General features: G+C 37.8%; 1 protein-coding gene across 1 annotated transcript; it reads right to left on the reverse strand.

Moving 5' to 3' along the window:
• Nucleotides 1–8952: 8952 nt before the first annotated feature.
• LOC307146658 (heparan sulfate glucosamine 3-O-sulfotransferase 3A1) lies at nt 8953–45141 on the reverse strand. Its single transcript, XM_079850866.1, has 2 exons — nt 44167–45141; nt 8953–11178 (listed from the first exon to the last, which is right to left on the reverse strand). The coding sequence occupies exons 1-2, from the start codon at nt 44751–44753 to the stop codon at nt 10557–10559; spliced, it is 1209 nt and encodes a 402-aa protein (XP_079706992.1). The 5' UTR covers nt 44754–45141; the 3' UTR covers nt 8953–10556.
• Between the last annotated feature and the right edge of the window lie 26948 nt (nt 45142–72089).

Here is a 72089-nt window from a genome sequence, read left to right on the forward strand (position 1 = left end):
GTTTCACAACCTGTGCTATCAGTTATCCTGTTGAAAAGACCATGTTGTTGTTTTTGTGCTGTAGATCCTGTTTCTATCAGACTTCTTAACTAGCACTAACCAGCATAAACCAGCCTGGGAGTGTCCACTTTCCATTCTTCCTCACCTTGTTCATTTTGCATACAAGCCCATTTGCAAGTAAAACATTCTTTGTACACCGAAACCAAATGCAACCTTTTATGTAACTCAAGACTATTTCAGCTCATCTTTTCCCACAAGCCAGTCTTCTTGTCTAAGAAGACAGCTGTCAATGACTGATTAACCCTGCGTCTTTTCCTCTGCTCTTACTTTAACTTCCCTCCCACATCTGATGATTTCTGACATCTTTGCATTACTTAAACTGACAGCACTTATACCATTTCCAGTGCTCTTCTGCTTGAAGATTGCTCCATGTGTCCAGAGGCAAGTGCTCTTGAAATGAGGATATACTACTTCCCAATTGAAGCCCCTTGAATCACAGATGCTCTTTAGGAGCAAGGCCCATCAGGTTGACAAAAAGCAACTCTTTAAAAAGCGTCTGGACTGCCCTGGTGATCCAGAGCCAGGAGCAGCAAAAGGTTAAAAGCGCCCGAGCCACACAGATGCATTCTTCAAGGGGCGAGTAATGGGATCAGGGTTTCCATAACTCTTACGAAGAGCCAATCCTCCCTCGTTTTGCCTGGTTAGTCCTCAAAGGGAAGTCTGTATGTCAGTGGAGGCTGGGTAGAGATTTTAACGGCTTGCTGCTGCTGCTTTTTTTTTGGCCTGAAACTCGATTTTCATGGTGTACTGGAGAGGACACCATTTGAAACCAGGAAATAAAGATCTATTAATGTGGGCCATATAACCTGCTCTGGCATGAAGAGATATAACTGTGATTGAAGCGGCTGAAATAGTCATCGTTTCAGACATCCCACAGGCTCCACGAGAACCAAGGAAGGTCCAGTTTTTTTTTTTCTTTTCGTTTTTTGTCCAACTGACGCTGACTTAACTTTTTTTTTTAAAAATTAAGAAATGTGTTGATGCATTGCCCGTTCTTTGCCGTTATTCATCTTTAAAATCTACTCCAACAACTTGCTGAGTGACTTAACACAACCCTGTTTCTCTTATCAATCTCTCTTTGGCCTTCATCCTGGATTGCCGTTCCCCAGACGGCCCTGAGGCGAAGTCAAACTCCCATTCTGAACCACTGCCTGAGAAAGTCCAGAGAGAGGGCTTCATCAAAACACAAACTTGACCTCTCACCTCTGTTTCTTCTGTGAGAACCTGTGCGTCTGTCTGGTGACCTAATGCCAAGAGTAAGTCACCCTAGACTACTGTATCCTTGTGATGATAGGTAAGCTCACCTCACCTCTAAATCTCAAGAGGGGCCTCATTTGTACTTTGTTGGCATTTGTTTCTGCTCTAGTGACTCATTTATCATGGTGGTCCCGTGTGCTGTGGTGTACTGTATTGGGGGCAGGATTTGGGATGTAAGTGTGGTCAGACTGCTAAACTTGGAAGATGGAGAGCCAAAGGCCCAGCGGGCGTGTCAGACTTCCGCTGCTGAAAGAAGCCATGGTGTGTTGCTCATTATGAGAAGCCGTATTTCAGTAATGTGGGCTAGAGAGAGGCCTAAACAAATACAGGCTTTCTGTAACCTGGAGGTTAGAAGTGACGGCGTGCCTGCTCCGTGCTAAACGTCAAAGTAATTGATTCAAAACATTTCTCTTCATGAGAAAGAACACACCCAACCAACATTGCTGACTGCCTGACTGAATTGTATTAAGATTTTTATCTTTTAGTCTTAATATTATTGTTTAAGATTAATTCATATTATTGCATTTTACCAGACTGCATTTTTAGAATTCTTTTTATTAAAAATATCTGCAGTATGTAGTTACACCCCCTTTGACATTTTGACTTTTTTTCTGTTTTGTGATGTCCGTTACAAAGCAAGCTGAGGAAAATATTGCTATTATTATCATTATAATAATTATTATTAACTTGGAACAATATGCACAGGTAAATTGTACACCAGGAACGTGCATTTAAGTAATTAAGGTCAGTTTTGATTTCATGTCCACTGTAGAAATCGATACTTTTGGCTCAAATCCAAATTCTCAAATGATATCGGCAAACGTGTAGCACAGAGCAATTACTGTACAGCCTGTGTTGGTAATGCTCGCCATTCATCGACTTCTCTCGAGCGAATCCCAGCATTGCTGCTAATTAAAAGGGCTTCATTGTGTTGATCCGAACCCCTTTTCACCTCACCTTGGATCAGGTGACGCCAACAAGGGAGAAAATGAACGAGGGATTAGCAATTCAAAACAAAGCTCTCTAGCATGTCCTCAGAGTGCTCCTGGTTTGCCACCTGGACTCTGTTATCTGACCCTAGTAGACACACATAGATGCCACTACACTTACCTGGATCATATTCCCCATATCACCCTCAACCAAAGAAGGGCTACAGTAAATGTTTGTTTTGTTTGATTTCATCTGCACATAATTAATCATGCAGTGCTGTGTGCAATGTTCTAGGAAGAAGCAGACCTGTGAAAATTAGCTTAACATGCTATTCTATATACAGTGCATTAGTTAAGTGCTACTACAACATAGACTTTGTTTACCAAGAGGTTAGTCACCTGAGCAAATACAGCCTTGTAATTGATGTCTTTCTTGGATTTTTCAAATTGCCAGCCAGTTCGTCTGTATTTGTAGGCCTTATTCCATAATAAATTCCATAAATAAGTACAGTATTTCATGTAACTTATGTATAAGTCTCAGGAGAAGGTGCCTAAAGCAAAACAATGGCACATTTCATGTCATTCTAAAGCCAAACATGGAATGTCTGTGTGAACTTGTCTGGCTCAACCATTGGCTCAGACGTAATATAACCTGTTTACAATGTCGTCACGGTTTAAGATGCATTAATCATACAGCGAGACCTTGAGAAAACCCACTCCTGTGGAGAAATAACAAACTTCCATATTTCTAAGGCTGTAACTGGGTTTTATAGACTGCACTTCATAGCAGCACATTTGTCACAGCTGGAGAAACAAAAAATAAATGAGGAAGTTATTGCATGACGCATTATAGAGAAAAGCGAGATTGCTCAGAATACTTTTTTCAGTTATCTAGGGGCTGTTCACACCGTTACACGACAACTACGTTTTGGTGACCTGAAAATGCAAACATTTGAAAACGGGTTTCAAAGTGCAAGTTTTTAAAAACGAGACCGTTATCGTCTTTGTGTAAAATACAAAAATGCGAATTTGTGAAAACAGTGATGTAATGAACATGCGTATTACATGCTCGATGCTTTCGCCATCTTGATTGTTTGGCTGTTTCAGAAATTGCATACTACCCAACTACATAATTGGTGAAAAACAGTATGACTATATATATATATATATATATATATACAATCAACAATGAAATGAATTTAGTTTATTGTATGTCAGTACAGTACATGACATGATGAAATCAATAATTGAACCTATATATTTACATGCTGACATGAATATAAATCAGACTGCGTTATTTTATAGATATTCACTTTGTATATTAAACCCTTGGTACTATACATCATGCTGACGTTACAACGCATATCAAAGAATTCAGAACAACTTTGTTGTTGGCTACTTCCTATTAGTTGGGACATGCCATTATAGTCATTTGAAAGGTCTCATTTGTGCTTTTATTGTATTATTTTTTTTTATCGGATGTAACAGGATTAGGAAACTCATGCTGTGATAAGAGTAGGGTGACAAGTAAATATAGATTGTTGGATATCCTGATTCCCATTGGGCTCATTAGACATTGTTCTCTCCTACTCTATTTCATTCGCTTTGACACTCTCAGAAATTGTCCACTGGTCTGTTTCACCTTCTCTAAGAAGGTTAATTGCTGCCCTTTGGCCTCTTCGTGCCCGAGCAGAATTTATGTACTCTCCACAATTTCCATTTTAACCACATACAACCTTCCTGAGCACAGCTTGATTTATCCAGCAGCACCCAGGCAGAATGTGTCGGCACACAGAACCCAATAAATCCAGAGCAGACTGCATTTCTAAACCGTTCTTAAGCTCTTCAGTGAGTGTGGTCCTTTGTGATGTTGACCGGGATGGCAAACAAGCGCACTATTTAGGTGGCACCCTGTCCATCACTGCGGGTGCTTCTTGATCTGGCGGCCCGCATGGTGTGCTAGGGTCATGAATAATTCGCTGACTTTGCCCCCCGTATGTTTGCATGTCATCTCTTAGCATGGCACTTTGGCACTCGGACGGCGTTAATTATTTATAACGTTCATCATCACTTGCTTTGCTTGACTGAGCTGTGTTGTTCAAGTGTGTGTGAGTGTGCATTTTTAAGTGTGCACGTGTGTTTTAATGTGCGGTTTCTTCTGTGTGTGTGTGTGTGAATACAGTGTGCTCTATGTGTTGTAGTGTTTTTAGGTTCTGCCCTTTATAATGAGGACAGGGTAAACACTGAGCTTTTCATTAATTTATAAACTTACTGAATGGACAAACTCGTTTATTACTTATTTAGAGGCGTTTGTTGCGGGCCACCAAGAAACAAGACGGTCCCACTCGTCTCATGCTGCGCTTCCTTACTGTCCCTATCACAAGGACGAGCCATTTATCAGCATGTATTTTTGATGGAGTATCTGACTGAGTGTTTCGTGTTTCAATAGGCTGATACGGTGTCATCATGTTCACAAGTTTACTCACATAGCTCTTACTGGCCTACGTCCGTTACACCTCACAAACCTCACTCCCATCCGGGTCACGGCACCAAATGTTACCGGTCCTACTCGACCTGCTCCGAGCGGGATTCGAATATATCTATAGATTTATCAGCTACTGTGCCTGTCGAATACAGAATGTTTTTTATTTATTTATTTTTTTATGCAGTTAATTCCTGAAGGATAAAATGGAAGTTCCATAATATATTTTTGTTTTTCCAAAAAAAAAAAAAAAATATATATATATATTGAAAATCCTTCACTCATAAATGTATCCGATTATGGAAATAAAATGAGATTGATGGACCTGTAGAACAAAAAGAAACCTCTGTAAGCCAGAAGCAGCTCCCAGACGCCTTTTGAAAGTTTTCGTCCAGCTCCCTGGCTCTCTTTGAGACTGCTGTTACCTTGTTTTTCTGGGCATTGGGTGGAAATCTTCATTAATATTTCCAAAAAAGCTGCACATTTCTTTGAGAGTTCAGAGCAATATGAAGTCTTTTAAAGAGGTTCTGCTGTTTTCCTTCAGAACAGATGTGTTAATATTTCAAGTGTTAAATGGGACGGTCGCATGCTCTCAAATTGGCCAATTTTGTCCATTTTATTTCCAGACTGGCACTTGAAAAGAAATCGCTCTGTAAACAACATATTTCCAGTAAGAGTGACATCTGTTCATAAAATACCTCTTAATCAGATCTTAAAAGAAACGGTCTGTTTCATGACAACGACAAATGACTCTATTAAACGCAGATTTTGATATGTTTACCCAGGGCGTTTGGCCTTGCTCTGTTTCATTTGAAAATCACTTGCTCTCTTGTGTGGACTGTACATTCACACGAAGATGAAACAAAACCGTTTAAAAACCCATCCCAGGCACGGGGCTGAAAAGCTCTTTTATTAATACAGGCTTTAGGCTGTGCTTTTGAATCGTGTTTGCTCAGATGATTATGAAGATTAAGCGCTGTTTCTGAGATCCAGCGAAAACAAAGTGCAGATCCCCCTGATCGCCAACCGCAGGCCGACTGCTCCGCGTGTGTGTGTATACGCACGATATAATGTCAGAAAAGTTGCATGTGCGCGTTGTAGAGACCACCATCACTTTACAGCATCAAAGGTGAATACTGATCCCCTCCACATTCTCATTTACATTGCATGACCTTTTTAATGAACCGTGCACGCAACATCTGTGATACCTTTACCGGTCTCAAATACCTCTTCCTTATGTTCCTGTCCTAAACGTTGTGGACTTTGTAAAAGTAGATTTGCCTTTTGGTACTTTATCTCTTCACCTCTTCACATGCCGCAGTGACTGATATCTTTATTCACTGTCTCAGAGGTGAGCCGGTGAATGTGGAGCTATTTGATGAAAACAAAACTAAACCAGCTCCTAAATCAGAAACCACCTACAACAACTGCAAAACTTGAAACAGAAATTATATCAAAATGTATGGACCATATAGAGCATATAATGTCAAATACATTACAGACCATTTAATGTAGAGCTTCTTTCCTGGGTAGATGAAGGTGTAATTGTCTTAGAATAGGTCAGTGTTATTTTAGTATCATTGAGACACTATTACTATGTTTAATATTTTGTTTTCATTTTAATTTTAGTTGAAGTTTTAGTAATTTTCATAAAAAAATGTACGCATATTTTTTTTATTTCAGTTTTAGGTTTAGTTATTTTAGTACATCTAGCTAAACTAACTGAGAAAATGAGAAATGTTGCCTTTGTTTTTTTTTTTTATTCTATTTCTAAGTTTATTTTATGTAAATTTTATCAACCTCAATATACAGTATGTGTGTGTGTGTGTGTGTGTGTGTGTGTGTGTGTATGTGGTATGTGTGTGTTGTGTTTGTGTTGATTTGGATATTTTAAGAAAGAGCCTGAATTATATTAGAGTTTAAATAGCTGAATTATTAAATGAGTGACGTATGTTTTTTTTTTTTTTTATTATTATTATTAATTTATATGTTTAAGAAAAATTCTCTAGACAAGTTAGAAAATTCCCCTCACAATCATTTTCAGGCAGCAAATATTGCCCCTTGGTAAAAGATAAACTTTTAATATTGCTATCTGTGTCCAATTTTCTCTGTCTGTCTTATTGCAGAACACATGGTCTTGCTGAGGCAGGATGAGTGTGTTATCAGGGCTAACAAGAGACTGAAAGGGGGTAATTGTGCACAAGTGACTACACACAGGTGTCTTCACCCTCCCAGTGTTGAGCTGACACAGGCCCTCGCTGACAGCTGAGGACAGGTATAGTGTTTTGTGTGTGTGTGTGTGTGTGTGTGTGTTTGTGGCCTTCATTTTCAGAGCCTCACTGTGCCACTGTCGTTACTATGCAAATGCAGCTTAGATGGTTAAATAGATTGAAGAAAATCAAATGTGACATCATTGAAATTCAAATATGACATCATTGAAATTCAAATATGACATCATTGTTAGAATGTTCAGCATTTCAAATCTGATCAACAGCAATGTAAAGGCTGGAATGCACTACAAAACTTGCCCAGATTTTGCCCCAATTTTCAGTCTGGCCTTGTTGACGCTAGTTACTGAAAGTCTGCAGATTTCTGGCAGTCAGAGTTGATAGATTTTTGGAAGAAATTATTATTTGTAACCCTCATTTTGAACTTCTGTCTAAAATGATCTGTTTTTAAGTGGTGGCTCCTTTAAGGCGTGTCTGTAAACAGCCACTGTTATGATTGGCTAACATCATTGCATAGGAAAACGGATCAACACCTCCCTCCACGCTATTGCACGTGAGTAAGTGTTCTGAAAACATCATCCATATAAAACCGCAATTTACTGACAAAGCATGATGAAATCATTTACAACTGCTGTCGGATCCAGTACATCTGACTACTTCATATGTCAACAAAAGTGTCTTTGCAAACTCTCCGTTACATTGTGCCTCGTTTACAAAACAATCTGCAGTCAAATGCTCCGAACAAACACATAAACGCATAAATGATTTCTCAAGTCATGACCCCTTTAAGATTTTAAAATCAGTTCAGATTGTAAAAGTTGTGAGGTGTATTCCAGCTTCAAATGCAAGTTTGCAAAACCTGAACTAAGGCAGAAATTATGGGAATGGGAGTCAATATGTGAATGGTTTTGAATTGATTACAGAAAAGTCGGCTGAACTTGAAAAATTGTTTGCAAATCAGTATGATATATTCCCAGTTATTTGAGAAACTTTTACATCATACAAAGCATTGTAGATTTACAGTGATGGATGATTATTTTGACATTTGGATTATTGCATGTGTTTAAGCACTTGTGGGCTCATTAGTAAGTTCTCAATCCATAAATTCGACAGCGTTATATAGATAGTCCTTGATTAGGATTGTGATGTGGTTGAGCTGAACAGCTGGAACTGGAGTCTGTAAGAAACCCAACCTGTGGAATTTAATTTTGATGCGAGTCAGGTTAACACCCGGTTTAAGTTAATAAAAAACACTGTCAGATTTAAGTTCATAATGAACACTGTCAGATTCCAGCCTGGCTGCACAGTCTCTTTTTAAAACAAACGCACGGAGTGGATCGACGGGACTCGGGGGAGCACTGAGGCCAGCGATGAAAACGAAAACAAACGAAAGCCAAGGAACGAGGGATTGGTGGAGAGCTGGTGGCTGTCAAGAGCCTTAAAGCGGAGGTACATTTGCAAGTGATAAACTGAGAGAGCGAGCAAAAGATAAAGGTTGGGTTAAAAATCCAATTCCTCCTCAAGAGGTTTATGTGGTTGCCAGTGCAAGTGGACCATCTTGCCGTCTCCGTTTCCAGCGGTGCTCGACAAATGGTCGTTAACCAGCCAAATTAGAAAAGCAAACTCCCGACAGGCTTATGCACAATCCAGAAAATAATAAACCCACAATGAGGAGCATCTTCTGGGGGCCTCGAAGCATCCTGGAACTGTCTGGCGTGGACAGAGATAAGCCAAGACAATGAGGCTGGATGGAGCAGGACAGATAGGACTGAAGCCAGTGGAGGATGAGGGCTGCTGTCTGCTGCCATGGTCTTGAGCCTTTCTGGAGCCACAAAACACTGCATTTTGATTATTTTTTTTATAATTTCATTTATGTAGCATTGACTAAGAACTGAGTGTCATAATTGTGAGCTATAAGCTCTGTATTTAGGTTATTATTGATGTAGGATTGCAAATAGAATTACAGTCTGGGAAATGTTTTTAATTTTTTTTTATTAAAATTGTGCTTTATAAAATGTATTATTCAAATTAAATAAACATAATTATAAAAGAATAATGTCATTGATAATATTGCAAAGGAAAAAAATGTATTCACTCCCTCTGAACTTAAAGGTGATGTGTGTAATTTCTGCACCACCAAAAGCAAAAGGAAACAAATAATAATGACTTTTTAAGTTTCTAAACAGGTAAACCCACCCCAAACTTTTTGAGGAAACCAACCTATGGATGGGGTGGGGTTTTAAAGCATTTTCACATTGAAAACTTACACAAATCACCTTTAAATTGAGTGTCACCCCGGTCACATTCACGGCCCAACTGGTCAGCCCCGGAGGAACTTAGGTTTTGGCGGGCCTAAGTCCAAGTCAATTCGGGTGACCAGTTGGAAAGGGGCCGCTGAGCTCCAGGGCCTTAACAGCTGATGCCTAAAGCCCACCTGGCCTCACTCTGGTCGGTGAGAAGAAATCAGATAAGTTCAAATATGACCGCGATGGATCATATGAGGCATTGAAACACTATTAAGTGTCTTAAAGCCACTGCTGCTTTGTAACAGTGTCTTTCTCTCTCACACACTCACATCATTCACATAACTTTAAATGGACTCTTAAAAGCTTGCCATCCAGTCAAATCACAATTTGGACAAATATTTGTTTGTACCAAAAAAACTAACCCAGGGGAAATGCCATTGCATTCTGCATGTTTACTTCATTGGCAGCCCTATTGTTGTCTTTTGATCCATTGACACAAGGAATATTTTTTAAATAACAATGTTTCATAAATCTCAGTGAACTGGATGGTAAACATTTAAATGTGCACATTTTTAGACCACATTAAAAGTTTTTGAAAAGGCATTGTGTTATATGGTTCAAAATACAAAAGAAATCACCCCTGCACATGCAAAAAAGTGAAGGGAGGTGTTTAGTGAAGATTAAAAATATGTAAACTGTATATGTGTGCATATATTTTTTTAAATAAATACATTTAAAAAAAATACACATTTTTATTGTTTTGATATTTTCTTCCAAATAATTGCAAAGCTATATAAGCAGCTATTGTTTTTCTACTTTAAATATGGCAGAAGGACTAATCTGATCTCCAACTCAAGACATATAATTCACAGTTCAATGTCCAAATGCATAGTTCTAGAGGGATCTCTTCAGCTTTCAGCTGTCTCTCTTAGGTTCTCTTACGGTACAGTATGTGGCCGTTGAAATGACAAATATGGCAAAAACCCAATGGTAAAAAATAAATAAATAAATGCCTACACTATTTATCAACATAGGCAATGTTTAACTCTCTTTTTGTCTGATGAGGATGTAAGAGGTCAAAATGTCACATTTGAATCTGGAATCTGAGTAGCAGTGTGAGGACATTTACTCTTGTTTTTGACATTTGTTCAAAGTTCTGTACCTAACTTGAGTTGGATGTGGACTTTTCTTCACACTTTTGCTCCAATTTCTCCACAGCCAGATTGGGCCAATTTTAGGCTTTTTTTTTTTTTTCTCAGAGAGAAGAAATTATCATAGTTATGTTGCTGGTGAGGTCACAGTAAGGTTGTTTCTTCCTTTTTCCAACATTCAGGGTCTATCTCACGGACTACTGTTAGTCATCCCAACCAAATTTCCTGCCAGTCATCTGGTAGAACTTCATGTTGAAAGGCCTGTAGAAGTCTCGAAGTCTCTGCACGACCTCAGGGTCAATGTTTGGGTGGGTCCGCCCTTTGGTTTTACCCAGGCAATGGGGCTTGCTGCTGCCCTCGGCCTTTTTGAGACAAGGGAAGCCCTTGGTCTGGTTGAAGTAGAAGTGTTTGTCTGTGATGATCCTCTTGAGCCCCAAGAAGTCCTGCACGCGGCCCAGCTCTCCGGCCGGGTCGCTGATCAGCCGTTCTCCGCTCACGAACAGGATCTGGCTCATGGGGAAGAACTGCAGCCAGTTGTCCAGGTGTTTGGCGTAGATGCCGATCTGAATGGCGCTCCACGAGGTGTCGATCAACCCTGTAGTCCTGTTTTTGAACGTCAGGCTCTCAAAAGTAGGAATGTCCGGCTTCTTGGACAGTGTCTGCGTGTAGTCAGAGATGGCTCGTGTGACGGGGTCCCGGACCACCACGATCAGTTTGGTGTCGCGGGACAGGGCGTAGATCCGGGCCGGAGCCTCGCGGGTCACAAAGTAGCTTGGTGTTTTCTCCATGGTGATCTGGCCCTCCAGAGTCTTAGGCATCAGGTCTCTGTAAAGAAACAGAGATAAGTTGATGAAATTATAGCAACAGTTATGCTAACAGCCAATATGTACACTACTGGTCAAAAGATAACAGTGTATATATATATATATATATATATATTTGTATATTGTCATGACTCATAATGCATATCTTTCGTCATTTTTCAATATTTTTGTCAGTAGTTCAATTGGTAAACTGTATCTAAAGCTTTGTTCTCTCTCTCTAAAACAGCATCTAACACTCAGAGTTCTCAAAGTTGACCTCTGTTCATTTCTGAGAGAATGACTGCTTTTCTCAGCGGCTCTTAGCGCTAATTGAGACTCCATTAGACCATCAGGCAGTGACCTGAACATCACATGACCCTAGACCCCGTCTTCTATCATATTGGTTTCTTTCCCTTTGTAGCACATTTACTAACAAGACAAATTATTCGCTCAAACTGCAAGACAGTGTATCTGCCAAAAAAAAAAAAAAAAAAGCGTTTCTGCTCATGCTGGCTTTTAAGATAGTCCTCTCTTAAGAAAAATAACCATTTGTTTTTGTTTCCATTACAAGCCAAGCAGGGGCATGTGATTTTTCACTTGTGCTTTGCATTCTAGCCCTTTCAGATCTTGAAGAGGAAGAAAAGAGTCTAATCTGTTTGTCCATGCCGCTCTCACTCTCTCTAAGCCCACTGCTCTCTAGTGCCTTCAAGACACTGACCTGAACCAAAGAGGATAAAAGCAGTGGATTAATGATTTACAGCACTGCACTCCACCATTTAGAGCCTCATAAGGCCCGTTTGCTTCAAATTCAGCCCGAGTGCAGAATGCAGCCCTCAATTATTTATCTCCCTCCACTAGGGGGTTTAGGCCCTGACAAAATGACCTCCCTCAACCCTGAAGTCAGTTTATGGGCTGTAATGGCATTAGTGGGCCGGGGTCAGTAGCTTTAGCCCTTTAGGTCGCTCTGAAAAAGGTCCTTATTTTTCATTGGCAATTGTATTTCTTGTCACATGCCACCACAAATTCATGCCTCCTGGTAAAAACAAGAGCCCAGCGACTATCCAGCATATAGCAGCGAGTGTTTATGTGCTGTGCAGCTGGGCCGCTTCGCTCAAGTGAACACCGTAGGTTGCTGATTGAGTCGGGCTTGCAGCACTCCCACAGACGGAAGTTGTTACTGGAGCACAAATTAAAGTGGTGCAAAACACACAGCAAAACTTTTTGCATGCATATTAATAACTTGTTTTTCCATTTAAGCTGATGTTTTAACTGACTTTCAGTATGCTTATAACAGGTCCCCCCCAAAATAGATAAAGTCTTTTGCTCATGAGGATAACGATAGTTCAATGAAGGTTTGAGGTACTGAGGTTTCAACTTTCAGTGGTCATCAGCTAGGGGTTTTAACCACCAGCTACACAACTCACCACCTATACAAAATCCCAGGTACTATTATTGCTTGTTTTTTTATTTGCTTTTAGTTATTTATTATTCTTTTATAGTGTATTAAAATGTGCAGCACTTATGCTAAATTACCTGATAAAGTGTAATGTACTGTAAATTTATATTGTCTCATCATATTGTTTTGCATTTAAATGTGACATTAATGAATTTGTTTGTTTGTTTGTTTGTTCATTAATTACAGCATGCATGTACATATTCTGTTTGACATATATATATATAATTCATGTGGTGTTGTAAAGAATTCAACACAATTTAAGTAAGCCGTATGAGTTCCACATGTAAATTTGTGACTAATTATTGATGGGTAGATTCCTAATGGCCAGGTGGGCCCGACTTGCTGATGTGGCATCATATCCTGCAGGTTGTAGGGGCATCAGGGACAAACTTTTTTCCGTTGTAAAATTCACAACATTGCCTCTATTATGAAATAGACATGAGCTTGGTCCAAACGTAGCATTTATATTTAATAAGTTGCATCCTTCTTGTTGTCAAGGCAAAGTAGTTGTGCTGGAAGTAAGTCCAGGTACCACAATCCTACAAATTAATTTAAAATAGTGGGTATGGAAACTCTATACAGGTGTCATTTTTTGTTACTTACTACAGTTCAAAGTTTGGGGTCTGTGATTTTTTGCTCTTATGCTCACTGCGGCTGCATTAACTTACTTCAAAATATAAAAACAGTAATAGTGTGAATATATTATTACTATTTAAAATAACAGTTTTCTATTTTAATATATTTAAAAATGTAATTTGTTCCTGTGATGGCAAAGCTGAATTGTCAGCATATATAATTAAATACAAATATATATTTTATAAATATGATTTTCATTTTATTGTTTCCCTCTCTAGCTCAACAGTGCCCATATGCTTCAATATCATTCTTTCATTTTACTGAAAAAACAAAACAAAAAAACACCTGCTTGCAGACTTTCTCCTTATCTGTTCCAAGGATGAATGGAAATCATAGAGGTTTGGGAACACCATTAATAAATCATGACAAAATATTCCTTTTAGGGTGCACTAACCCTTAAAAATATGAAGAAATGAGTAAAAAACGGGAATCATCTTTTGGGATGCGATTGTTTGAAATAGACCAGCAGTCAGGATAAATCTTCTTTCTGTCACAGCACAAGGCCATTTCTCAGACATTAGAGCCCGTAGAGAGTTTAAAAGTTAAACAAACTCTTGTATCAAATGATATAATTGAGAGAGAGAGGGGGATAAGGGAGAGCAGGGAAGACATAGCGAAAGAGAAAAGATGGACAGCTTTCACAGCTTTACCGTTCTCTGAGGGACAGTATAAAAGGGAGGGTGCTAGAGAAAGAATATTTTTCTCCATTCCCTGGCAAGGGAAAGTGAGGCTTTCTCTAACAGATGTTTATTGGCGGCGCAAATGATGTAACACTTGAAGTAGCGTTGCCTCTGAGCACAAATGATTTACAGTCCTTTCAGAGCAGTGTTTGATGTCTTCTTCACGCCGTATGAATATGACTCCCTGAACACACATTCAGCCATTTAATACAGGCAGAAAGCTTCAGCCATTAAACACATCCGGTTCATTGCAGGGTCCGACACGTAGCGATCCAACTGAAGAATATCAGCCAAATGCTTTGTCTCATATGCAGACAATGAGCTTTAAAGGGACAGGTTCACCCAACAATATAAATTGTCATAATTTACTCATCCACAGGTTGTTTCAACCTGGATGACAATTAAAAACGATGCAAAAAGGACCTTACAACTATTACAACATACAATCTAAGAGAAGTAGTGATATTTGATTCATCTTTTTCACGTTTGAGTCACATATTTTTAAATAATCATTCGGTTTTTGAGGGACTCAATAATCTGGTTGAATTACCCACTTATTGGAGGGGACGATTCATTGTAATTTACTTAAATTTTGATTTTTGTGTCCTTTTTGAAGCCTGAAAGCTTAAGTTCATCAATTTCACTGAAAATATTAAACAAAATTTAACTGATCAACTGAAAAATGAAATTTACACCAGTTTGGATAAAGTGAGGGTGAGTAAATGATCACAAATGTTTCATTTTTGAGTGTACTATCCCTTTAAGCAAAGCAAGTTACATATATATTGGATCTTGATGTTAAATTCATGTCCAAAACATGTCTACATTTTCATAATATTACAAGCTGCATGAAAAAATTTAGAACAAAATGGCTTGAAAAGGCACTATAGCATATTGCACAAATTCATTCAACCTTTTCTTAAAGCATTCTGCTCCATTTGTGTTTAATACAAATGAACTGCTGCCAAGCATCTCTCTCCATATCAGCCCAGATTTACGTCTTCCTGCTGTAGTGCAAGTGTGGCGCACAGGGACAGACGGGGGCACAGCGAGTCAAACGGGCGGTAATCACAAAAGGCACGAGGGTACAGAGGCCACACCGCTGTAGATTCATGTCTCCCCATAGAGAGGTAAAGCACCCATAAATATCGTCCACAACTCCACGCTGGCAACCAGGGCAGATAATTGTCAGATAATTGGCTCAATATTTCTATAGCCTCTGGCCAGACAGTCTCTTTCTCTCATTCTTTCTCTTTTTCTCACCGCTGAACTCTAGTGGAGGTCAATGGAGTGTGTCTGTGATTTACAACGACCGTCACAGTCTTAGCGTGTGTGAGTCTATGTGTTTTGAAATAACACAAATTAACTTCAACTGTCTGACTTTGTGACCCTGTCAGCCGGTACTTTATGTAGCTGCGATGGTTCACCTGTCCTGAAGCGGCCGAAGTTTGCGAGTATATGCGAGAGCGAATCACTTCTGACGGACAGCAGAGCAGGTGAGTGCTGGAAATGATATGTTTCCACTCCGAGATCACTCAACCATCAAGAAGGCTCTGGCTGTTGTGAAAGGCAAAAGCTTTGCAAGCTGTTATTGTCTGACATGTCTGTGAGATTTTGTTATTTGCCATCCACACAGTTTAATGGCAGAGAAGTGTAGATTTGTCATCTATTGTAGTTTTTTTTTCACTTCACTTTTCAAGAGTCTTGCACTTAAGGCAAAGAGTGAGATGTGTGTGTGAGAGGTTGTGCATTTTGCTTAAGCAATACAGATTGTATTAGAGTGGCGAAAGTCATTGCATCATTACCATTACACAGATCTCTGGAATGCTTGGTTCTGATTGGTCAATCACAGCATTCTGCAGTTAAATATTTGTCTATATTGCAATGACTGCTAAATCACATAGTTGAACAGGCTGTGATAGGCATCGTATTCCTATTGGTAGATGTGGATCAGCTGATGTGAGCTTGACTGACGTGATCTGCCAGAACTAATGATTTGCTTTATCTTATCACTAAATAATAAATAAATAATAAAATAAATGTCATATTATTTAAATAATTTGACTTTAAATATATAATATAAATAAAAAGGTATTTTTATTTTGTTATTATAATAGATAGATCACATTAGAATGACCGAACATGACCATCCAAAGGTAAGGTAATTCAATCTGAGTTTAGGAAAGTGCAAAATTAGCAAAAAAAGCTCTGGAATTCAAGATCTCAGATTTATTGCTGCAGGGAAATCTGCAGAAAGGTTTACTATATTTCGTTTCATAAAGCGAATAAACTGGATAAAACTGTAGGGACATATTTCTCAAGGAGACTAAATATGGGAGATGAAATTTGAAACAAATGGCTCATTTCATGACATATTCAAGAATGTGTACACACACAAAGATTTTTACTGGTACCTTAATTCACTCAGTGATTTAAACTCCTGTCATAATCCAATAAAATCTAATTTAGGCATTTGAGCAAAGTTTCCAGACCACACACACACACACACACACACACACACACACTGTACTTTATTCAAAGCACAGTCCAAGTGCACACTGAAAGAAAAGTTTTTTTCGCCCTACTTTCACTGTAATAGGAATAATGGGGTAGCCGGAATTCTTTATATGCCTACAAAAATTCTATATTGAATGCTATTTATTAAACCTTATTTTGGACAAATAAATCTGTCTTTAGGAAGTGTGGTAAAGTGTTGGTTTGGTGTGTTGCAGGTGTTTTCTCTTTCTTTCTTCCCCCCTTTCTACACCAAGTACCTTTGCACAATTTCGTAAAATTTTTATAGAGTTAGCTTTGCAGTCTGTTCTTATAAATATATCAGCAGCATTTTAAGCACAGTGTGGCTTTCTCTGTCGCTCTCTCTGTCTGCGTCTCTTTGTGCCTTGAGTGAGTCCCAAGTTTATTGTGTAAGAGAGGAAAAATAAGCAGTATCTCTGTGGCAACCTTCTTTTGAATAATTCACCCTCTCTAACTGTAGAAAATGATGGGCTGAAATGAAAGAAAGAGAGAAACCACACTCTGTGCCATCAGAGGATGAACATGCTTTTACGTTCCACCGGTTAAAATCCACACCCACACACACACACACACACACACACACACTCACACACAGACATGAAAAACCTCTTCTCCTCCTTACGGCCTTCAGTTACGAGATGGGAAACTTTAATGTTGCATTTGCTTTGAGGGAAAACCCTGACCGCTCCTCTGATCCTCTTGGCAGCTAAACTGGGCTGTGGATTGAAAAGTGAATGCTTGAAATGAGCCGAGTGTGGCTGAAGACATTTGTGGATTTATAGTCCTGATCCCCCACCCCGCTGCCGTCGCAGAAACAGACCAAACAGCACGGGTTACTAGAGAGGCATTTCATGCATTAGTGTGAGTGTGTGCAACTGGAGGATTGTCAAAGTGTCTGTGTGTGTATGTGTGTGTGTAGTTATGTTCATGATAACATATTATAGTGTAGTATGCATACCCTGACCCTGTACTGTATGCATAGAATATCCTTAATTTTCCAAAATGTGAAGTACAGCACAGTTTACTGCTTGGAATACTGTATGCCACAATAACCCTAACCCTAACCTGATTTGACTTGACCTTGACTTGAATGATCAAAGAAATTACCACTGTGATTTTCAGCATATCTTTAAGTTATCATGGGATCGGACTGCCTAAGATATATTGGAGTATTATAATGGATTCTACACCCCTGGTCACTTTGATAATTGAGATGCAAAATAAATCTTTGCATATGTGTTTCCAAGTGTGTCCGCGGTATGTGCATATATGTGTGTGTTTGTGTGGTAGGCTCAAGCTAAAAGCTTTGGTGTACATTTGAAACTACACTTCAACATAGCATCTGCATTACTTTTTAATGTTTTTCTGACCCACTTGTTTCTGAGTTGCAAAGTCACAGTCATAGGAGTTACAGACCAAATTATTCTTAAAGGTGTTTGTGTCTTACACACTTTCACTCTTCTTTTTCAGCAAATTCAAGAGGATATCAAGAACTTAAAAGACTGATAAGATGCCTAAACTTAATGCCAAGCCTCATTTTTAGAGGTTTTGTATTCCCTGAAGATCAGCTTAATACCCAAGTGGCGCTGGTTCTTCCAACTTGTCCATGTAGAAGTATGATTGTAACAACTTTTTCAGTAAATCTGCATTTGAGGTACTGAAAATTGATGTCAAATGACTGGTCAAGTGAAAGTGTTTAACTTAATCGTTTCACTAGGGTGCAGGACACCATATGTTTATTAAGAGTCAGCACCGAATGGAAAAAAAATAAAAATGTCTGTGTGTTTGATTGCTGAGCTGTGCAGAGATTAGTTAACTTTAAACGGCCTATTCTTTAGTATATCCTCTTCCATTTAAGCCCTCCGTTAAGAAGCAATGATTTTCTGCCAGGTTCAGTCTTTCTGCCAGGCGTGGATACGATCCCTCAAGAGGAAGCTGGGGACGATTAGACGTCTGTTACACCAGACCTATTAAAAATCCCCCAGAAAGAACCACATAAGGAAAAAAATAACAAAAAAACTTGACCTCTGCAAAACAACAATCACTTCATCCACATTCCAGACTGTTTGATTTCACAGTATTTTAAAGTAATACCTTGGGATCTATAACTCCTTAACTTTATTGATAAAGTCCTGGTATACAGAGAGATGTACTATAGCTATATATAATTATATATGATTACAGAACAGTGAAAATATCTCTTTGTGTATTTTTGCTAAGTGACTTTTATACTGCTAGTTCCAGGCACTTTTTGATGATACTAGCACATTTACACAGAATCTTACTAGATTTGCTGTAATATGTCAGCAGTTGGAAAAATCTATACAGATTGTACATTTGGGCTCTATACAGAAAGCGTATACATTCACTGCTTCGACTGAGTGATTGTTTTGTTTGTGCAGCTCAATTTAAGCTCAGCTCAGTTTAATTTATTATTTCAGTTTTCGATTGTCAGTGCTTTAAAGTTTTTATTATCAGGGTTTTATAATTTATTTAATTTTATTTTAATATTAGTATTTTTGTACTTTCAAACTGTTAAATGATATAATTCAAATAGCATCTGTAAATTTCTCAGGTTCGGGCAAGTTATCTCGTGGCATTTTCATGTTTGATTTAAAATTGTAAACCTTTATTGAAACCTGTATTTTGGCCACTTTTAGTTTTTAGTTAGTTTTTGGATGCATGAAAATAAACTTTGACTTAATTAGCAAAAATATATTCACAAATACACACTTTTTTTATGCTTGGCATGCTGAACCAGAAACACACATGCTGTGACCACATTATGTTCTTCTGTGTTTTCTACAGCTGAGGTGATCAAACCCAACACATATGGCAGCCATGCTGCGGTGATGCTCACAGTATCATTAGTCTGGCACTCCTACGGTGAAATCTGCAGGTACTTGCTTCTTCTAAATGACTTTCAGACCTCTAGTACGTCTGCATATGCTCTCTATTATAACAGAGGCTCAGAGGATTCGCTCCACATGTCAGAGTTCTTCTTGTTAGTTGTGACGCTGTGGGTGAGAGACCTGCCCTGACTGCTAGTTCAAGTTGTGCTATAGGCACTACTGTGATGTTTTGCTTGGTATTTTACCCCTTCTGTGTTCTCTATGAGGGGTCTAATATCATTGCCAGTGGGTTTTGACCCCTCTGCCTGCAGATGCAGTATATGCAGAGTAAAGAATCAGGTTCTTCCAACTCTAAATTCTGATTAGATGAGCCTGCAGTACTGTTGAAAAACATTACTCCATTCGGTTGTAAATTCTGAGAATGTGGACTTTTTGCAAGTTTCATTCTTGACGGTTTTGGATATAAAAGAGGTACGCTGAAGCAGACACTTTGTGGAAAGAGCTTGCACTGACACATCTGCTGTTATAAACAATCAGTGAATAATTTAAATAATAGCCAAAAGCTTTCTGTGAAGTACAGACTTAAATTTATGTCATTATTCACTGATAATATTCACTTCCAGTGAGCTATTAACCACTGCGAACAGAACATTGAGTCAGTGAGTTCAACTCGAAAACTGGATCAGTCATTTAGTCATTCGTGAATAGATAATTCAGGCTGTATTTGTGAACAGAATCAACTGCTCCACTGGAACGATATGACTCAAAAGAATAGTTTGGTCGTGAATTTCACATTGTTACTTTTTTCCTCACAGTTTTGGCCTATCCCTCACGAGAATTGTATGGCTTCTAAAGACGTAGTATATTTAGCGTGAGTCATATAGACTACTTTTTAAAAAGTGTATATGATCGTTTTATGGTGCTTTTGAGTCCTTTTTGAAGCTTGAAAGCTTTGGACCCCATTGTAATTGCATGGAAAAACTGTTAAATATTCCTCAGAAGAAAGAAAGTAACTCATATGTGTGACATTAGGGTGAGTAAATTATGACAGAACTGTTATTTTTGGTTGAACTATTCCTTTAATCTGTAGTCGACAATTAAAAAAAGTAGTCATGTAGAAAGTTGGTCTCAGAGAGCCTCATTTGTATCGCGAACATCATGAATGAAACGTGCAAAAAAGATTATTTTGTCTAGTCCACGTCCTGAGATTAGGACCAGAAGAGATGGTTCAGCGTTCTCCCAAGGAGAGAAAATCATCAGAGCCACTATAAATCAAACTGGGTGAAGATGACATGAACAAGCTGCTCTGTGCTCAAACTCTCCTCTTTTGTGTGTTGCTCTGGTAACAGAGCTATAAATTAGACACTGTGCTCTCATTGCTTGTCTAATATGGACCAGCAGTTCTGAAACCAATGCCCTATGGCTGTGAAATAAGTCCAAGAGGCTCGTTCATCATCGGGATTTTTTAATCTGTTGAAATAGAGACTGATGTCACCGTTTGCTTCTGAGTTCACTCTGTGTTTGCTGCTTCAGTAAAACTGAAGTAATAAAAGTTAATGTAAGTATATGACTTAATAACTAATAGTGTGGGGTATGCTTGTGTGAATGCAAATAGAGCCAGCACATGGGTGCACACTCACACACCACCAATGCTGTAAAGAAGGGAAATCCCAACTCGATTCCCAGCACCTGGTCCTCCCACAATATAAGATCATGTAGAACAGCAGCTGAATAAAGGCAGCCATTGTTCTGCTCTAAAGGCACCAAAACCTGTCTGTCTGTGGACAATGGTTGGTCAAAAGTTTGGGGACAGTAAGATTATTTTTTTGAAAGAAATCTGCATGATCAAAAATACAGTAAAAACAGTAATATTATAAATTACATTCCAGTCTTCAGTGTCACATGATTCTTCAGAAATCATTCTAATATACTGATTTGGTGCTCAAGAAACATTTCTGGCACCAAACATATGAACGGTACTGTAATAATTATAGCCGTACTACTGATTATAAAGTGTTTTATAACTGTGCCTTGTTTGAAATGTGATTTAGTATGATATAGAAATAATAATAGTAAATTAATTCACCAGTGCAATATAATTATAGTATAATGCCATATAAAATAGATGCAAACAAACCAACCTTCTTGCATTTGTGTTGTGGGCGATATTAACAGAAAACTCGTGGTCTTTGCCTCAACAAAACTTGCCAATATGTTGCTATGGTGTTTTGGGTTGTTTTTAATTTATTTCTGTGCATGTGCTTACATTTGATAAAGAACCTACTTTTTGAATATATTCTACAAGTATGCATGTTTGTAGTAGAAATAAAATCTGGACATATCTTTCATGTTCAAATGGTCATTTATAAATATGAATACTCCTCTCCCATAACTTAGTAAAGTGTCCATTGATGGAAAAGCATTGGATGTGCATTTAAGAATCCCAGTGGATGTCATTTGGTTATTTTTCTCCTCCTGTTTTATGAATACTATCTCGGATAGTTTGGCGCCTAACCAAAAGAATGAACAATAATGATAGTAGTTTGCTAAAACTTCAAAAAACCTAAAAAAAAACACCAGAAAAAGTATGCCAACCCAGCACCTTTTGATACTATTTTCAACATACTGTGAATTGAAATGTACTAATCTACACTCACCTAAAGGATTATTAGGAACACCATACTAATACTGTGTTTGACCCCTTTTCGCCTTCAGAACTGCCTTAATTCTACGTGGCATTGATTCAACAAGGTGCTGAAAGCATTCTTTAGAAATGTTGGCCCATATTGATAGGATAGCATCTTGCAGTTGATGGAGATTTGTGGGATGCACATCCAGGGCACGAAGCTCCCGTTCCACCACATCCCAAAGATGCTCTATTGGGTTGAGATCTGGTGACTGTGGGGGCCATTTTAGTACAGTGAACTCATTGTCATGTTCAAGAAACCAATTTGAAATGATTCGAGCTTTGTGACATGGTGCATTATCCTGCTGGAAGTAGCCATCAGAGGATGGGTACATGGTGGTCATAAAGGGATGGACATGGTCAGAAACAATGCTCAGGTAGGCCGTGGCATTTAAACGATGCCCAATTGGCACTAAGGGGCCTAAAGTGTGCCAAGAAAACATCCCCCACACCATTACACCACCACCACCAGCCTGCACATTGGTAACAAGGCATGATGGATCTATGTTCTCATTCTGTTTACGCCAAATACTGACTCTACCATCTGAATGTCTCAACAGAAATCGAGACTCATCAGACCAGGCAACATTTTTCCAGTCTTCAACTGTCCAATTTTGGTGAGCTCGTGCAAATTGTAGCCTCTTTTTCCTATTTGTAGTGGAGATGAGTGGTACCCGGTGGGGTCTTCTGCTGTTGTAGCCCATCCACCTCAAGGTTGTGCGTGTTGTGGCTTCACAAATGCTTTGCTGCATACCTCGGTTGTAACAAGTGGTTATTTCAGTCAAAGTTGCTCTTCTATCAGCTTGAATCAGTCGGCCCATTCTCCTCTGACCTCTAGCATCAACAAGGCATTTTTGCCCACAGGACTGCCGCATACTGGATGTTTTTCCCTTTTCACACCATTCTTTGTAAAACATAGAAATGGTTGTGCGTGAAAATCCCAGTAACTGAGCAGATTGTGAAATACTCAGACTTGCCTGTCTGGCACCAACAACCATGCCACGCTCAAAATTGCTTAAATCACCTTTCTTTCCCATTCTGACATTCAGTCTGGAGTTCAGGAGATTGTCTTGACCAGGACCACACCCCTAAATGCATTGAAGCAACTGCCATGTGATTGGTTGATTAGATAATTGCATTAATGAGAAATTGAACAGGTGTTCCTAATAATCCTTTAGGTGAGTGTATAAGCTTGCATACTATGTTAGATATAGTATGCAGATTGGGATGTCGGCCTGAGCTATTATATGATATGTACGTCTAGCCCATTTTGTACACAAAAAGCATACAGAAAAAACCTGTTTAAACAATCTGAAGCTGTGCAGGGTCAACCTGGTAATGGTATTTCTACAAAAGCCAGAGGTTTAATTCCTTTTTATATTATAATACAGACGTTTTGGTGTCTGCACCACTTTTATTGACCTATTTAGACCAATAATATGAGCTAGAAGGAGGCAGAGGCCGACTAGTGCGGTTTGGGAATGGATGAAAGTAGGGAAAAGGGAAGATGATAAAAAAAAGAAGTCTTAGGGATGAACCATCAAGCACTTTATGGAAGAGTGAGGAGCAAAGCTGATTATACAGAGTCTGCTCTCTCCCTAAGTCCCTCGCTGGTTGTCTTAAACTTTTCTTCTCTTACTGTAAGCTATAATCTTTATTTCTTCCTTGTTTAATTTCTGCTCTTTCATCAGCCTTACTTGCACTTTGCTGTCACTCTCTCTCTCTCTCTCTTCTTCCTGAGCTCTTTCCATGTGATTATACTTGAGTCTGTTCTTCACTCAGTCTCTGTTCCTCATCAGTTCTCTCTCTCTCTCTCTTTCCATAATACTCTTATACTTTGAGCTCTGCTAACACAAAAGACTCCCATCCTGCTCTGCCTGTCATGTTGCCAGTTCACTCACAGCTCTTCCCTGCGCTGCTACAGCCTGCCATCATACAGACTTCACAGCTCAGATTAGCATGTTTAAAAATGCCATTTTATCCCATGCTTCATATAAACTCATTACAGTGCTTGCAAGGCAGCACATAGATTAATATTGCTTAAACATTCTGGTTAGGGGTTTGTTTTAAATTTTAAATCTGTTAATTTGAGTTTTTAATTAACTATTTATTTATTTAAATGCATACATAAATAGTTTATTTCCTATACAACATTTAGTATGCTAAAAAAGCCAAACAATGTCAATGACATTCATTGGTTCACAACGTCATTAGTTCTCAAGTGCATACAGGTAGTAACCAAATGTCATAATGTTGAACCTGCGCCATAGGTAATATTTGCATACTTCTTTCTTGCATGTATTTGCATACTGAATTAAGATCTTTCTTTTCTTTATTACATCTATTTAAAACCAAAGTTTAAACCTAAGCTTACATTAAACTTTCTACCTAAAACACCTATTGTTTTGCTGCCTTTCCTTCAGAAAATGCAAATCTAGTTACATATACTCTCATACTACATTCTACAAGGATTTTTTTGCTCAGTACAAGCATGTTCAGAAACAAAAAAAAAACCCAGTGTGGTTGCCCGTCACAAGGCCGATTATAAGTCTGTTGCTTTAAATATTTGATGGGATTTCGTCCCCCTTTCCTCTTACATATTGGGCGGAACAAGTAATGTGCCTCGTAATAATGTGTTAGCACTGTAATTTATCCGAACGAGAAGTGTGAAGAAAGGCAGGAGGGCTAGAAAATGGGGAAAAAAGGGGAGGGCTAATGTGCTATTTCCATTTTGGAGGCCTTTTTTTGCATTAGCCATTAAGTAAATAGCTCAAGGAAAAATGGAGCTGCGTGCACCTCGTTGAGATCCTGCAGTGGCTGAATCATGTGGTACAGGTGACCGTGACGGTAAAATGAAAGAACTGTGCTATCTGCGGCAGTTGAATTAGTATGTTTAATATGCAGGGAGATTGAAATAGAGGGGAAGAGATGAGTAGGGAAATGAAGAAAGCCTTTGTGGTTTGTAACGTGTCTGAACTGAGCAGTGGTTGGACTGGGCTTGAACCCAGATTCAACAGAACCAAAAAATATGCGGTGAACCCTGATAAAAAGAAATATCTGTCCTGGGAGAATAGAAACATGTAGAAATACCTCTTCCTTTTTCCTACAGAGAAGGAAAATCCATACCGTTGGGTAGAAACGGTCCTTTTGCTGATAGAAGGTGTGACGGAGGGTGTTGTGAAAAGCTGTCAACAACGGTTAGGTTTCCGACGGGACTGTTATTTAAATGAAGAGGAGAAGATGAGGAATGGATTACCGAAGGATGCTGTTGTAAGACTTTAACAAAAGACCTATTGAGAACTTTCCCGTTGTCTTGAAACAAAACAGAAAGACTGGTTTTTGATAGAGTGACTGTTTGGAAAATATGCCACTTCTGCAAACAAGAAAAACAATGGAAGAATTTAAATTTCGAATGTTGGCAAGCTTAGGGGTCATGGAGCCTGTCCCGGAAAACAAAGGACTGGTAATTTTAACACAAACTGACAGAAAAGTATCTGACATCTATGTGAACGATGAAGCTTCTTTCGGTGGTGTATTTATACACAATCATAGTTATCTGTCTTAAAACTAATGTGCTTTTTTCAAAAACCCTTGCTAAACACACTTATATTCAAAGCTACATACTCTTCATGGCAGTGATTATAAATGAAGAGTTGTCTGTGTCGGGCTTAATGGCATATAGGGGTGTTGGGGTGGGCCGTCCCGATATGATAACTCGCCTAATCAATCAGAGAGATTTTATACTGATGCAATCGCTCCTCAAAACGCATTAGCATAATGGGAGAGTGCTGAAGGAAGATAATGTGTGAATTTTTGGGGAATCGAGAGAGAGATTGAGCGAGGAGGCCATGCTTGAAAGACAAATGCCCAGCACACACCAAACAAAGTCTATGAATAAAAACGGGGCGTGAAAAGAACGATTAGAGATTGAAATGGATTATAATGAGGCCTGGATCACTGTACGAGCATCGCTTAAGGAAAACACATTTGCCAAAATATAGAGAGTAAAATGCGTATTAGCTGCATTCATATTCTCGGTGATTTAACATCTGATATATAATGGCATCTGATTTGCATATACATTAGCTATCGCGAGCAGTGCGATGTATGAAAATTGCAGAGGAGGCAGTTGGTCATTTACGCACAGTTTGAGGCAGCAGAAGTGAGTAGATTAAAAACAAATGTGTGTGTGTGTGTGTGTTTTTTTGCAATTATGCGGAAAGCATTCTGCAAGCTCTAAATCTTTCAGTGTAGTTTAAAGAAGCTCCGCATCAGTATTTGTGTCAGTGTGAGAAAGTGATGACAGGTAAATGAGCACTTAAAAATGACATTGACATTTACACATCCTCCACATCATTAACACATTTCCACATATTTAAATCTGTTACGTCAAATATGGTGCAGCGTTCAGCCCAATCTCATGAGAAGGCAAGAAGCTGTGTGATTTTAGCACAAACAATGTGGGACAAGTTATTTGCAGGGTCAAAGGTTTTCTAGGTTTTCTAGGAGTTCTGAGTCCGTTCTTCCCTCTTCTCTGAGCAGATGAAGTGATTAAGGACCTCATGGTCTGATCTGGCTGTATGTCGGAACATTGATGTGTGGGATTGTCGTGTGCTTAGAGGATCATTAGATGTGGTGGGAGGGCCTGATGCCTCGTTTGTGTTAATAAAATGTCTCAGAAGAGTTTGTGTAATAGAATTATGGTTGTTTTGCGAAGACTCTGAGGGACCTCAATTAAGGTGATAAGCAAATGAAAATGAATCACCCACAATGGTCTGCCTGTGTACAGTAAACACCGGAAGGAAACAGGAAGGGATCTGACTGAGAGATTTTTTTTAAAAAAAAAAGGACATAAATCTCTATTACAGCATTTTCCCAAGCTGTTTTCCCAAAGGTCTCTTGCTCCGAACAAAAAGGAGGATTTCAAACTTCCTCAGAGATAAAATGAGGAGGAGTAATAAATACTTCCAGAAGACTATGGCTAAATATAACTTGAGTTATGTGAGTTTGATAAACTAATGTGGATAAGAAAAGGCCAGTTCCTCTTGAGTTGATCATTCAAAGCACTGCAGTAGAGCATGGTGATTTAAAAGTGGCTTTTTTGATTTGAAACTTTTTTGATTTCTCACTCTCTTCTAATGTAAAACTTGCTGTTGTGACTGTGTGTATTTGCATGCCACACTTAAAATGTATTTCAATAACAAAATATCTAAGAAAGTGGCATCTGAAGACAAATTAAGCCCAAGCTTTTCTCAGAACTAACATTTTTGATCTTCGGTTCTAACAAAATAACCGCAGATGTTGTTCATCCAACCCGATCTCACAGCAATTTGTACGTATTTTACAAGGTGGCTAATTCGTATGAAAACCTACCCATCAGTGGGGTTTAGACAAATCGTAAGAATTCATACGATTTAGCCACCTTACTCGTATGAATTGGTATGATAGCATTGAATTCATGACATTAACCATGAACCTGACAACCATAAAGTAAAATATAAATATTGTTACATTTTATTTATTTTCACATTTTAAACCTCATGATACTTTGAGGGAATATTCTTTTTTTTTTTTTATAATAAATCCCATTGGTTTATTATATTTTAAATCTTTATAATAAATTGGTTTGATTTTGTTAATGACATTAATAGATTTGTAAATGTGTCTAAAGTGTCCAAATACTTTCTGTGACCTCTATATACAGTGAATTGTGGTCAACAGTCAATGTACAAACAAATACAAGTAATAACTACTTGTATTTCAGCAGAGACAGCGGAAACGTCAGTACTTGAGACAGTAGCTGAAGGGTGTGTCTTTCAAAAGGATGAAGGAATGAGAGATTTGAAGGACCTCAGAGGCATCGCAGTTCTCATGGTGTCCTGTTTCAGGAGGATGTCATAAAAAACAATCTTTTCCTGTCTCATCTGTCCAAGCTCTTTAAAAATGCTGTCACACTCACTCTCAAAAGAATGACATAGATACAGTACTAGTGTGCGTCCTGAGTGTTATTAAATGTTTAAGGCTTTAGGGTCAAGTCGTGAAGGGGTCATACAAGCTAGTGGTAGGAACTAGTTAAAAATTATGATTTAAATTTATTTTAATTAAATTTATTTTCAGCATCTACTGTAGATGTAGTTTAGTTTATTACCATTCAAGTAATTGAAAGTGAAATGCAGGAACACTTCCTTGTCTCACATTGCTTAGGAAAACCTGTAATCCTGACCCATGTTATGTTGCACAAAGTTGGGAAAACTTAGCAATTTTGTTTGGTGTCCTGAAAAACTAGGGGATTTCAAAAGTGTGACTGAAAAAGTCATGGCAATTAATAAAATTATAAAAGGTTATGGAAAGTCATGGATATTTATGAAGTCTATTTTTTTCTTTTCTTGTTTTGCTCTGAATCTGAATCATTAGAAATTACTCTTTGTGAGTGCGATAATCTAAAAAAATATTTTTTAAAAAGCTTTTACAAATCATAAAAACACAAGAAAACTCATGGAAATATTGTCTATATACACTTCTCTAACTATTTTATAGACTTTTTGTGAGTATGATCTCTGAAATTTGTATTTTTTTTTAAATCCTTGACCAAGAAATGACTGGAAAAGTCATTGGTCAGAAAATGTGGAAACCCTGTAACTAAAATAAGTAGAAATCAGTCTTAATGTTTAATCCTTCCCTTTGGTATTATCTCCCTTGCTCTGTTTTTTAACAAATACAGCACCTTTTTTCACTTTATTGCAAGTATTATCGATGTCCCATAAATGCTTCATTTTTCACAAACAAGAAAGCAAAACAAGCAAAGAAGTGCTTCTCCTCCATCACTTAGACAAGGCGTTCTGTCAAAGTTCCTCCAGACTGTTTTATGGCGAGTCAAGGCTGGTTCCATTAGCAATTAGAAGTGTTCAGTTTGGGACTCATTAAATTACTGGACCTCGTCTGAGGAGTCTGTGGTTACAGTATCCATCACAGGCCTACACTCTATCTTTATGCAAAAGAGCCAAGCTCTGCCAGCGGGCTTCATTCGTCAGTGCTCCGGTGCCAGAGTGGGTCACTCTCTCCTGATGACTGATTTGTCTGCCAGCCGTACTGACTTGTAGGGTGAGCTTACGTCTCGCTGAATGTATATTCATAAAGAGGATGAATGAATTCAACAAACACATATGCACACGTTTCATGTTATTTGTCTAGATTGTGAATTATATGCAGAAAAACGTCTATTGATCCTGAAACGAGTCCAGTAAAAAGTGTGCAGTGTCTCTTTGGGAATTATGAGACTCTTTAAATAACAGCAGAGATCATCTCTTCAAATGTCTGCAGAATACGTAAGAACAAAGGAAAGAATGTTGGAACATCGCAACCTGCTAATTATGCATCATAAATCCATGGATATTGCGGTAAGGATTATATGGTATTCAGACTAACACCTTAAACACCGAAACATGGTTTATTGCACCGTGTGCAGACTTTAACATCTGTATGGTGCTTGTATGTTTAGAGAGACGGTGGCCACCTGAGAGATTTAACCACAAGAATAAGGATGAATACAGCATTCATAGGTGAGTTATATATACACCACAGAAGTCTCTCTTTCTTTCTGTTTTGTGTGTTTGTATGGGAGATCAGCCCAGTAGTGCTGAGACTGCCAACCCTCAAGTGTCTGTTACTGGAGCTGTGGTGTGCACGAGGCTTCTTGCATGTTTCTGTAACACTGGATTAGACTGCAACTGCCATGATACATTTCCCAAATTCATTTCCAAAGGCAAAACAATATGCCTTGAACACGAACACATCAATGGCTAAAAAAAAAAAAAGCAATATGTGCACATATTGTGGATTATGTTGCCAGTGATTGGGAAATAAAGCAGAATTATGACCAGGCAAATAATATCCATGTGTTATTTGATAGTACTGCTACTACTGAATTTATAGTTCAAGAGTTATCGTTATTATAAAAACTTGAAGATAGCCTTCAGAATATTTAGTTTTTAATCTAAAACTAATGGAAAAATACTTTATCACTAATAAAATAATAAACAATAAATGAATTAATGAACTATGTTAAATAAATTAATATTTAATACATTTCCTAGCTTTCAAACATGACATAGTATAGTATGAATATTATTCGCTCTGTGATTATTTGGCAATGCTTTTGCGTTCTCTCGCAAATGTTTTGCATTCCTCCGAGAAACTTTTCATTCTCTCCCAAAGAACACAACAGTACGCAAAGTTTCTCGGTGAACGCAAAACATTTGTGAAAGAACGCAAAAGCATTGACTTATTATTATTATTATGTTCCTCTATTGTAAGTTCCTTTGGATAAAAGCATGCATGTAAATGTAAATAAGTTAATTTATTAAAATAGTGTCTTGCATAATATTGAAGAACTAAGAAAGCAAATCAGAAAACATCAGCTATAATAAAGTATAATAATATATGTATTGCTATTGTCTTCAATACTACATTTATGTAGTACTGATAGATGCTGCTTTCAAATGCTCGATTGTTTGAGCGAAATTTGTACAGAGATCCTCAATTTTTCTGGTACTAGTATCGACTACTGAAATTTTGGTACCGTGACAACCCTAGTTTGGAACATCATAAAGTAATTCTTATATTATATGAACACGCCATCAGTCTTTTAAAAACGGTAAGTTGTGACTAGATTTGTTCTAGATGTGTTTATTTGTTTGTTCTTTCAGAGCTTGCCTTGCAGGCAGAAGTGCACAAGGAAAGAAAAAAGGTTACACTGGGCTGACCCACATGCAATTCCATTTTTCACTTGGCATTTCTCTGCAATTCTCCCTCTCTGTCTTGTTTTCTCTCTGATTCACAGTGGCATAGGGACCACAGGACTGGCATGGTTTGTACTGCTGGCACGGGTCACATGGAAAGATAACACACGCATTACACACAGCAGCTCTCAGGACACCCACAGCGTTAAACACCTAACAATAAGAACCACATCAACACTAGTGCAAACTAATCATTTAAAACAGCTCTTATATTTCAAATGCGGCTGAGGAACAAAGTATGCCAAAAACGCAAGAAAAAGTCTACTTATGTTTTTTAAAGAAGGCCTTTGTGCTGCATTCATGAATGGAAGTGATTAGAATGGGTCTACATTTCATTTTAACCAGATGATTAAGATATTAAATGTCACTAATTATTAAAATCCTGCTAGAAAAGTGTTTATTTTACTAATTTAAACCATTTAAATAATTATTTCAGGATTGAAAAGGAACTACGGATCTTTTTTCTGGTTTTCCGAGTGTCTCTCTCTCTCATGTCTGTCTTAGGATGGAAAATTGCTTTCTCTCTCTCTCTCTCTCTCCTGTGATAAAGCTGTTGCCTGTGCACTGGGAAAGTGAAATCCATCATGCGACGGAAAGGGTTTATTCCACCATTCCGCCCCATTGAGGCCCGTAACACGTATGTGCTCTCGCCCTGCATCATTAACCCACAACACCCCGCTCTCTTCCTTTTTGTGTCTGGTCTCGGTACCGTCTTTTGGCTCGCTGTAGCGACAGCTATGCTCATATGCAGTCTTTTGCAGGATTGATCTATTGTAGTTGTTGTTTTTTTGTGGGTAGTTTTGTTCAGTGCTGTTGGGTCTAGTTCACAGACATCAGCGGCTCCTTTATATTGTCAGACTCCCTTTGCATTGTTCCTGCAGGCTCTGCACGGACATAAACCCACATGCACTTCTACTGCCAAGTGCTTGGTGTACTATTTCAACTTCTTTCTGACAGGATAACACTTTGCTACCACTTTCGAGGTTTTTCTAAGGAGACAGAGAGGAATCTGCGGAGGAAGGTGAAATGATACTAAATTGCTGCGAGTGCTGAAGTCAGTTTTGAGCTGCTTTGGTTGATACATTGAGAACCGCCCTAGGTTAGTTTACTTTAAAATATACAAAAACATCAACCAGTGTAGTTCCACGATGCTCAAAGCGAATAACAAACATTTACATTCACAGACATGCCCTTAAGAGCATGTTGAATAAATTGCTCTGTATATCTGTGAAGGTTTCACAATTTTGTGGTAATAAAATGCCTCCACTTAGATGAAAATATTCAAGAGATGTCTTCATTGGCAAAACAAGATTGAGCAAACGCAGCTGCTGTTAATGTATGCTATCAAGACTTGTTGCTTCCTGTAGCTTTGGCTATGCAGTAACTCACCCGTTAAAGAATCAGTAAAGGTGCGTTTGCACTGACAGAGATGGAGGTCAACATGTTGCAGTAATGTTTGTTGGCTACAGATTTCTTCTTGAGTATCCAACTGTTTTAGAAGGTGGATCACACAACCTGTTGCTCGTCACCTAAAATCACCAGCTCTTATTGAAAACAGTCACTTTGTCACTGTGAATCGCTGCAAATGTAAACGCCACTTAAAGGGATTTACTCACTCTCAGGTTGTTCCACACCTGTATGACTTTCAGAAAACGACTTTTGGTCTGTTTCTCACAAAGTTATCATATGATTTCAGAAGACTTATAGTGCATTAGTTGCATGAAACACTTTCACCCATTGTATTAGGTTGCAGGTCAGTTTGAAATCGTGGTAATCTATGATGTTCTCCTTAAAATTGTGACTTTCTCACTTTGGGGTCATGAAAATGCCTGTAAAGTTTCAAAACACTGATGTGTTGTGGAATGTGTGTTTCTATTACGATTATGATGATTGCGGGTCAATTTGACCCACATACTTTAATGTTTTTTTTGTTTTTTTTTTATTAAATTTTTCTATTTAATTTGTTAAAATGTTTTAAAAAAAAGGCACAAATTACAATACTGTTCATAATATTCAGTTTGTGAAAACAAAAATGGCTAAAATATTTTTTAAATATAAAGAACATATTGTTTAGGTAATCTGTGAATTTATATTAAAAGTTTTGTGATGTTATGTGAATTTTATTTATGATCGTAACCATTTAAAAAAAAAAAAAACATGTCAGTTTTACGTGTTAAGGCCTGTTCACACCGGGACGAATTTCACGCGCGATATTCGCCGACGTTTAACGCCTCGTGACTAAACAAAGGGCGCCAATGTGAGTGTGCACACCAGCGCGAAAAACGCCACGCGTAAAAGCGTCATTTTTTTAAAAACGCCTCGGGTTCGTTTTTTTGGTTTGACGCACCGCGTCAAAAACTATCCGACCAATGAGATTGGCGCTTTTGTTCACGTGTCTGGAGCTTCTGAAGTTACAGTAAAACACAACTTGGGGGCGCTCAAACACAAAACGGTCTTGCCGAGCACACATACGTAACGGCGAAGAAGATATACACCAAGTAGCGTCTACACTGCCGGGAAGAAATAAGACGAGGAAGATGCAAGGCAAGATGATTGTAGAGCTGCTGGTCTCGTTGGTGTCGGAACATAAAGAACTATATGACAAACGCGACAGCGACTACAAAAATCTTGATAAAAGAGAACTGTTATGGAGTGGTATTAAGCGCCATCTAATGTCAGGGAATGAATTTGCATGTTCACTCGGCTCATCGTCAGCTAAAATCGCTTGGGTGTGAACACAAAAAACGCGTTGAAAAACGCTGGCGAATAACGCGTGCCGATATTCGTCCCGGTGTGTACGGCCCTTTACGATACTTTTTTGGTCATTTTTTAGTTTGACAGGCCTTTTTTTTATTATGTCGAAGACTGACCGGAATATTAATTAAATTAGCCTTTTGTTCTTGACAGAAAAGTGAAATTCAATAGGGTTTGAAACTACTTGAGGGAGGGTAAATGATGACAGAATTTCCTTATGAATAATTAATCGTTCATTGCAAGCTGGTCACAAGAGGTACGTGGATGGCGCTTTTGGACTCGTAAGCATCTTTCTGCACTTTGATGCTGTGCCATACAACATAAAAAGTTGCCTAGACACCATCTCTGTAGTTACAAATAGCTCTAACTGTTTTCTCGGGATCAAAGCCTGCACAAATCGAACAACATAAACAAGTGGTGACACCCGACTTGTGAGTAACTGATCCCTTGCATTCCCATCTGTGTCTGCATGAGGGTCACTCTCATGGCAGACATCTCTCGCCTTTTAGAGTTGTTCCCTGTGACCTGCACATTATCAATCCCTTGTTCCACTCTTCATCAAAGCCTGCTTGCTTGCTCTCATCATCTCAGTTGCAAATGTATGTCCTGCTAAGCCGTGTTCAGGTTGTGAGGTAGATAATGGCATCAGGTGTGTTTGTGTGTGTATGGAAGTGTCTGTGGAGCAGTCTCCACCTGCTCTCTCTCTTCAGTGCCCACTGGGGGCTGGATTCCCAGAATGCCTTTCAGGCAGCTGTTGACAGCCAGCACTGTGCCCTGGCCCCCCAAATGGCTCTGGGGATCAGCTGCATAAGAGGCTGTTTGCGTGTGTGTGTGTGTGTATTTGAGGGGGCGAACACAATGTGTGTTCTGCTGAGAAAGTCATAAGACACTTGTTGTAAATGTGTATGTGTGTCCTTATTTGTGTGTATGTATGAGATTATATTATATTATAAAGAGAGATAGTCAAGCCCTATATGGTTTTGATACTAGGATGTAAATTATCAAAGCAGCATTGTGAGGAAAATTAGTGTGTATACATAAAGTGTTTACAATGTTAAACATAATCAGACATAAACAGCAAAACAAACATAAACAGCAAAAGTTGTCACTTAAACTTCTTAAATTCTTATCTTTGGAAAAGCCTTCTGGTTTAAGCAAACATTTAGAATATTTAATATGTTAATGTCATATGTTAATGGTTTTAATTTGAGATTCTTTTATACAAAAAAATATAATAACTATTTTCCTGCAGCTCAATTAATGAAGAAGCTTGTCATCTAAATAATCACTAATTTTGAAATTGGCGTACTGGACAAAAGTGAAGCAAAATGTGTGAGAGTCTTTCTCCTGCTTAGCACAGTTTTAATCGTGAACCAATTATGACGTGATGCATCGTGGCACATGTATCGCAATGTCCATTGTATTGTGAGGTAGTTCGCAGTCATACGCAGCCATAGCATGCTATCTGATATACACATAGACAGACTTCCACATTCTCTGAACAAGGGTTGAGAGACCTCTCGAGTTCCCTCTCACAGTTGTACCCCTGACATTAATTGTCACCCTCCTGAAGCCAAGTCAAAGTCCTTCACTTTACAGATCCAGTTACTGACCCCTCTCACCTCCAAACATGACCTACATAAAAGATATGCACCTTCCTGTGACCCACGTCCGTACACACACACAAACAAGCACGTTTATATACTCAGCTTCTCGTTGTAAATCACAAGGTTATAACATGGCTCACATTTTAGTTGCTGGCGTCTTGCTTTACAAAATAAACAAAGTCAACTTTTAGTCAAGGGGTGTTTATACATGTGCAATTTTACACTGGTAACAGAGTCGTTATCTAGTCATGCTTTGAGCAAAATATGATCAGCATACCTGTTATAAAAGTGTTTGGAAAATGGTAATTATGTAGTCTAACTATTTAACTGTCTACTGAGCTTTGTAAGAAATGCAGAGAGAGATGAGAGTGTTTCACTGTATATTTGCGGTAACTTGAGTGAACGTCACAGCGGTGCCCCTAGCCAAACCAGATCAAACGCCAACACACACACACAGGGGTCTCTTTGTTCAGTGTGATCTCATGTCCCAGCTGGCTTATGTCATCCTAGCACTACAACATTACAGTACAACCTGCCCCAAGGCTGGCTCAGGTAGAAAACACTATAATGATCTAATAAAGCACATGCAGGTGTGTGTGCGAGCAGGTGAACGAAGCACCCCTATAGGAGAAAAACTTTCAGCAAAAAATATGATCTCATTAGTATAATGAAAAGTGAAGTGGTTCAGGTATACCCAACTACGTTATGGGGACCAAATGGCAATGGACATGTTTTGTTCTCCATGAGGAAAACCTCTTATAAGTCTTACAAAATTATGTTTTTTGAAAATGTAAAAATGCAGAAAATTGTGATGAGTATGTTCTGGAAGGCTTAACTTGTTGTTTTTCAAGTGATTTTTTATACTTGTAAAATTTTGTGATAATTAAATTCCTCCGAACAAAGATGCAAATGATGAATCTTGATTTAATTTATAAAAAAAAGTGTAGGGACGCACAGGTAACATATCTGTTATTGTCTGAATTTTATTACTATTATTATTAAGTATTCTTAAATAGTATTTAATATTGTCAAAAAACAATTAAATTAAAGTTGGTTTCCCCAAAGAACCTTTCTGTGAACCAATTTTTTCTTAGTGTGAAGAACATCATTTGAAGATCAATTTTCAACTATAGAGTTTTCGACTTTTTTTTGCGATGGAAGTTAAAGGTTCTTCATGAACCATATATGCAATAAAGAACCTCTGTTTTTAAGAGTTTACATACAGATATCTATGATTGAGATCATGCTGAGTTGAGGCAACGCGTTGAAAAAAATACTCCACCTGGCCAAATGTGAAATAGTGTGTTGAATGCACATGTATATTACTGACAGTCAATTTTTACTGTACTCATGTAAATCTGTCCATATTTCTATTAACACAGGGGTTTTATTTTCCCAGGAACTTTGCCACTGCACTGTAAACCAGTTACCACAGGCTGTGTCTGTCAGTGTGAAGTGAACACCATGTTCTGTGTACGAGGAACTCGGTCTGTGCCATGCATCACTCAAGAACATTCCCCATATTCCAGCGAAGTTCACACTACCCTCTGCCAACTGGCCAGCCAGCCTCTCCACGGGATCTCCAAACACTTCTCCACAACACCTGTGATGAGAGACGTGTCTACCAGCTCCAAACAGAGGCGTGTTTAAGAGCCTGCTACTCACTTAATCACAAACCAACTTTACAAGTCAAACCCTGCTGCTGAGAATACTATTAATGTTCACAGACATTTGGAGTCGACAGAGCTTGTGATTTTGCTGGGTAGTTTATTTGCACAATGCAAACTGCAGCTTAGGATAGTTTAAGGAGAAAAATGTCCTAAAGAAGTTTCCACAGACATGTGGCCTAGGTCCCCCCCCCCCCCCCCACACACACACACATTTTCTAGCCTGAATTTTTAAAGAGGTTTTAATGTAGTTTGAATGGCTATGCTTTGATATGCGTTCCTTGAATCCACTTGAGAGAAGCCCTCACCGCAGGGGCTACGGAGGGGGAAGAGTGCAAAGAAACAAAAGTGCACAAGCTCTCCAGATGTGTAATTACTTAATTTCCTCACATATAAAACAGTGCAATAATTAAAAGGAAGTTTGCGCTTTACGACAAGTATAGTGGCCCAAATAATTTATGAACAAATTCAGTGTATATGACTATTAGTGCAAAAAACGAAAGAATATTTCAGATCCTTTTGTTTTCGTATTCAAAAATTCTTTCGTCAATTTATTTGACTGTTGCAATTCCTGTTCCTCGGATGTTTCTGTGTGGTGACACCTGAATCTGCTGTAGTTATTCATATGGATAATTAGGCCCTGCATTAGTTGTCAATACACTGTGAAACTTAAAGGGATAGTTCACCCAGTATCTACTGGAAGAGTCACGTGTTGGAGACCAATGGTAATGTCCAATTCTGAAATGCAACACAATTACTGTAGCCATTTAATCAATAAAATACAACCCTGGACACAACAGGTTTCTGGAAGGTTAAATTCAGAAGCTTTGATTATAACAGACTTTAATTTAAGCAAAGACCACTCATTACATCAAGTCTTTCAGATGATCTCTTTTTGCACTCAAAGAACAGATTTCCATAATAAAAGCCTTGGGGTTTAAGTGGCATTGTCTCAGCACAAGACAGAGAAAGTTTTGTGTAAGCTGGCAGTGAACCCTGTCAAAATGGAGGGTTTCATTGGTAGCCCAAATAAAAAAGCGTGCCTTTCATAATAGTATATAATCTAATACTCAATGTTTTACCTCTCACAGATGTTCTAGCTGCGTGTCTGATTTCACTATTACGAAGTTGACTGCAGATGGGTGAGTAATGTTTTGACAAGCAACCACAACACTGATATTTGTAGTAGCACAGATGCAGTCTGGCAATGCTGAAATTACTTTTCCGTTATGTAGTTTTTGTTTTTTGACAAACTGCTGAAAACAGTGTAGAGAAAATGCTAAGCACAGCTTGTGGCAGTCAAAAATTCTGCAATTTTTGCACCACCAATAGGACCAACTGGACACGAGCAACTTAATTGACAAAACACACACACGTCTCACATTCCCACAGAGAAGCAAAGTTGTGTGATTCCTTCACAGTGTCCGTATCAGCCATTACGAAATACAAAGGACCTTCATCCCTGCAGATGGAAGTTTCTGTGTTTAAACATTCACAGCCTAGCCTGAAAAGAGTCACATAATTCCAGCAAATTGGACACAGTGATTAGTGCAGGGAGAGAAAAAAAAACAGAGCCCATTCATAACTTCAGCGGTCGGGAGAAACGCAATTATTCCCAGAGGGTTTGACAAAGGGTGAGAATTTATGCCGCAAAAGTAATTTTATGTTTGTTTTCTTTATTTGCAAGACATTTGCACAGATCCATCAAACTGTCCTGCCTTGTGCATAAATTCAGGAAATGTCTTTCAGCTCATTTGAAAAAAGAGAGTGAGAGAAAAACATTGGCCGCGTAGTTTATTTCTTTATTTTTTCCTGTCTTGTAGAAAGTTGACACCCATCCAAAGTGTTTTAGCTCAAGTAAAGCACACTTCTTAACGTTTTCTGTTAACCTACTTATCCCACTCGCTTTTTGTTGAGGACCTGACGGACCTCCCAACACTTTTTAACTTGTTGTTCATGCAGACGTACTGTAAATGGATGAGTAATCTGGCACATGCTGTTATCTAGCAACTAATTTTGACGTTGCGGTTATTGTTTTCTTGTGTAATTTTAAATTGAGGGCCCATCCCTTTCTGAAGGATGGGGGGGGGGGGCTGTTTTCCGAACCGTGTGTCGCATTCCCAAGAATCCTGGCGACTCTTTTGGATGGATGGGATCCTCGTGGATATAACAAAGCACAAAGGATGAATAGCAGTGTAGGGTGTGAGAGTGATGCGAGAAAGAGAGGCTGCATGTTGATAAAGGGAGTGAGTGTTTCTGAAGGATTCATGTATTTTTTTATTGTGTATTTATTTGTTTGTTTTTATCTATGCTTTTGACAATAAGAAGTACTGGAAGGCATAATCAATTGAAGGAGAAAGAGAGTATTCGCGACAAATACTTTGCATGGCCTGGTATGTTAACTAAATCTGGTGGTGAAATATACCTTGTGGAGACAGACAGGTAACCTTTCATTACGCTCATAATCCCTCTTAATAACAGAGCTGTGATGTCTGATATGCTCCATTACACAGAACGGCAAAAGACAAGCTGATGTTAAACTCTAACAGCAGCCTGAAGATATTGAATGAACCACACACACACACACACACACACACACACACACTGTAAAAAATTCCTGTAAATTTACATGAAAATTTAACAGCAAAATGCTGTTTTCATGTAATAACTGTAAGTTACCGTTTTTTGCAAAGCATTATGGGAGAACTTGGTCGCTTCAAATTGCGTGTTGACCAGCAACAGTATGACACTGTTATTTAACAGTATAATACCATATTTTCCCATGCACATGTGAGTTTAGGAAGACATTTTAGTTTATCTGCATGAGGTCATTTTGCAGCTCTGCCTAGTATTATTTTACATGTAAACTACCTATTACTTTTAAATATTACATTTTAAACATCCAGTGATGTTTTTGCGATTTTAATCGGATAAAGCGACTTTGGACTTTGACCACAGGAATGTGAGCCCATTGTACAGACTGTCATCACATCACATTCAAACGGGTAAGAAACTTTTATTCAACTTGCACATTTTCCTAAACTTTATCTGAGTAAAAAATTAGTGTGAAATGTTTTGTTTTTTTGTGTTTATTTTTTCTTACGTGGTTCAATTTTTTACGTGAGATTCAAACCGTCCATTATCTGCTGCTGTTATTTGCAACTACTCTTTGATTTGATCTGCAAGTTCACGTTCAAGTGGTACGTCTAAATATTAACATACAGTATAAAGATCCAGTGAAGTGTAATTAGATGACAGTATAGCGTGTTTTAATCATGGAAAAGTAACCGAGTAAAACGACAGCATGCTTGTGAGCTCGTTAGCATACACTCAGACTGCATTTCGTTTGTATTTGCTACCGTCATGCACAGTTTATATGAAACGGACACATGTCCCAATCTTTATCGAAGCAAAAGATAGGTGAGGTATGATCAAAATTCATAAACCTTGTGTGATTACTGTGAACGTGCATGTTCAAACCACTGCAGAAATAGCAGCATAACAGATGGACGGACGGAATGTCGATAATTTTCTGATTTTTCTTTTTTATTGAGACTATTTTTTTAGGTATCTCTTCTTTACATTATGTTTTCCTTGTTATTGTAGTTAAACTCCTGAAGGCTAACTTTGTAGAGAAGCAAGGACTCATTCTTCAAAGAACTGTGAGTTTGCCTATTGTTTGTTCTATTAAGACCTGTATAGTTGTTCACCTAAAAATGGTAGTTATCTCATCAGTTACTTAACCTTATGTTGTCTCTTTCTCTTGGAGGAAAAATTAAGATATTGTTGTGGAGAAATGATGTCTGTTTGCCCAAACAATGGAAGACGAATGGGGACCAAACCCTCAAGGTCCAAAAGGAACATAAAGGTACAGTACCATTAAAGGGATAGTTCAACCAAAAATGAAAATTAGCCCATGATTTACTCACCCTGAAGCCATCCTAGGGGTATATGACATTCTTCTTTCAGACAATTATAGTCGGAGTTATATTAAAAAATGTCCTGGCTCTTCCAAGCTTTATAATGGGGGTGAATGGGCACCATTTTTTTGAAGTTCATCGAAGTGCATCTGTCCATCATAAAAGTGTCCCAAATGGCTCCCGGTGGTTAATAAAGGCCTTCTGAAGTAAAGCGTTGCATTCTTGTAAGAAAAATTTTCATATTTAAAACTTTATCGACTAAAATAACTAGCTTCCGGCAGATGGCTATACGCAAGTCGACTTATGCCAGTTCAAACAAACAGGGCTGAGCAGCTACCGCGTTCGTCATTACTTCGTGCGTCAAGTTCAAGTGTTAATCTTTCGCCGTAAACCGATGCGTACGGCCGCATGGCGGAAACTAGTTATTTTAGCTGATAAAGTTATAAATATGGATATTTTTCTTACACCAACGCATCGCTTCACTTCAGAAGGCCTTTATTAACCCTCAAAGCAGTTTTGGGACACTTTTATGATGGATAGATGCACTTGTATGGACTTGCCATTCACTCCCATTATAAAGCTTGAAAGAGCCAGGACATTTTTTTTATATATATATATATAACTCCAGTTGTATTCGTCTGAAAGAAGAAAGTCATATACTCCTAGGATGACTTCAGGGCGAGTAAATCATGGGCTAATTTTAATTTTTGGGTGAACTATCCCTTTAATCTAAGTCACCTGTTGTTTCATGTAATATCAAAGATATGAGACCAAAGCATCAAAAACTGGACTCCAATTGCTAGATGTATGGTGAAACAAATTGAATCCCTTCAGAAAACTGGTTAAAACATGTGACCCGTATAAATTAGGCTACTTTTATCTTTCATTTACTATGACTATTGGTGTTCCCCATTATTGATCCCCATTCTCTTCTTTTCCATTGTAGGGACAAACAGACATTTCATTTCCATTAAAATATCGTCCTTTGCATCATCAGAGTTTAAATCTGCATGAGGGTGAGTAAATGAGAAAATTATAATTTTTACATAAACCATTCATATTCTGAATATGTTAGGCCTATTGCCTCTGTAGAATATAAGCAACAAGTAGCACATTAAGTTTAAAAAATTGTATTCGCAGATACAAATACTGTCAGTCATCTTAAATTGTTTTCTTTACCAATAGATGTCTGCCAAACCTGCTGACCTTGAGATAATGCTTGCCTGTGTCTCCTTGTTTGATCCTTCTTGGTAAGTATATCATATTAGACATGTCTGCATTTCGTTTCTCTAAAACAAAGTTCACACTCCAGACTGACACATAACTTTCGTTTATCAGGATAAGATCCACATTTATGTGCCTTATGCTAGAATCTACTGACTATAAATGTACTCTGTATGATCTCTGCAGTTAATTCCAAGTCTTCAGTGAATTATCCAGTAGTTTTTGGTTAGAAATTTTTAGATAATCAAAATTATACACTGCAAATCATTTTAATTGAAAATTTTCTCCTCTTATTTTTCAGATACTTTATTGGAATAAATCCGGAAAAGAGAACCAAAGCTGCACAGAGAAAAGAGGTGTGTAAAATAACTGGGAAAACTGTGCAGAAAAAGACTTTAACCATCAGTCCAAAAGTATAAAATGCTGATATATATTTTATAAACTATTTGTTTTGATATAAAATAATTGGCTAGTGTTCACTGAAGCCTGACTTAAGAGTATATTTGTATTTTATGAACAGGTAATGTATTTATGTGTATGTATGTATGTATGTATATGTAATTATGTATGCCTGTTTTAAGGCATATGGTAAAAGTCTATCTAATGTTGTATGAGAATAAATCTAAAAGTTTATCTAGTGTTGTGTTGTTCTTAAAGGTATTAGCTTTAATAAAAGCATGTTTTAAGGTCATCTTTTGTTTGAGCCATTTGTTTGCAAGCAATTTTCAGTGTGTTTTTTATTTTAGAATGCAAATTTTAAATTGTCAGATTCTAGTAGTGTTACAATGTAAAGATCACATTTAATAAGAGTACTTTAATACACTTATAGTAATACACTGTTTGTGTATATGCATCCGAACACCTGACAGTATTATACTGTGCAGCCTATATTTTCTACAGCACAGTACTGTAATATTTTTTACAGTAATAAACTGTTACTTCAGATTACAGCATTCTACAGGTAAATCTAGCTGCCTGTAGTTTACTGTAAATTAACGGGAAAAATTTTACAGTAATAAACTGTTGTTTCAGATTACAGCAGGTCCACTGTAAAATTACAGCATTCTACAGGTAAATCTAGCTGCCTGCAGTTTACTGTAAATTAACGGGGAAATTTTTTACAGTGCACACACACACCATATAGATGCAGAAAACATACAGATACATATAAAAACAAAAATACAAGAAAACTGTTTTTCTTATATTCTTATAAGTGTACAAAATACACTTTCATATAGATTTTCATCATGTAATCTTAATTCCTATAGTTAAAAAGTTAGTAGTGTTTCATGCATAGTAAGAAATGGTAGCAAATAAACTGAAACAACAATAAAACAAATACATTAAACTTTCTATATAGTAAAAAAAGTTTGATGGAAATACATGTTTTTAAGAGATTTGTTTTCTTGAGAATCTTCTTAGCGACTAGCTTCTTTTTTATTTCATTTTTTTTAATTACAAAAAAATATTGACCTCAAACAGCTCTATTGCGCATTATATAATATTGTGAGGATGGTTTTTAGCTTATGCTCTCCGTTTAATTTGATTAAATTTGATGAAATTTGATGAAATTTGAAGTTCAAAATTCCCAAGCAAGATAGTTTCCTATAATTACAGTGAGGAGTTGATTATCATGGATTAGAAAATGAGCAAATCAGAGCTGCGCTGTTTGTACAATTTTAATCTGATAATAATATTTGCATTTTTATTTGCATGTTTTTTTTTTTTTAATCATTTCCATTTATTTGAATGTGTAGTTTTCAAGCCACAAATAGTTTTTTATTACGAAAATAACGTAGACTATTATGCTATATTTTATTATAGGCTACATACCAAATATTTATAGTGTTACTTTTAGATTTGGCCCGTTTTTTTTTTTTTTTTTTTTTTTTGTGAAAAAACTTCACCATCTACTGACAAACTTAACACCAGCGCTACAACAAAACTAATTAATTACGAATAATAATCATATTGACGTTATATTATTATGATTACATACAAATAATATAGGCTACAATACATTATTTATGTATATTTATGTATATGGTTTAAAAGATAGGCTAATGTGTTATAATGTTAATGTTTCTTCTTTAGGGGGAAATCTATTAATCTTTTGATTTATCTAATAATGATAACGCATATAAACTCTTGTGTAGATTGTGCACATCATTACCACTGATCATAAGTTAACTTACCTGTACCAGGCCAGTCCGTTGTCATAGTTACGGTCGAAGAAGTGCGGCTCCGCTCCGACCGCGCGAATATCTGGATGCACGCGCAGAAACTCCAGCAGCGCGCGCGTCCCTCCTTTTTTCACGCCGATGATGATCGCCTGAGGCAGCTTCTTACTGCCCTCGCCTAACGAACTCAGTTTACCTGTATCAAAATACGAGCCCCCCGTCTCCAAATCTACATCCAAAGTGTCTGACAGCTGTACGTTTGCCCTAAAAATGTGTTTATCTGCCTCAATTTCAGGTAAATCCTCTTCACTGACACTTTCGAGCCGGTGGATTAATCTGTTGTTCCTCATCACCTGAGGTCTCGTGGAGGTCCATTTCTGAAAAAGTCTCTTTCTCCTCAGCGACCCAAAATCTTTAAGTTTCGAGGCGTAAAATTCCTCCACCGGACCCGTATCTCTTCTCTCCGTGGGTATACAGGTCCCGCATCGGTCCGTGAGGCAGTGGAGAAAGTACAGAGACGCAAGTATAGACAGCAACATGACCGCGAAGGTCTTAAAGATGCTCTTGGACGGAGGGTCCGAAAAGACGCGGCTAAATGCCATGTCGGTCCACGGGTGGCATGAGTTGAAGAGACAGCCATGCTAGACTGGCATTATTCGGTCTTGCCATCAAAAAATAAAGCAGCGTTTGGAGCTCGAGAGCATCAAAGGTGGATTAGAGTTCGCACGCGCCGCTCCCCAAAAACCTCTCGTGCATATGCAGCCTAAAGCTCGTCGCCGTTACATAAACTGTTATTAGTCTGAGAATTAGATTAGTGAGATTTTATTAATTACTATAAGCGTTAATCATGATCCCTTTAATCGTTTGTTTTAATCTAAAACTAATTGAGTCCCTTAAACGAGTCAAAAGTGTAAAAACAAAAAAAGATTTTTTTTAGGCCATCCTTTTCTTCAAATGATTTGTGAAATTCTGATAAACTTTCATAGCACTAGTAGCTCTCACACGTGTGTGCCTTGTATCTAACTTCAGAATGACGTCACCTTAAGTGACTGACATACTGCGGCCCTATCAGGTTCCCCAAACTTTTCAAGAGCGCATGTAATTTGCATTGCGGTAACCAATAGGATGCAGGAAGAGCGGGACAGACCCCGCCCACCTGTCAGTTCCGTTGAAGAGGAACGGTTACGCTCGTGTTCAAAGCAAATGTCACTTTCAACGCTTGTGGCCACTGCCAAACAAAATGTAGGTTTGTAGTTTACGCAAGGTGGTTGTAAAGAATCCAAGAGAGATGGTTTATATATTCAACATCAGCATATTTACTCAAAAAAAAAAAGCTGCACTGCTAAGACTTAAATTTCTCCCTAATATATCTTGTAATTGTAGATTTTAAACATTAATTTGCATTAAATCCCTTTCTAAATCTAATTAGAAATCAGGCCAAATGCTCTGTCATTTTGCTTGGAAATATTATATAGAATTTTAACTAATGCTAAACATATGATAAACCGTGGATAGAGGAAAAATGTTGTATGAAACTGATACGATGTTTGATCTCTTGTGCAAATGTGTGTTTAAACAGTCATGGTAATGTTTTAATAAGATTATTTCAGACATGCTTTACTGCATGACTAAACCTATAAACATTATCTCCAAATCTAAGTGTTGTGTGTGTGTGTGTGTGTGAGAGAGAGAGAGAGAGAGAGAGAGAGAGAGAGAGAGAGAGAGAGAGAGAGAGAGAGAGAGAGAGAGAGAAATGTTGGTGTTCATTCTATCACAGTTTTCACCCCTATTTTTCTCATTTCTTTACAGATATGTCACTGACAGATTTCGTAAACATTTGGCTCTTTTTTCACTTCAGGCCACCAAGGACGACCGTCATTTCCCCCCCTTGTTGTTACCGTATTGTCTTTCTTTTTTAATAAGGAGAAGAACACAGCATGGTGAAATGAAAGTAAAAGCAGCGCATTATCTCTTTACAAGTGAACAAGAACAGAACCAAATGTTTCACATCTGCTCCTGTAGTTTGCAGCATTACCATGTGAAAGCCAAAGGAGTGTTTCAATGCAGTACAGCCCACTGCTTCAGAATGGAGATGGAGACCTCAGTCAAAACACCGGCTTGCTTGTGCCAGATGTCCCCATGATGAGGACACAATGAAGGGGCTGACTCGCATTTAACAAATCACACCCTGGTCCTTTCGGCCATCGCGGGAGAAAGAAGAGGCAACAACCATATAGTAAGGCCATCCTCCTGTGATGCCCCCTGGGTCAAATGTTTTTGCACCACCATTATTTTCATGATAAAGGAATTTGCAGAGACGCTGTTGCTGAGTGGACAACACAGGCTAAGAGAACTTGTTCATTGCTCAATATCATGTAAATGTTTATGTATTTTTGGGTTCTGTCTTTGTGCAGTTTTGCTACTGCAACTTTTGCACAACTATGTGCTTTTTCCATTTCTTGAGTAAAACGAGGAAATCTCAGCATAATTATACAGAGGATTTGGTTTGAGTCAAAAATGTAAGAGCATACACAAATAATATATAACTTTCTTTCATCTCTGTTATATTTACTCTGGATACTTAACAGTGTACTGAATTGTAAAACCGACTCAAGGATTTACAACAAATAATTGCAAGTATCTGTTGTCATTTGTTTAGAGAGTTCAGATATATCCATTTTGAAATTGCAATACGTTTTTTTTTTATGAGGTTAACAGCTGTTATCACTCTTCCATGTTTGTTAGGATCTACAGTGTTTTTATGGTCAGCAAGCAAAACCTCAAGTACACAAAAAGACCTCTTATGCATCAGAAATGTGAATCCTGGGCTCCCATGGCTTGCTGCAGTTTTCTCTGGACAGCTTTATGTGTGGATTTGGGACGTCTCAGCATGAGAGAGACATCTTTACGGCCAGTGCTGTCGGAAAAATACAGGGCAGGTAAAGCAGCTCTGTCATAGAACCGCAGAAAAAACAGAAGGGCATGTGAGGTAACTGTCCAGTAAAACTCTGATTGTTTATACGTGAGGCAAACCTTGTTCCAGAAATACAGATAATTAGGTTGATAGATAGATTAGTGTGCCTTATACAATATGTGAACTTGTCCTGTAATACATGTTTGTCTGAGAGGATTTATACACACATTTTAAGAAAATGGACATGTACATACCCTTACGAAACTAAAATATATTTCCCAATATATGAATGATCAATATATTAAATTATATAACAGTATACTTAAAAATATACAAAATAATATATTGTGTTATTATATTACAGTATATTGAATAATACATAAGCAATTGCTGTTTTTCATAAATTGAAAAATATGTGATGATATATTTACTAATATATCATAATGTATGTGATTTTAAAATTTAGTAATACACTTCATAATATATAGATGTATTTGTGATCAGATACAGTACTGCATTATTGCAGATATATTTACTCACGCATTATAAACACATATATAGAGAAATACTTCATGTAATATATTTATTGTATTTAAATGTATTTATTTAAGTAATTTTTAACCTTAATAGTAATTGGCCAATCGTCAACCGAACCACAGGCTCTACTCTTTAGCACAATGGTAACCCCAAAATCTCAGACATACCAGAAAACCTTTTAAAATCCAAAATAATAGAACATTAAACACTAACAGATCTCCCCCTATATTCATATTGAGCAAAACACATCAAATAACACTTCCATTTGCTCTCCTTTAACAGTCAGAAGCAAAGCATGCTGGGAACTGGAAATCTGTTGTAACTCATTTCGTGAATTTACGTTTATATGGGAACAAGTATGCGCAATGTATGTACACAATAAAGGAAAAAACTGTGAATATTACATGTATTGCAGTATATTCCCATACATTTTTGTTCCGTAAGGGTAAACACATCTGTGGTTCAGACATGCAAGCAGGAAAGTGTTTTTCCGGTACTGAAGAGGAGGGATTTTTATTAAGAAATGCGGAAATGCAAATAAATCATGCTCTTAGTCAAATTAAGAGTCCGATTTGAAATGCTGCTTAAATGTTTAGATCGAGATTGATTGCAATGAACCACCCGTGGCTTATTTACACAAAATGTTCTACCTTTATGAGTGCCAACAATAGACCCTATGTAAAATAGATTTCAAGAAAAAGTGTGAGAGTGTTTATTAATAAGACATGAAATTCCTAATTAAGTTCAAATGTGATTAACTGTGTGTGTGCCTCATCTTTGTGTGATAAGTGTGTGACACATTCCAACCTCTAAGAGGCAGCAAGACTCAATCCTACTTGAGGAAGTTTTGATGGGCAGAATTGAGAGGGAGAGAGAGAGAGACAGGAGATGGGGGTCATCCAGAGAATGACTAGTGCATGTAAAACATGAATCATATTATTTGAAACATATGAGAAGATTCTTAAATGCTTCAAATGGACTCATGGAAACATGATACAAATCCAGTCCACAAAATAGATATTCTAGCCGATAGAAATTATATTGAAACTTGTTAAATTTCCTGTGTATATCACTCTAATACAATGCATTGGTCAGACTGTCTCTTTCTCTCTCTCTCTCTCTCTCTTTCACATTGATCACACTAATGGGCCTGGCTTTTGGAGATGAGCCTTGCAACTTCCCTGTGTGACTCTCATCTGAGCTCTCCTCTACCAGAGGCCCTTTGAGAAGATGACTCAGTCATTAGATGGATTGCTTTCTTACATAAACAAATGTCAGCCATGATCCCGACCGCCCTGTTACTCTGCTGTGGGACCAGAAGAAGTATGTGATATCAGAAGTGTAGAGACCTAAACAAGCTCTCCCAACTCATTAAAGGCAGAGAGTAACTGCTCATTAAAAAGCAATACAAATGTGTGATTCCCTTTTGCCAATAAATGTCTCGTTAATTTAAAGTTTTTTAATATATATACTGTATATATATATAAGACCCACCATTCAGAGTCTCAGCTGACCCCCAGCATAAAAGTGTTTGTTGTGATTTTTTTTGTCTTAAAAGCTAATCTGCTATATCAGTTTATATTTTAGATTGACTAAGCAGAGAAGCATTATTTTATTGAACCATTTCAGCTCTTACTACATTCCTCCATAATTATTTTGAGCTGAGCCAGATGTCATTCTTCACCGCTAATGTGTTAGAATATAAATTAAAGTACCACAAATACAGGAGTACTCCATTCTAATATCTGCTGATTGACATGTTCTCTGATTTCTCTCAAAGGGTCTGCGTAGTTTTCAAGCAAAACCGGAGAGATCTCCTCACTCTTGCCTTGTCCACAAGACCTAAGAGAAAAGGAACCGAAAGCTTCTACATATAAAACTGGTTACGATGTGCATTTGTACATGTTTCCAAGTATACAGATGTTTATTAATGAGGTGGGGAGCACTGTGTGTAACACAGGTTTTTATTCATTTTTCTCTTCTACATTATGACTGTCCAAGGTTCCATCTGAGGCACTCAAGGGATAGATGATACAATTAGTTTTGGTTTTTCACCCAGTATATCCCATCTTGTTAAGACCTCTGAGTTAGTGCTTAAAATGTTCTTGGGAATGCCGGCGTCCCAGTCAGCCACCTGAGTATACACTACCTGCATCAATTCCAAAAACAGTCCATCTTTCTTAATTTGATAGAGTGTGGAAACTCTGCCTTCTCATGAGCCTTTGACAGTCGAGACAGCTGGATGTAGAAATAACTGCTTTTTGGCACTCATCTTGACTCGCTGATCCTCTGTTTGACATATGGGAAAAAAAGGTGTGCTATTTGTTGTATTTGCTATAGTATTATATGTAACAGTATCTCAAATAGGTGTCATAAATGTCAAAAAGAGGGAAAGAAAAGTGTGGGAAGAGAGAAAACCTGTCAGAGGAGCTTAGACTGCTCTCTAATCAAGGCTGAAATGCAGATTCCCAGAAAACAAAGGTAATGTAATGCAGAGGGAGCAAGACTATTTTTATTATTGTTTCTGATAGACAATCAGTTAACATTTGCAATCACATACTGTAGCATTTTTCATCCTTAAGTATGAACCTCTTCCCTCACTGATATTTACATATAGGAAGATCTGACCCGGTCACACGGAAAATATGTAATGAACACTATTTGTTAATGTCAGCTTCTAGCCTAATGCCATTAACCAGGACATAAGCAGAGCTCTCATTTATACAGTTAACATTTTTTACAAGACCCAAACTGTATAATTCATTTTCTGCCATCCATGACTTGTTAATATTTGCCAGAGCATGAAAGATACCTTGTTAGCCACACTGCGTAATCAAAGAGTGATGACAAATTGTACTGATTTTGCATCTGGGAAGAGGTTGAGTGAGTTGGCTACAGGGTGCTTGTTGCTGTTTTTTTTGGCTTTTGGCTTCCTTGGCTTTCAACAGAAAGCTCACTGGCTCTTTAGGGCAACCAGACTGAATTGAAATGTTTGGTTATGGTTGTCTTTATCATTTATTGTATTACAATATTTCATATTTTCACAGCTGTCTACTTAAACTCACATCTGTTTTTTGTTTTTTTAAATGTAGCTTATTCAAATCACCTGATGCCAAAAAGACTGTGAAGTCATCTTAATTAGTACCCCTAAAGTAAAAAGGATAATTGGACAAAAGTTCCTAACTTCAGAAGCCGCGACTCCATTTAAGAATACTTTTGAGTGCGACATCAGATACCTCCAGCATGTTTAAAGGTTTTGCAAGTGCCTGAATGGCTCCACCAGTATCTAAAGTGGTATGTTAAGGGAGGCGCTGGTGGAGACTGGGTTTTCTGTTTTGTTTGCTTTAGAGCAGCAGTGTAATTGATACTCTGCAAAATTGTGCTGACCTGTTGGTCTCATGGAGCATTGTTTTTAAGCAAGAAATTACAGTCTGGCGAAGACTCAAAGGCGACAGACTCTACTTAGTCACTCTGGGTGGGGTCCAGGTTGGTTGATAAAGCTTTTGAATGTACACGTTGCACAAGAAAGGAGATAGATAGGTTGTGTGTTTGTATGAGTGTGGTCTAACTGATAAGATATATGTGTTTAAAAATAGTAATGTGAGACTAATATTTTGTTACTTGTTCACTATGTTCTCAACATCATTAAAGCACAAATCTTTTTTTCTTTTAGTTCAGTTTAATTAAGTGATTATTCAGTGTATGTCTAGTCCTTTAAAAAAATAAATAGTGAAACTATTTGGGTAATAGTTATGCTTTAGGTATGCAGAGATAATTGTTTGGATTCTTTCACGCTAGCCTGAAAAAAGGATGAAGGAAAGGCCTTTTTTCTAATTAAGTTTCGTTTTGCATCTTTCTCACAGACATTTGTTCTCTGATTGTGTGTGTGTCAATATATATGCCAAGTGTCAATATATACACCAAACCAAAAGAGTGTTCTTTATTTCTCTTTCTCTCTCATAGTCTTTCCTGTGTTACCCAGTCCAACAAGTCCAAATCAGTGTATCAGAGGTCAAAATTAACTGCACATCTGGATGTACAGTTAGGTATAATGCCTTTTTTCAGGCCCCCTCTATATCCAAACCCCCCTCCCACCTAGCAGACACAAACATAAACATGATAATACATGGCATAAAGCCAAACCTCTCCCACAGTCTCTCATATCACTTTCTCTCGCTGTCTTTCGGTCTGACACACAAACACACACCTCTATTTCCCTCCTGTCCTCCCTAAACATCCAAATGGCAAGCATTCCTTCCTCCCCATGCTTCCGCTGAAAAGGCCTCCCTCATCTGTACAGAACCGTACTGTAACCTCACCGCTCATGTTACCACCCCTGGGACAAGCAGGTGATAAAGTAGGACTCTGGCCAGCCATCTCATCCTCCCGCATCTCTTATAATGAGCACAAAAAGGGAGAGCTGGGACACAGAATGGACTCCATCCCTTTGAACACACTAATTATCCAGGATGATTTACACATTTGTTTGCTTGGGAATTTGAAGGGAGGATGGCTCGGGCACTGGTGTGAGTCTCTTGTTGAATACTGCGTTGTCTTTAGAGATTAGCAACTGTGAGCTCTTTTTCTGCTGAACCCCCTTGCCTATTCCAAATTGCTTTCACTGTCTTTTTTGACAGCATGGGCAGAAAACATTTACCGTTCTACAAAGACAGTGAGAAAGAGAGAAAAAAAATATGATTTAATGAGAAAAATCCAGTAGCAATCGTTGAGCTGTGTTTTGAGTACCGTTTGACGCTGCCCTCGCTCCCCCCGTCGTTGCTGTGTCAGTGTCACCTCATTTCGATGGTGCGATAGGGGAGACGGGGCCGCCACCACAATTTGACACAACTAATTTAGACCCAGGCTTTTATGACACCCCAGAATGTATTACCTCGCATTGGCGTAATAATAATGGAGAAGCATCAATCAAATGGACCCTGTGCACACATTGTGCAATAAAGCTTATCTCTGACTGCCACAGTCTGTCTGACTCAACCCGGCTCAGTGACAATGAGTCTGTGTGCGGTTCTCTGGCATCAGCATAGTTAACACAGCATAAATATGCAGTTTACGGGTCAATGAAATTTTAATAAGCTTTCGGCTGACAGATCGCACACTGGTGTTTGGGAAAGTTTGGGTATATGCACAGGGTGGCTTTGGGGAGAAATAAAAATAGTTTCTTGCATGTTCACATATCACTTAAAACACTTGATTGAGTTTTTTTCCCCCTTCCTACTCCTCCATATTCATTCATTTTTGTCAGATTTACTGTGACTAAAATGGCATCTAATTTGAGTAAATGAAAATACCATTTTAGCTAATGAAGTGCAAAATTAACCCCAAATATTTAAACATTTTATATACTACTATTTAAAATCATTTGCTTGATCAAAAATAGAGTTAAAAAGTAATATTTTTAAATATAACTATTTATCTTCATATATGTACTTTATTTCTGTGATGGCAGAAATCATTCTAATATGCTGACTTGGGGTGTTTTCTCATTATCATCAATGTTCAAAGCAGTTGTGCTGCTTAATATTTTAGTATAAACCGTGATGCAGGGTTCTTTGATACATTGAAAGTCCAAAAGAAGAGTTTTTTTAAAGTCTAGATTTTTCTTCTTCTTCAAAAGATAAAATAATAAAAAATTATTAGTGCAATGTTAACATACAATACTGCCCTCTCTTTGCCTATATTTACAATTATTCACTCTTTGCCATCTTTTTTGACAATGTTCTTTTTTTCTTCCTTTTCTTTCCTGCCCCTCTCAAAGTTCCCTGTGTGCCGAGAACGGTGATGTCATGGGCGGCGGACACCTGGAATTCTCTGGAGCTCATGTCACAGTATGTTTAGATGAGACGTATGGAGGTGTGCTGGCTGAAAGCCCTCGGCATAGCAGGAGATGACCTATTTGTTCGAGCTGATTAATGTCCCTGCCTGTTGAACTCAGGGTTACAAGTACTGGTTGGTATGGCTGCCTGCTGATAAGTACTGCTCTGCTGATTTTCAGACTACATCAAGCATGCCTTTTCGTTGACAAATGTTATCAATTTTAGGCAAAAGGCATTCATAATCTGCTTTAATACCATTATTTTTGTTGAAGTTTTGCCAGTAGAGTAATCAAACATGACTGCTTTTACCTCCCTGGTTTTGACAGTTTTGTCAAGCTATTGTAGCACATTGAACGGGATGTCTTTGAGAGTCCCCCTGTCAGTCAGATTTAATTGTTGCCATGACAGGGTCATAGACCCCCTGCCATGTGGAGACAGTCAGGTTGGTCTATAAAGGCTCCAGTTGGGCTAGAACAACATTAGCTTCATACAAGCAAACTTTCTACCACACACAGCTATGCCAAGTTCCAACGGTGAATTATCTCTCTAAGAAATACTTGGCTATTGATCTAAACTGGCAATTGTTAACATAAAGCTCCCTGACACCAGGGATGAATGCAATAGTATCATTAGCTTAGTTACTTATCTGCTATTGTCATCCGCTCTTGCTTTAAACAACAAGCATCTAAAGCTGTAAGTTTCACCCATTCAAACTGTAAAGAGTTTATAATCAGAGTTAAGCAGATGTACAGGGCAATAAGACATAGTGACTCCACTCATTATCACCAGGGATATTGAGTTTGATCCCTTTACGTGCAGACTGAGGTACATGTAATGGATGTTGTTTGGCATTGGTTTTAGAGGTTGGTCATTAGGCCTCATCCATATTGATCACATGATCAGTTATGGCTCAGACTTTACATTACACGGGTTGTTGGCTCATGATAAGATTGTGTTTGTGTCTGTTTTAACACCCTGTATCTAAGTAAAATACCAGCTTACAGACAATGCAGTCACGACAGAGAGAATTCCAGACATACCAGACATCACATCACAAGCAAATTTTTGTGTAACTGTGTGGTAAAATGTGGTTAGTCTAGCATAACCTAATGTATGTCTGCAGTATGAACCCAATGATGTGTTAAAGTGAACATGCAGTTTTTATACATTACCGTTGAAAAGTTTTGGGTCAGTAAGATTTTTACTTATTTTTTAAAAGAAATTAATACTTTTATTCAGCAACGATGCATAAACTTTATCAAAAGTGACAGTAAAAACATTTATAATGTTACAAACGTTTTCTGTTTAAAATAAATGCCATTATTTTAGTCATAAAAAGTATCACAGTTTCCAAAAATAAATAAATAAATATATTTTATTTATTATTTATTAACTGTTTTCAACACTGATAATAATCAGCATATTAGAATGAATAAAGGATCATGTTACACTGAAGACTGGACTAATGGCTGCTGAAAATTCAGGAATAAGTTACAATTTAAAATATGTTCAAATTTAAAACACTTCATTTAATTTGTAATAATATTTTACAATATCAATGTTTGTTTTTACAGTATTTTTGATCAAATAAATACAGCCTTCTTTCAAAAACATAAAAAATATATATATTATACAGACCCCAAACGTTTAAACGGTAATGTACAAGGAGCACAAACTCTTTCAGACTATGTGCCAAAACTTTCCGATAACCAGTCCAGCCATATTTAACAATATCCTGGCCCAGCTAGCCCTCTGTGGCACACCCACATCCCAGCTGTCACAGGCCCTGAGCTTTATTTAATGCCTTGTCTGGAGGTATTCGGGCTGCCATAATGCCTGGCTCTGAAATTGTGGAACAGAAGAGGTGTTATATTGGGGGTCTGGCTGGGGCGAGGGTGGCTTAGAGCCTGTCACCTGCAGTGTGCTTGACTTGACCATAAAGTAAGTGATGATTAGATTGTGGATTTGCCGGAGTGGCTGCAGGGCTGCCTTTAATGTGTGGGTATATCATATGCTTGGTTTTTATGGCAATTTGAGTTTATGTTGGAATGGCTCATTCACACTTTGTTTGGGTTGCACTTTTCTTGACACTCTACTTGCCACCGGTTGTATCGACCTGTGTAAACAGTACAAGGAGTAAAAGAACAGTTCACAAAGGCTTGATATGTAGTTCCCTGTGACAAGGCAGTAATTGTGTTTTTTAGCTTTCCTAATAAAACTCGTTTGTTCCGCAGCCAAACCCTTCTGGTTTACTGAACCCTCCAGTGGTGCATGTTTCTGGCCTGATCTGCAGTACAACACTTGTTTTTGGTATTATAACTCTATAAGAAACCTTTGGCAAATGTAAGAAACGTGGCATTTGAAATAATGAGAAGCAAAAACCATGCTGAATTGTGAATTTAACAGAGCATAAATCATGGTATTAAAGGAAATTTAGAGACCCATACCTAACAATGCCAACTAAAGCACAAACAGTGACAGGGACACTTTGTTCTGTGGGTTTGGAAAAGTTACAATCGCCATGCGTATTAAAGACATACTGTATGTGGTTACTGTAAGGGCTTCTTAGAATTTTAAAGCAGGCTGCAGAGAGAGTAGTTTATATACATGGACTTAGATGACCCTTTTGGGTCATTTCTACCAGGCTATGCATTGTAAAAAAGAACATAAAGATGAAGTGGTGTTTGTGCTGATAGATAAGATGTCTTGACACCATAAGGCCAGATTTACTAACAGCTTCACTAACCCTTTTTTGGCGTTAAAAAACTACTGTCAGGATTTACTAAAGACAAACAGTGAAAAAAGAGAGCTGAATGGACAGGGTTATTTTTTCGGCTGATCTTATTATATATGCATTTGTAGGAGTTTCCCTTTGAGAAATTTATGGGAGGAGAGCATTTAAATGAATCATCCAAGGTGATTTACTAAGGTTTGCGCTAGTCAATTTACTGGTATTTGTGCCATTACTTGCCACCCCCAAAAAAGCATGTCTTAAACCAGACGCTAATTTGCGCTGCTCTTGGTAGATTGCATTAATTATTATGGAAATGATCCGAGTGCATCTGTGTTCTTTAATTTGCTGCTTTTTTAATTTTTACATTTTTTTGCTCTCTCACGATAATTTGCCATGTTTAGTAAATCTGACCCTATATATAGACTACCATTCAAAAGCTCAGTAAGATTTTTTTTAAAGAAATTAAAGAATTTAAAGACATTTACAATGTTACACAAGATTTCTACTATTTCTATTTCTGTAAGCATACTGGAATGATTTCTGAAGGATCGTGTGACACTTAAGACTGTAGAAATGGCTCCTGAAATGTAGGCTATGTTTTAAAATATATTAAAATAGAACAGTTTATATTAATTGGTAATAATATATTTTGATCAAATAAATGTAGCCTTGATGAACATAAGAGTCTTCCTTCAAAAACATTAAAAAGTCTTACTGACCCTAAAGTTTTGAACATCAGGTTGGTGTTCTTGATGTCCATCACATGAAAAATTTTCCTGACACCCATGTTAATACAGAACACTCACACCTATATTGACATTTGCAATGTGTCTGTTGACATGAGGTCATAGATTAATGTATTTGTGTATTGACTAAGCTTGTTTGTTCTTTCTGATCCCAAGGAGGGCTGGAACATTGTATGTTTTAGATTTAGGTGCCTTGCAAACTCAGTTGTATGGGTGTGTGCTCCTTATGTGGGTCAGATTTTGGCTACATGGAGACCAAATGTACCCAGAAATATTATAAAACCTGCAATCACCTTGTAGGTAAACGGCCTAGTAAACATAATGTCTGAATGAAATTCTTAATGCAGAAATGTCTGTGAGAGTTTTGAGTGCGGTTGGAGGATAGACAATTTCGTAGCTCAGTAAAAGCAACAGAAGTCAAAGGAAAGTCCTCACCAGTGTTTAATGTATTCTTTGGTAAAGCACTGCGAAGAAAATAGTACATTTTTGTGTCCATTCTTATCTCCAGTCTCCCTGCAGAATCTTTATATACAAAAAGCATTGCACTCAGCCATCACCACTCCACATCTTGCGGCACGGAGATACTCCGAAGATGTCAGTTCTCCCTAAACAATCGTAAAAGCTTTTCCATCAAAGCTTCTTTGTGTTAGGTCCAGCTTTCCCCCATCACAGTCAGCGATAGGGAAGCATTATCTGTCTTTAGAGACTGTAAGGAAGGTGTTAGAAACCTTATTTATTGTCAGGATTATTATTATTATATTTTTCATTTAGAAACTTACACAACTTTGACCAAGGCCGTAAGTGGATAAAGATGAGCTCATTAGCTAATTAACCCATTATTGGTTAGCAATTCATGCGCATTTCTTACATTGTGTAATGTAGTTTGTGTTTGTCATTTAGCCTAAATAGCACCACCTTTTATCAAAAAGCATTGAATTGTACACTTTTACAGTCTAAGTCTATAAGTAGGCCCACCATTGGTCATTTATTTTGTAACCTTGTCCAATGACACCCAAAAGCTATTGGGCTGATGACAACCTTTTTTTGTTTTTTCAATAATTGTTTCTTCCAGCTAAGCTTCAGCTCTTGTGTTTGCTTATGTCACCGCATACAATACAATACTCACTGCTCAAGCCAAGATAAGATATTTTGAGCTCTAATAAGCTCCAATCCATCTGAATTTGCTTTTAGGAATACCAAACTTTGGACAGAACTTGTGGAGCCTTTGGTTAATGTCTCCAAGACCTTAGGTGCAATATTTCAAATCCATCACTTATCCATTCTTGCGTTGTAAATTACATTGCTACATCATGTCCAAGCCAGCTAATCCCTGACATGTGAATTAGTACATGTGTCGCTGACCTTTTGATCTGGCCGGTCGGGATCCAAACAGCTCCAGTTACATCTGGAGCCCTTACGAATGGGCAACAACATGGTCTTTCAATCAGGGCTCAGCATATTCAGGGTATCTTTCCACTACAGTATGTGGTTTGTCTGAAGAGCTGTCAGAGAGCTAAAATGGAGAAGTGAAAGGATTAGTGGTGGTGAAAAAAATGGACATTCATCAGGATGAAGGAGGGACTGAACTGGAATTCACCGCATGCATTCGTCTTCTGATCTCATGAAACTTCCAGAGTGATTTCACAGTGTCCTGGTGCTTTTTTTGGACAGCAGTTGGAGCTTAGTGTCACATGGAAATCTTGTTTATGGGAGAACCTTTGTTTCGGAATAATGTTGGTGTCCAAATTACATGGTAGTTTTCTTTTTTTTTATAGTACATGGCCTGCTGAAAAGACCTGTATAGTGAATTTCCATACTGGTCTAGGCAAGTTTAGCTGGTGGACAAACATAGCCACCCATTGCATTTCTAAAGGTGGTTGACAAATAAATTCTCACTGGTTCAGATAGCAAAACTTAGCTGTTAATCCTGGTTGATCACCATGGTCTTTTTGGTTAAGCTGGTTGACTAAGAAGAGAAGGAGTCATGTGTCTTGGGCCTGATCTAAATGTAAAACTAGGGGAAATGAGCTGGCACAGTTAAATATTCAATACTATATTCAGCAATATCAATATGGTACCAATATATTGTTTATCCCTACTATTTTCAGCATAGTTTTCTTATTTAGCTTTCCATACACTAGAGCTTATTTATAATGCAAGGTCCAATTCTGCACAGCAATCTTTGGTACACAGTGGCATATCTGGTCGTCATAGAGGAGATGAGAATAATTTATAAATGGCTGATGAATATGGAGGAGGGGGAAAGGGCTGTCTGTGGAGGATAAATGTTCAGCAATGGCTCAGTCAGAGGGACAGAGACGGCAAAAAGATACCTCTTGAACCCTCTGTTCAGAACGACAAACTGCCTTCAACCAGGCAAATGCTTAGAGATTAACATACGCACTGCAGATTCAAAGGAGCAATTTCATTTCAAAACTCAATCCGCCAGCTTGAGGATTTGCATGGCTAATTAGCAGCTCTGGCACTCATTTTTTCCATCTTCTTTCCTTCTCTCTGCTCCTTCATCTATCTTTGCAGGAGTTATCCTCTGTTGTGATAGCAAAAGGAAAGAGAGCCATACACTAAATTAAGCCTACCTGTTAGACTTATGTAAAAGATCCCATTACATGTTCAGCTACTCCTTTGCTCTATGTATTAATGCATAAGCGACGTGAATGGTCACAGTAGCTATGATATTTCAATTTATTAGATTAATGATGGGTTAACACGGATCGGCTTGCATCCATTTAGCTCAGAACTGAATTCATTACATTACATATGTGACATATGGATACGAATTTCCTGTTAAATAGGTTGGCCTATTATTTAGTGAATTTACCAATTAGGCTACACATACATTCAGAAGATTTGGGTTAGTAAAAATATTAGTTTTATTCAGCATTAAATTGATCAAAAGTGACAGTAAAGACATTGTTACAAAAGATTTCTATTTCAAAATAAGTTTTTACTCCCTCAATAGCCAAATAGCCGACTTGAGAACTCTATACAGTGCATAAAAGAATATAAGGGCTAGTAAGAATAGGATTCTTTGCTGAACCTAAGGCATTTCTAAAAGCCATTAAAGAAGCTTTATTTGTAGGAGTGCAGGCCTGAAATGTACTCGACTTACAATCTCTTGATGATCTCCTTTTTCTCTTCTCTCTTTTTTCAGATACAGAGATACTGAGTGAACATGAACGAGAGAGAGAGAGAGAGCTGGAACGAGATGGAGAACATCCCTATAATTACAAGTGAGGTTCATTTGAGTGCAGTATGCATTTACAGTATATGTATATCACTCTGTAGATGGGATTACCCTCATAGCCCTGCATCCAATTAGATAAACTGCCTTTAATAATTCAACCTAACCCACCGTTCCAGAATAATGAGTGAGATAATGCTGCAGTATCTCAGACACAGATGTAATTTATTGCTGAGAGAGCAGCATTTATGGAGAATGTGATTTTCTACAGGCATAATGAGAGTTCGGGAGTTCACCGCAAATGTTATGGACTTGATTCCTTTGGATGTGCAAAATGTTGCCGTGAGCTTCGTAAGTGCATTTAGATTAGATTGTTTTTAAAATTGGTTTATGGCAATAAGGTAATTGCTCAGATGAATCTGGTTGATAAAAATAACCTTTTTCTTGAAAATATTATTCTGTTGGACCGAACTTTTATGATCACGATTGTTAACAAAGTAATTTTCCCTGTCCATAAGGACTTGCACAAAATATGTTGGCATGAGAAAGAGAACAATAATGGCTTGTGTGGTAATGATACAGTAGTGAGGGAGCATTATGTGGTTCTTTGTATCACTTTAATATCAGAAAAACTATTTTTCCATTTTCTTTTCTTTACTTTTTTCCTTTTCATATTTTCCTCTCGCTTTCCCAGTGTCCTTGACTGTCTGACTCCTCCCATAAACAGCGCAGGAATCACATCTTGGCATTCCTGAAACAACACTGGATTTGATTTTACAACCCAATTAAAGTCGAGCTGTAAATCAGTGGGGCAGTAGAGCCTTTTCCCCTTCATTCTCTTTTCCTTTTTTCCCCCTCCTTTCGCTTAGCACCTTCAGCAGAATTTAGTATCCCTGAAGGCTGTGAACCAATATCAGGACAGCTTATAAAAGCAACAGGGCTGAGAATAGAGGCAGGACTGATGAGGGCGTTTACAAGGCAGCCAAGGATGCCACCCTTGAGGTTCCTAAATCACAAAGCTGTGATGGCCAGCAAGTGGATGCGTGGCTCTCGTCCATGGAGACTATAGAACTCTTTTTGTCTTCAGCACTAAATCCTGGATGAGTCTGTGTGCTTTCGGCTAGATCTAGAAACTTTATAAGCAATATATATAGTTGTAAAGGTCATTTAAAATATTACTGTATGATAATTATCTTAAACGAGTTTTCTATTTCAAATAGATGCTGTTCTTTTGGACCGTCTGTTTATAAAGGAATCCGGAAAAAAAATATATCACAGTTTCCACAGCAACAGTTTTCAACATTTCTGAAGCATCATGTGACACTGAAGACTGGAGTAAAATAGAAAACTTTATTATTTTCGATCAAATAAATTCAGCCTTGATGAGCATAAGACACGTATTTCAAAAACATTTAAACACCAAACGTTAATGAACATTTTACCCTGTTTTTTCTTGGAGCAGTGCTTCAACTACAGTTAAACTGGAGACTGGTAGAGCAATATTTTTCCAAGCTTTTGGCTACATATTCAAATCCTATTCGGGGCAAGACCTGGACAGGAATCTCTATCAGTCTCGCCATGTGGGATTTAACAGGCAGGAATACTGTGGCTTACTGATGTACAGTTTCCTTCAGCACACATCCGCTGGTAGATCAAACCATCTCGCTGTGTGGCAGTGTTTTTTTTTTTACACAACATCCGTCGCTAAGACAGTAATTGCCTGCTATAATAAATCAAAGCCGTTACAGGCGATTGTCATTTTTCATTAGCGCGACAACAGGTCAATGCAGACTCACGGCTATTAGTCAGAAATTTCCTCTAATGGCATATCCATAACTCTGTGACACCTAGCGCACTGACCGACTGCATGATCTAAATTCTCTTTTTTTCCATTTATAATAGCCAGAATGAGACTCATTTCATTTTAAGAAGAGGCGTGATGTGCATTAAAGCTTTTGAGATGAAAATTTCCTCCTGGCATTCACTTAACTGCTTAGTTTATATAACAGAAACAGAGGGTGGAATTTAAATTGCTTGAAGTCTGTTTGGGCACACTGTCTTTTATTCAAAAAGACAGCACATTCAACTGAAATTTGCTTATTTTCATGTGGCCATTAATCTTTTACGTGTCATACACACACTCATATGCACAAACACACATTATGAATACGCATCTGGCAATATGCTGCTCATGACAAATGCGAGGAACACCTCGGATAGACAGTGCGACAAAGTCAATTTGCCTCTGAGAGACATTTGAGAGAAATTAGGCCAGCGCAGTCATTGTGCCCTGAGTGTTTGTCTTCAGACCCCAATGAATTAAACCTCGCAGCACTTTTTGTTCTTGGTCTTTGTCATGTCATTAGAAGCCTTACAGATGGAGTAATGAGGAAAGGCAGTCCTTCAGTCCAACTTACTAAGCCAAGAAACTGCTTTGAACATTGGCGAATGATATGCACAGGCCTAAGATATCAAATCAGGTTCGTTTTGTCACTATGTTGTTGCTAGTTAGGCGTTTTGCAGTAAGTTACGTGACTGGTATCGGTTAACATGCTTATGATACATTTGGAGCCTGCTAAACATCACAAATGATTCCATTTACTGTGGAAAGTAGTATAAATTTCATTTTTTTTCCTTGTCTATTTTCTGTGTAATACCTTCGTCTTGGAGTAGCATTCTGCCTCACCACAGCTCTGGCATTTGCTTGTCCTAATTTAACTCTTGATTTAATGTCTTTCACAGACTTAAGCTAAGTATAACCATCAGGTCTTACACGTAAAGCTCTGAGATCGGCAAATTTGATCACTGTTATTTCTGACTTAAGTGGACAACGATTGATTGAGGTCTCTTGGGAACGGGAAGAATAACATTGTTTTTTGCACACCATGGCTTAGGCCTCAATCAAGCAACAATTTGCACTTGGCACACCAGGTGAGCTGATTTCACAGACGTATAATGACGACTGTGATTACGGACAGAGTTGAATTTAAAGCAGTCTGTCTTCATGACCTCTTGGTTTGAATATGACTCCATATTCCTCAGGCTTGAGCTCTGAAGTGCTCCTCTCTGACCATAGCTCTGCAGCAGAGAGATCTCTACACCTGTGTGCTGCGTACTTGTGACATGTTGACGCAGCTGTGGTTTCGGCGGAGAATTTTAGACGGCAGACACACCGCAGCGAACTTGCACCTGTGGGATTGGTAGATGTTCAATCTGAGTTCAGAGCCTTTGACAGCTGGTCTATTCTCTACTATATTTGATTCTTAGTTGCAGTGTCAAAAGCTGTTGTTGTCAAACGCCAGGGTTTGTACTCATGTTTTAAAAGGTGAATGGAATCATCATACCCCCCCTCCCCCATTTAAAAACTTTTACACCTAAATAAATTAATAGCACTTTTGACAAATGATTACACTTTAAATTAATCAATTAAATTTACAATTTTATCTCTTTGATTAAATGGAAATATGGCAGATATTAGCTAGACAAACAAAAACAAAACTTGCTGAATGCACATTTAAGGAAAAAAGGAATATTCTGGGTTTATTACAAATTAAGCTCAATCAACGATTACCACAAAGAATAATTTTGGTTGAGACACTTACATTGGGAGAGAAAGCGGACAAGTTTTTAAAAGGTTTAACAGAAGAAATGTAAAGTTTACCATTTTATAAAAACACTTACAGAACACACATTTTTCTGTTAAAACCTGTGTAATATTTGAGCTGTAAAGAGTTTGTTTATATCTTTTGAATATACTAGTGAAAGTATTTTAATGTTATTGGCCAAATTCCCTTCCACTGTAGCCTCAATTTTTGCAAGTGAAAAATATTTTTTTGGTAATCAACATTATGACATTAATACTGTCGATTAAGCTTAACTTGTCCTGAACCCAGAATATTCCTTGGAAAAAAAAGAACAATAAAAAGGGATTGCTCAAGACTAAAAATTAGCGTCTACAAGTGTTCACTGATTCAGAGGCATATTTCCTCTGCAAAAGCTATTAAGTAACATTTTTCTGATCTCAGAATAGTAAAAAAATAATAAAAAAAAACGGTATAGGAGGATAGGTCAGCCCTGAACCCAACAGGAACAAGGTGGATAATGCAGAAACATAAATCACGAGAGCTTTCTGCAGGCTCTCTCATTCAACACATATGCCTCTAGTCACTGAGGCCTCCTGGGACATTATGATTCGTTCCTCAGCTGTGGCCCTTTACCTGCTGGGTGGCAGGGCTCTTTAGTAAATCGTGTTGGGGTGATGAGTCATTAGGGTGCTTTTCCTCTGTTGTCGGCATTATGGGATATTAAACATAGCTATGGCCCTCGGTGGGTGGAGATGCTGGGCACATCACATTACATTTGCCTGTCGTTATGGGCTGTAATGACCCTGCAGCGCTGTGGAGTTTTATGGTGTGGTGATATGAGGCAAAGCATAGAGGCAGTCAAGGCAGTAATGCTGGTAGTTTGATGTGGGCAAGAATGATGGGATATAAAGGGTTTTCCAGATATTGAGAATAAAACTTAGCCTGACGTCGTCATACTCAGATTCTAGTCAGAATATGAGTCTGATACTGCTCCATTGGGCTGTGATAATGGGGGGTGTTTCAACCGAACCAGGAAAGAAAATGCCTCTGCACTCATTGGGATAGACCTACAACCAATCAGAGCAACGGAGTAAGTGACGTATGTTCTTCATTCATCTTTCCGATCGACAAATGCCTTGATCGCAGTTCTCTGTTCCTTTTTTAAATTCAATGCGCTGTCGATATCTTCTATAACAGATGCGATGGCGGAATCTACACATCTCAATTCTCCAGCGGCAGTCATCTTTGTTGTAAACGAATTCAACGCAAACGCTCTTTGGTGATGTGGATGATTACGTTACTGTTGATCATCTGTCCATCATCGTATAAAAAGCCCGCCCTGACAATTTGATTGGTCCGAACAGCTCTGGTTCGAGCATAGTTGCTCCACAACGGATCAAGTCTAGACCGAACTTCCCGACCTCAAATGTTGTGGGCGGGGCTAAGTTCGGCTGGCATCCAGGCTAAATAAAACTGATAATTATCATTTGACCATAAATGGGTTGCATGCTAAATTAAATAATCTAAAACAAAAATGTAATTAAAACTCGGTGGGAAACTTTTCATATTTAGAGATATGCCATGTTTTTTTTTAATGATGCACATGGTATATTACTTTTCACACAGACGCACATGCACATGGTATATTACTTTTCACACAGACACACACACACATTTTTTTATAAAAAAAAAACAACCTTTATCCAGTTTTATCACAATTCTAAATATTAATAACAACTTATTTGTAAACTAAATTTACCAAAAGTGACAGAAATTTTTTGAAATATTTTCTTTTTCAAATAAATGCTATTCTTTTGAACGTTATATTCATCATAGAATCCTAAAAAATGTATCATGATTTCCACAAAAAAATATTATGCAGCACAACTTATAATAATAAGAAATGTTACTTTGAATGTTATTTCAAAAATAAGATTTACCAACCCAAAACTTGTTGGTGAAAGGAAATACAGTAACATTCAAAGTGTGTGTATATATATATATATATATATATATATATATATATATATATATATATATATATATATTTATATGTATTGATTTTTTTTTTTTTTTGTATATATTCATTAGAATGTTAATGAATATAATAAATATATATATATATACACACACACACACATACATATATATACATATACATATATGTGTGTGTGTGTGTGTGTGTATATATATATATATATATATATATATATATACACTCACCTAAAGGATTATTAGGAACACCTGTTCAATTTCTCATTAATGCAATTATCTAATCAACCAATCACATGGCAGTTGCTTCAATGCATTTGGGGGTGTGGTCCTGGTCAAGACAATCTCCTGAACTCCAAACTGAATGTCAGAATGGGAAAGAAAGGTGATTTAAGCAATTTTGAGCGTGGCATGGTTGTTGGTGCCAGACGGGCCGGTCTGAGTATTTCACAATCTGCTCAGTTACTGGGATTTTCACGCACAACCATTTCTAGGGTTTACAAAGAATGGTGTGAAAAGGGAAAACATCCAGTATGCGGCAGTCCTGTGGGTGAAAATGCCTTGTTGATGCTAGAGGTCAGAGGAGAATGGGCCGACTGATTCAAGCTGATAGAAGAGCAACTTTGACTGAAATAACCACTCATTACAAGGTATGCAGCAAAGCATTTGTGAAGCCACAACATGCACAACCTTGAGGCGGATGGGCTACAACAGCAGAAGACCCCACCGGGTACCACTTATCTCCACTACAAATAGGAAAAGAGGCTACAATTTGCACGAGTTCACCAAAATTGGACAGTTGAAGACTGGAAAAATGTTGCCTGGTCTGATGAGTCTCGATTTCTGTTGAGACATTCAGATGGTAGAGTCAGAATTTGGCGTAAACAGAATGAGAACATGGATCCATCATGCCTTGTTACCACTGTTTGTTTTCTTGGCACACTTTAGGCCCCTTAGTGCCAATTGGGCATCGTTTAAATGCCACGGCCTACCTGAGCATTGTTTCTGACCATGTCCATCCCTTTATGACCACCATGTACCCATCCTCTGATGGCTACTTCCAGCAGGATAATGCACCATGTCACAAAGCTCGAATCATTTCAAATTGGTTTCTTGAACATGACAATGAGTTCACTGTACTAAAATGGACCCCACAGTCACCAGATCTCAACCCAATAGAGCATCTTTGGGATGTGGTGGAACGGGAGCTTCGTGCCCTGGATGTGCATCCCACAAATCTCCATCAACTGCAAGATGCTATCCTATCAATATGGGTCAACATTTCTAAAGAATGCTTTCAGCACCTTGTTGAATCAATGCCACGTAGAATTAAGGCAGTTCTGAAGGCGAAAGGGGGTCAAGTATGGTGTTCCTAATAATCCTTTAGGTGAGTGTATATATATATATATATATATATATATATATATATGTGTGTATATATATATATATATATATATATATATATATATATATATATATATATATATGTGTGTGTGTGTGTGTGTGTGTTTCTATATACTGTATATATCCTTGTAGACTTTAAGGAGACTCAATAGGAAAGAAAGTGAGAGGACAGTATATTGTTTAAGGATGCCATCTGTTACCAGGCCTCCTCTATGACATGGCTTTGTGTTTACAGCAATACAGAACAAAAGTGTTTATGCACTCGTCAATAATGCAAATCTGGGGTCAAGGAGTAATTGGCCTCTAATAAGCCAGATGAGTATCTCTGCAACATCTTCCCCCCCTCTGGGGATTAAACAGGCATTATGGCGCAAACTGCATACTTTATAGCACAGCTGTGTCACGTCTATCAAGGAATGCTTCTGGCTAAAATTACGTAAGTTTGAAAAGCCTTTCCAATGTTTATAAAATGCAAAAATATAAATTGTGCATGAAATATCCGCCCTGGAGTAAGAATTATATATTGTGAACTCAACACTTTTGTTTTATTGCTGTTATTTTTGATGACACAGCAAATTCCAGCCACCTCAAACTTAATTAACTGCTATTGTAACAGTCTACCCACACCAGCAGGAGGAAATTAAACACAACACCAGTCGAATTCAAGACTCCTTATGCTTTATTTTTAGCCAGTGCCATTTCTGTTAGGTCAAAACATATTTCCTCCTCTCAGAACTTTACCACAGATCAGATGCCAGTCTGGAGCACGAGAGAGGTCAGACACAAAAATGACAAAACCCTGTGGTAACAATGCACTTTTTTTTATAATAAGTGTTTTGGTGTAAACAGAGACTCATTTTACTGCAAAGTAAAAGGTACGGTGACTGCACTTAAAATACTATACTCAAGTTTCTGTTTACCGTATAATAACCGACAGCTTTTTTCAACAGTTAGGGAATTTGGGAATTTGTTTAACCGTAGTAAAAAAAAAAAAAATCACTAATGAGATAGATCTCTGTATTATCTTACTCCTCCAAAAAATAGAAATTATATGTGCCAGTACTATTTTAGTATTATTCATATACCGGTACTATAATGTAGCATTTATTTTAGTTTGATATTTTATTGTAGTTTTACTGGGATTACTGGGACAAAGGGATTACTTATTCAGCTTTTTTCAGTAAATTAAATGTTTTTAATAGTTTTATTTTTAGTTAACAGTAACACTGCTGATATGCGCTATGTTCTCTACTTTCATTTAATAGCTGCGTACTCTTACTGTATGTCATCAGTATGTCAACATTCGTATATTATTACCCCTAAGAAATTTTAATAGTAACATCTGGAACAACGTTGATTTTTTTATGCTTACGAGTAAATGATACCTCCGAAATTTCATAAGCTATAACTGAGCAACTTCTGAGCACTACGGTTTTCCTTTGGGTGTGCAAACGGATGTGTTTGTGACAGGCATTAACATTGTCCATTTAAGACTCTAGTCAACTGTTCTTCGTCCTGGAGGTAATTGTGGTGTAGCAAACAGGCAAATACCCACTGGGGACATTTTAAACCCCCCCTCTGTTGCTGGGACGTTTGCCAGCAGTGTCACACTCAAAGACAGAGCGATCCTCCTTGACCACACCTACCTCTTTAACGCATCTTCCCAAGGACACATCTTCAAAAACACAAAAACAATGTGATTCTCCCTTCCTCTCTGAATTTCTCTGCATATCTCCCATTCTCTTTTCATCTACTCTGATATTGTGCTTCACACACGCAGCGAATGAAGATTAATGTGTTTGCTTTAATTAATATGCGCTAGCTGATTAGGAACAGGGAGGTACAGTCTTGTTCTTCAGCTGGGGGTTTGAGGGAAGGCGAGGATGTGTGTGTGTGTGTGTGTGTGTGCGTGTGCGCGCTAGAGGCAGACAGGTGGTGTTGATGGGGTTGCCTGATTCAGTGTGCACCTTATTTGCATACACTTGCAGACAACCATCTGTGCTAATAGCCTCTGAGATGTCTCTATTAGGCTCTGAGCCACGTGTCAGTGCCAGAAGAACCGCACCCATGTTGTGCCAATGTTGAACCGGAGCCGCTGTAGGTACCATCTGATGCCACCTAGTGATTGGTGGAACTATGAGGAAAAGAATCATGTAATGTTTCGATAAAATAGGGTAGTGGAACTTTAAATCGATTCTCAAATCTATATCACTGAAATATCTGTACAGTTCTGTTTACCTTACAAACAGAAATATTATAACAATTTGTTACAAACTGTTTTATATATATATATATATATATATATATATATATATATATATGTAGACAAGAGAAGTGCCGTAGGGGAGTCATTTCCATATCCTAAATTAGATGGTTATTATGCAAATTGGGATTCAGTCTATTTCTCATTTTTGAAATAACTTTTTGTAGTTGCGTTGGACTGGACAGGAAGCCTCTGCCAGACCTCAAATAGGCCCTTCTATCCTTTGCTTCTGGGCAAACATGGGAAAAATACCAGTTTCGCCACAAAGTTCTTTGTTTCAGTTCATCAAACAGTAATTAAATAACGTTCATCTCTAGAGCTCATAGTATGCATGTCCGTTTTGGTCACATGCATTTCACAACAACGCAGTCAGGCCAAGTGAAAATTCTCCAAGCCACACCAAACTCAAGCAAATTATTCTTATATTTTACACAAATTCCTCCAGTTTCACAAGCAATTTCTCAGTCATAAACTGTGACATGCTGACAGCTTATATGAAACCATTCAAAGGTTGATTCTGAATGTTTGCGTTCCCAGCTGTGCACTGGCAGGCGTCTTTCACCTGAGCAAAATCATAGAAATTGTCCAATTAGGTCCAATTATCAACCTGTAAAAATAAAGTAAGCTATGAATAAACACCTAAATAAATAATGAATCCTGCGCAGGAAATGAAGGTTATTAGCTGTAATGATGTTCTGAACGCACCAGGAGTCCATCCATGAATGACGGTGAGAAGTGTTGTTTGAAATAAGCCAGTATTAGTCAGATGTTCTTGGATGGAGATTAAACTCCTGAAGGACGTTCAAAGACATCTGACGCTCAATAAAAACTTTTTGGACGTACAACAGACTCTTAAAGGGATAGTTCATTCAAAACCTTTCATCATTTTGATCCAAACCTGTATTACATTTTCTTCGGTGGAATGCGAAAGTAGATATTTTACACATAGTGTCTATTTACTCCAAGTAGATGCTATTTACTCTAACTCCACCTACCAATAGTATGATTGTGCATTGATAACAGGATCAGTGGCATGGAGCTTAATGCATGGTATGCTTTTTCAAACTCATCCCTCTCCCTTTTTCCATTGCATATCAGCTCAGAGAGGATTTAATTTAAAATAAAAATTAAGAAAATATTTGAAAAGTGAAGATAAAGTGCATAACGGGTAGAGAATAGTGGGAATCCCGGGTAATTTCGGGTAAGGTTAGGAGTAGATGTACTGTAGGGGTGGATTTAGGGTCAGAGACAAGTAATGTCCCAATGAGACTGTATCCATTTATGATTTTGATCAATATAATCATATACACTGAATATGTTGTTATTATTGCACATTATTATTTTATACAATACACTGGTGGAAATAGTATCTGCATAACAACTATTTGCACTTAGTTCAAATAAAAACACTGCTATTTTCACTAGCGTAAATAGCATCTATTTCATGTATTTTTTAATTATGCCTTAATGTTCTATTGTTAATTTTGTTCCCAATGCTGTTTTGGACTCCATTGATTTGCATTTTATGAACAAAAACATTCTACAAAATATCTTCCTTTGTGTTCCACAGATGAAAAAAGTTATACAAGTTTTGTAATGACAGTTTTGCCAATTCTTACAAAACCTCTACAATAGCTCTGTATTCTAACTGTATGCTAACAATTGTTTTATTTGTTTGTGTTTTTGTTTCTCCTATAGAAATTCATGAGACATGTCTTTGAGCCAAAATTTATACATTAAAGAAACATAAGTTTAGTCTCATGTGAGCAAAGAGCAACTCTGAGCAATTGTATTTTTCAGCAAAGATATTTCAGATTTTTTATAACTTCTTGCAACACCAGTACTTCTCATTTCATCTTAGACATAAATTATGTACGACCTTCAGGCATCTCTCAGTGACTCTTACTTTGTCAAAACTGCACTCACATTGTTTGACATTTCTCATTCACAGTTACTTTCATGCTTATATTCCACTGGATTACATCAGGCATCCTGTAGATGGACTCTACTACACCCATATCAGACCTAGAAACATAAGTGAACAGTGCACAATGAATGATTCATAGGGCGGTGAACAGAAATGGGTGAAGCCATTATGTAAAGAGAGGGCAAACTAGAGATTGGTAGAGAAATGTACTGTATTATGGAAGCCTGCCAATATCAGCAAAATGGAGTCTTTGCACTTACTCTCAAACTTCCACCAGCTTTGTGAAAATCTATTTTTCTGCTGGAGCAACATTAGAGTTTCAATACTTTGAAAATTCATGAATCTGTAGTTGGGCTTGTCAGGACTGCTTTTGAACCCTGGAGAACGATGCCTCCTAACTTTCGCGAGAAGAAGAAACGCCAGTCCATATCCTTCTGAGATCACGGATATGAGGTGGCATCTGTGACCATTTCCACCAATCTGATGGGTTTTGTTGGAGAACATTTTGCACATTTTTAATGGACAGAGATGTGTTTCAGGATGACTGACTCATTGTTTTGATTGGGTTTCTGGGGAGAATCCCGCTAATTAAGGGATCCAAAAAGAATTTGACTTTGAACTTTGTCTGTCCTGTGATTCGTGAGAGTGTGTCTCCAAAGAGAATATCGGAGTCAGTATTTGTTATGCTAAATGTGAATCTTATCAGATCATAATATGAAATTCGTTGTACAAATATTTCTCTTCTGGATCATTTTCATTTCTCACACAGACTCACTGTAACATTGAGGAAACTGGGGAATT

The sequence above is a fragment of the Squalius cephalus genome, assembly GCF_949319135.1.
Source record: "Squalius cephalus genome assembly, chromosome: 19".
In the NCBI taxonomy this organism is placed as follows: Eukaryota; Metazoa; Chordata; class Actinopteri; order Cypriniformes; family Leuciscidae; genus Squalius; species Squalius cephalus.

Coding starts and splice junctions, on each gene's coding strand:
- LOC307146658 (XM_079850866.1), bottom strand. CDS start 44,753: ATGGCATTTAGCCGCGTCTTTTCGGACCCTCCGTCCAAGAGCATCTTT. Junction 11,179..44,166: donor AACGGACTGGCCTGGTACAG/GTAAGTTAACTT, acceptor GTTTCTTTACAG/AGACCTGATGCCTAAGACTC.